General features: G+C 43.2%; 4 protein-coding genes across 4 annotated transcripts; 2 read left to right on the top strand and 2 right to left on the bottom strand.

The window, feature by feature from the left end:
* Window positions 1–13,485: 13,485 nt before the first annotated feature.
* LOC149273316 (thromboxane-A synthase-like) lies at window positions 13,486–25,498 on the top strand. Its single transcript, XM_089506471.1, has 13 exons — window positions 13,486–13,562; window positions 15,846–15,939; window positions 18,258–18,310; window positions 20,240–20,336; window positions 20,625–20,741; window positions 21,408–21,496; window positions 21,955–22,106; window positions 22,318–22,448; window positions 23,169–23,474; window positions 23,944–24,032; window positions 24,401–24,538; window positions 24,810–24,972; window positions 25,400–25,498. The coding sequence occupies exons 1-13, from the start codon at window positions 13,486–13,488 to the stop codon at window positions 25,496–25,498; spliced, it is 1,605 nt and encodes a 534-aa protein (XP_089362597.1).
* A 1,680-nt stretch (window positions 25,499–27,178) lies between these two features.
* Window positions 27,179–34,590, bottom strand: LOC149273315 (protein mono-ADP-ribosyltransferase PARP12-like). Its single transcript, XM_089506470.1, has 12 exons — window positions 34,298–34,590; window positions 33,455–33,590; window positions 32,605–32,893; window positions 31,988–32,074; window positions 31,404–31,524; window positions 30,492–30,660; window positions 30,250–30,370; window positions 29,051–29,147; window positions 28,622–28,703; window positions 28,305–28,435; window positions 28,034–28,185; window positions 27,179–27,447 (listed from the first exon to the last, which is right to left on the bottom strand). Exons 1-12 carry the CDS (start codon window positions 34,588–34,590, stop codon window positions 27,179–27,181), a joined length of 1,947 nt encoding a protein of 648 aa, XP_089362596.1.
* Window positions 34,591–37,204: 2,614 nt separating this feature from the next.
* Window positions 37,205–46,058, bottom strand: LOC149273314 (protein mono-ADP-ribosyltransferase PARP12-like). Its single transcript, XM_089506469.1, has 9 exons — window positions 45,472–46,058; window positions 44,672–44,807; window positions 43,989–44,284; window positions 41,641–41,721; window positions 40,761–40,947; window positions 40,303–40,420; window positions 39,530–39,620; window positions 37,905–38,056; window positions 37,205–37,467 (listed from the first exon to the last, which is right to left on the bottom strand). The coding sequence occupies exons 1-9, from the start codon at window positions 46,056–46,058 to the stop codon at window positions 37,205–37,207; spliced, it is 1,911 nt and encodes a 636-aa protein (XP_089362595.1).
* Window positions 46,059–48,146: 2,088 nt separating this feature from the next.
* Window positions 48,147–60,091, top strand: LOC149273313 (zinc finger CCCH-type antiviral protein 1-like). The gene is made up of 13 exons (XM_089506468.1): window positions 48,147–48,436; window positions 50,856–50,991; window positions 52,852–53,050; window positions 53,301–54,392; window positions 55,418–55,460; window positions 55,720–55,806; window positions 56,022–56,184; window positions 56,520–56,640; window positions 57,401–57,497; window positions 57,656–57,761; window positions 58,022–58,152; window positions 58,529–58,680; window positions 59,805–60,091. Exons 1-13 carry the CDS (start codon window positions 48,147–48,149, stop codon window positions 60,089–60,091), a joined length of 2,904 nt encoding a protein of 967 aa, XP_089362594.1.
* Window positions 60,092–60,948: the final 857 nt, after the last annotated feature.

The following is a 60,948-nucleotide window of genomic DNA, read 5'->3' as shown; positions in this document are numbered from 1 at the left end:
ATCCATTTCACAGCACTATGAAATATGATGGCACTATATAAAACAATAAATAATAATTATAATTATATATATGTGTGTGTTTGTGTATATATAGATATATATATTTATATTTTACATATATATATATTAAATGCTATTCAGTTAGAATACAGTTTTGTTTTAGATCTGTGTTTTTTAAGATGTTTTTTTTGTCTCGGCACAACAGTTTTATAAACCGGTTGTCACAAAGTGTCTACTTTGTGGCAAAGCGCTTAATGGATTTTTTTATTTTTTTTTTGTTGGCAAGTAAGGGTATTTTATTTGTAATTTTTAAACCGAGACTAAAATAAACCGTCCAAATTATATACTGTGGTGTTCTGAGAATGTTTGGGTAGAGGGTCATAAATAGGTCAGTTCTGCTGACATGAACGGGATGCCATTCAGATCTGGTATTTGCACTGGAGCCGACCCCCACTTCCCCTTTAAAGTAAGACATGTATAGACATATTTTATCAAAATGAAGAGACTTCGGGCAAAAATGTGTCTTTTGATACCAAAAATTATTATTTTACAAGTATTTTTTTTTAAATGCACTACTTATTCTGATTTATTAATTCTCTTTGCATTTATTTAAAAGGATAATGCTTTGGAGTAAATTTTACGGGAAAAGGATACAAATTAAACGTTTTATGCTCCAGAATCTGGCAGCTTAAGACTGCGTTATAGCTTCCCTCGTATTATTATTATTTTATGGTTTTATATAGCACCACCATATTCCGCAGCACTGTACAACGGGTAAACAGGACGTACGTATAACAGGCAGTATATAACAGAGCAGCTTGGCTTACAGAAACAACAGCTAAGGGGGCGGAAATAAGTTTATTAAGGGCCAAAACTTTTTTACCACCATGCCAGTAAAATATTGTCCAAGTGGCGACAGCATTTGGACCATGACTTCCAAGACGGTCAACCAGCACACACTTGCCAGCACCTTGGTTCCCTTTGTTGTGCCACCTGATGCCAAGTCTCTGGCCGACTTGGAGTAGTCATCCGGCACAGCGGGCAGATAGCCGGTAGACCAGTAGGGCATGGCAACCGATATGGCATGGCCATGTGCATGTCATTTGGTGGACGCTAGCATTGAAGTGCCGGGGCCACCGAGTCATCCCAAGTCCGGCCCTGCACTCTGACTTCACTCTTTCTGTTGGTATAAGAATCAGCACATTGGTCAGGATTCTCTGAAGCTGAGGCTCCAGGTTTGGCTTTCTGGAATGTCTTGGCTAGCGGTATATTTTGGACTAGGTCAATAAGGCTTATGGCGGCCCTTCCAGGTGGGCACCAGCCTGCTAAAGGTAGGGGCGAAGTTCTCTACCAAATGTCCTCCTTACCTTAGGGATTGCACGTAAAAAAAAGGTCCTCAGTATTGACAACATTCAACTCCACGCACACTCTTAGATGGTTAGAAAATGGAAATATTTATTATTACATGCCAATTTAACATAGTAATTTAGGTTTAAAAATGTCGATCAAGTTCAGCCCTGCTGTTGATCCAGAAGATGGCAAAAAAAAACCTAATTAATTCAACAAGCTATAATTACTGTTTTAAATTAATTTATTATTATTTTATTAATTATGTCGTGTGAGTTTCGCCCCAGACAATACATGTCCTCATAAAAGAGCAAAACATAAAAGCCTCCTAAGGTTCTCAGGAGGGGATACCAGCAGAGGCTGGACCACCATGGAGGACCCCCCCCCACAAGCTAAATGCAACAGGGCCACATAATTCGATCGGGGGTCTTGGGCAGCACTCCTTCATAAATATATCCCTGGTCCTTGGTAAATCAGGACTGTTGGCAACTATGACAGCCATTGCGTTTATGACATTAAAGCTGCCGTGTGGGCTGGCTGAGCACACTGGGAGTTTCGGTGGTTCACAGCGGCTGGCGAGCGAGAAACCGCAGATTTAACGCCAACTGTGAAACAAAAAAATATATTTAAAAAAAAAAAAAGGTTTCTGATAAGCAAACAACTTATGAGAGAATCCTGCGCTCTGCACTCAACTGCTCGGGTCTGGAAGCATTTAAAGCTCCAGGGCTGACGTCAGCATGCAGAGTCCATAAGGCTCTGCCGATTAGATTACGGGGTTCGTATAGCCTGAGAAAGTGCAGGCCTCTCGAATCAGACCCAGAAATAACGTCGCTAACCACGCGGTATCCGCAAAAAACTTATTCCAAAATCTCCGCGCTTCAAATGAAAATGATTTATAATTTTCACACCTGATTTTTACCAGGGAGGGGCTATGTAATCCATTTGGGGGTGGGGAGTGTGGCCCCAAAAAGAAGTAGATTGGGGGCCGGGTGGACCGCTGTGACCTTACAATGGCACCAGCGTCGTTAAAACACCTTGGGGTTTTAACTTAAATCACACCTGCTTTAAAGTAGGTCACAGCACGCCTTGTATATGTAATGTACTTTGAATAGACATAATCATCGAACCTGCTTTAAAGTAGGGTAGCTCCTTTAACCTAGGAGACAAATGCGCTTCTTATATGTGCCAACAGTCAAGAAATTCCTAGGACAGTCACAACAACCGTGTGTCGAGTGTCCAGGTTCTCTGGATTGCTGGTCAGTGGTCACTTCACATGCGCGAAGTCTGAAGTTGGAACTATGTTTATTAAAAAAGTCGGGGCAGGTTAAAAAAATTGGGGTTCGAGATTAAGCATTAAGTTAGGCGGTCAGCTGTCCCAGGTAGGGGGGTCGGGTTAAAACTTTGGGTCTTAGGATACATTAAAGTAATTGTTACCCCAATAAATGCAGTTTATTGGAGTTCCTGGTTAAAAAAGAAATGGTCCGGTGTGTTTAAACTGGGCCGGTAGGCATGACATAAATTATAGGGATATACTTGCGGGGGCCCCCCTCAGAGAGGCTTACAGGGGCCCCCACATTTTGTGTAATGCTTCCGGTGGGCAGGGGTGCACAAAAAAAGAAGATAAAAATCCCTGGACGTGTCCACGCGGGGCAATTGCTCCAGAACCCGATGGACCAGGTCCGCGTCCCACTGCCCAACTCCACTCTTACTCAAAGGGGTTCGGAGTCCTTTGCACCCCAGCGACGTGCATTTACTGAGCTATGAGTTATAGCTTTCTTTATAGCTAAAACACAAGGCTTGTTTAATAAAGAAGTAATTGTATGTGTCCCCAGTCTGACCCCGGTAAAAGGGGGAATGTATATATTATCGTGAGCTTTGTGTTTTTCACCCCGTATCGTGTTAAATTAGAAACACGTTAGACCAGAGCCCAGCGAAAATTTAGCAAAAGAAAACACAAGTGCGTGTTAATTGCCCCTCTCTGCTGCCTTCCTTATACCGCTTACAGTCAACAACGCTGAAATTCACTTAGCCGTGGAAGAATGTTGCCCCGGGGCCACGTTTAACTCCTTCTGCTCCCAATAAATGTGCGGAGTCAAAATATTTTTCCCTTTTCAGAATATTTTTTTTTTGCATTGTTTGTCGTTAAGGTGCCGGCGGGTTACAGCCAATCACAGCCGGAAATGATTTTTATAAATCTGCCCATGATGAATAATTCATTAAATGCAGGATTTGACGGGTGGGGAGCAGGTCCAAACTGAGGGTGACGAGGTGTGCCTATCGCTTTAAGGCCGGAGGCCACGAACAGACAGAAGTGCGGCTGTCGGCTGGGTATGAGGATACCTGGGAACTCTCTGGGCGCCGCTCCTCCGGGTTACTGCAGGACTTCCCGATCGCCATCAGCGAGACCACCAACTGACCACAGTGGGTACGGACCTCAGCAGAACCTCCGACCCAAAAAGGGCAGCCAGAGAGTTCTCGGGTATGGGTATGATACCTGCATTAGCCTGTGGCCGCACATCGCAACACCCGATTTGCCACTGGAGCGGCGTGACCCTAATATTTAGGGGCTCTCCACCACTACTTGCTGTGCGTGGTATTCGGACATTCTCAGGGCCCAATATACCCAGTGTTCTAAAACGGAGTTCTGCACCCCTTTAGGTACTCGGCTCTTATCTGGGGGCTGGCGAGGCAGGAGGACAACTCAAGTCGGCCTGTTATTGGGAGGCAGGAGCGCAGCGGGGTCACGTAACCTCATGTATTTGGGGCGCAGAGCTTCTGCATTCCTCCCAACATTTTAAAGAAGGACACATTTGTTTTAGGGTGGTTATAGGTGTGTGTAGGCTTTACCGAGACACTTTACGTGACCTTGAGACCTATCCATAGCTATTTAAACAGTTGACTGATGCATTTAAAAGAATATAAGGTAATTGAAGGTAAAGGTGTGTAGTTCAGACTCTTGTGAAATAAACTTTTTGAGTTCCTGTTCCACTTAAGGTGTAAAGCAAGCACTATAAAACCAAGACAATCAAGATGTAAGATGTAATTGCCTGTCCTAAAATAAGTCCCCTTCTGGGAGTCTCAGATGTTTTCATGCTCATGTCACGCTGGAAAAATCAGTAAATCAGACTCAGCTCACCAATAAGGGCAGCCCGGACCTGAAATACCAGGAATATTTCCTCTACACAAAGAACCAAGAATCCTAAACATATGTTTTTTTTTTCTTTTTTATTTAAACACAAGGTACTTCACTTGAAAACTGTACAGTTCCCCGTTGACTCAAACTTTGTGATCCACATTTGATGACCGTGTCCCAGTTTCCGTTATTACTTCTCTCGCTTCAGTGAACCCTCGTCACTTTGAGGGTTTAGGAAGCCCCGCTGTTTCTCACCTCCCTGACTATGTTTCAGTAGTGAGAGGGTAAAGATGTATTTAACGTATATTAACGTATGTTATGTATGAATCTATATACATAAGAGCAAGAGTGTGTGTATAAGTGTGTGTGTGAGCATGAATGTATATGCGTCAGTGTGTGTTAGCATGAGTGTGTAAGTACATGTGTGTTAGCATGAAAGTGTAAGTGTGTGTGAGAATCCACGTTATGAGGAGGGTGGCATGGAGGGGACCTATATGACATCGGCCCCTCATATAGCATTGGTGGGGGGGGTTGTAGGAGGTGTGGGTGTGAGTAGGGGGAAGGGGAAGTGGCCCACTTGCCCAGTGCCATCTAGGCCAAAAAAACGAGAGTCCTACCCTGCTTTAAAGGAGTGAAGTATACCTCAACACAGCAAAACAGAGATGCGCCCCTGTTGGACTTTTTAGGAGTTCAGATCTCCTCTCTAGGTGTGCTACTTAGAAGACCAAATGTTCCCCGCTTTCTCAGATTTGACTCTGATTGTTTTGGGGTACTGATTGTTTGTGCGGGGGGGGATTCAATGCAAAAAAGCACACAAGGCGTCCTCAACACAAAGACATGCGCCAAGCAATAAGCGGCCGAGGCATCACCCATCCGCTCCTATAAAGCATGTCAAACGAGGAGGACATCATAATCAGAATTCTTAGTATAGCAGCCGGGGGGGGGGGGGGGGAGGGTTGAGGTCCTTGCCCAGATTTACTTTTGTTCTTCTTAGGGAGGGTCCCTAAGACTTTCCAAAAATACAAACGCAAACATCCGCGTATCTGAGAACAGAAAGGGTTTTTCTAGATTACCATTTTGGTAAATCTTCTAATTCCCTTTAGCCTGGTAGAGAAGGAAGGGGCTACAGAAGTGCAACACTGTGGGGGGAAACCTGGTTTTGGAGCAACACCACAACTTGAGAAGAACGGGACCCTCAGGCTTCAGATAAGTAATTCCCAACCCTTCTCTCCTGAAGCCCTTTCACCAGTTCCATGCACCCCCCCCCCCCCCGATGTCATTCCGGTGGCTATCCCACATATTTTGTGTCGCTGGGACCGATTTTGGTTGTTTTTAGTATGAATGCCGTTTGGCCGCTTTGTGACAGTACAGTACATGCAAATCATTGTTTTTTTTTATGGTTCTGGAACACTGTTCTAGTTATTGACTGTACACACACCTTATGCCCGCATATACTCGTTGATGTTTGTGCTCTTGCCTTGTATACATTGTGAGTTCCGTCTTGGAATAAACTCAATCAATCAAAGCTATTCTGGTCGTGGACTCTTCTGTGGTTCCAGGAAGAGATCAGCCATATACGTTGTCAATGTAAAGAATATTGAGCCTATATTATCGGACCGTATTCTACAGTTATGGCTTCTGCCAGTTGGCCAAACTTCTGCTTGTAGTTGTCTCTTTGTGTTTGGGTTCTATGTAGCCTCACGTGTTGGGTGTTTAGTGAATTGAGGTCCAACTAAAAAGTGCTCAAACATATAACATCGGAACACATTTTCAAATGTTTTCAGAACCTCTTGGTATCAGCGTGGTTTGTAGGGACCATGGGTGCCTGATGTGCAACGCACCAGGGCCCACGAGGCCACTGTAACATGCGGCTAGTGAAAGCCATTCCTGGGACCTCTCCGGGTTTTTTCGACATCTTGATTCCAATTTTCAGAGCCATTTAGTTAATACATTAGGTGAGACATTTAGAAAGTTCCCAGATATGAAGCCCCTTCCTTCCCCTTCCTTTCCCTCCCTGGCTGAAGCCTAAGGAGGGGCGGATTGTCTAGGGCTGAGTGGTTCGTAGAAGAATCAATAACCATGCGCTATGGAGAGCCAAACCCTGCTAGTTTCTCCTGAAACACGCGATGAGTTCACCTCCAATGATGATAAATGACTGAGAGTCCTTCAATGAATAAACTATTTGTTATATAGGTGTGACTCAGTCCAGAGTCACACTCAATGAGTCCTGTTCAGAAGGCAACACCAACCAAGAAGGAACACCAGAGCACCATCTACTGATCTAAGATGGAACAGACACCTTCTGGTGATTAAACAATTACTGAAGGATCATGGAGGATGTAAAAACTCAGATAAAGGAGATCTGAGTTTGGGGGGATTCTTCTACTTAACGTTAGACTCAGCTTTACAAAAAAAATAATCCTACCTTAAACAAGACAGCGTTATATATGTTTGAGTATTAAAGCACTAGCGTCAGTAATATTGAATTATTTTGGGCTGGAATCAGGGTAAATATTGCGCCCTTGTTTATTTAAGAAAGTTTGCTGTGTGTGGGAGGAAGATCATGGGTAGGAACAGCTGTAAGATAAAGGATTCTCAATTAAAGTCATCTGTATTCAAGCAGGGATTGATACACCAGGGGGTAAAGCCCCGACCAGGAAGCTCAATTGTTATTAAATCAGAGTAGAAGATGCAGTCAGTTTTATGGTGTAGGAGCTTAAGAATCTACCCATTTACCCCGAGATTTAGGGGCAAACCGGGACACTTCCCACCCAGGAATGCCGATCACTTATGGTGAATAAGATGGACCCCATGGCCTATTTGAGGGCCACTTGCTCTATCGGCTGAGCCGCAGTCTCGCGATCAGCTCATTCAGAACATCTTTTGGTATCAGGGTTAGTCTGGAATGTTCCTGACACCATTTCGGGGGGTATACTCATAATGGCGACCTAAGACAGGCGTCCGTGGGAACTCTCGGGGTTTGACTGTGAGTCTCAGGGTTTTTGCCCCAATCTGAGGGTGAAGGTGCAGGTTCTCAGGGTCACACAGAGGTCGCTCCTTCCTATACTACACTGCTGTGATTGTACAAAAGTCTCCCAATTGGCATCTTTGCTACCAGCATGTTACGGCTGATTCTCCTGCTTGAATGCAGGTGACTCATTTAAGCGTCTCTTCGAATAATAAGAAGTCAAGTTCTAAAAGCAAAACAATCAGCACCATTTGCTTCCATGGCGTCTGCTCCACGTTTAGACTTTTGCCCCAGAAGGGACTGTCCCGATTGTCCGCTTTTACCCCCCAGTCCTTTCTAAGCCTTGCGTTTTACTTTAGACCTTATATATATATTTTATTTATCGAATACATTTCATTTTATTTATTTGGGGCTTTTAGGGCTGTAGAACCCGGTAACCCAGAAAACGTTCTGGGCTGGTAGAAAAGAGGGGCATCACCAGGGGAGGAAAAAGGGGACGCTGGGATCAGGGGCAGGCGGCAACATTAACGATATCCAGAAGCCTCGTTACGGTCACAGGCGCCCAGTTGCGGACCCCTAGCGCTGATCCCAAAAAGGGACTGGCCAACATAAACAGGGACACATAGCAGGTCACAACAACATGCGCCGTTTAATATAATATATTAGTATAATACCTGGTAACAGGTATTATAAGGACCGTCATGTGCCTGTCTCTCAGTAAGGAAAGTTTTATTGTATTTGAACCAGATTAAAAGATAGGTTCATAACCAAACAAGCTGACCCAAGAAGGGGTTAATGTATCCAAGACATTACGTCATGTCTCCCCACCCATGAGTGCCCTGTGTCGTCACTCCTCTGAAACTTATAATACAGAACATTCATAAACCGATACAGTGTGTGACGAACTACGTCTTCCACAGGCCCTTATACCAGGCTTCCTACTTGGCCTGTGGCGTAAGGGCATTCTGGGAATTGTAGTTTCACATGGCTCTACATATTAATAAGCCACAGAGCATCTGCCATATAGTAGAACTACATATCCCAGCAACCACCGGAGCTGCTCTCGGGCTCCTCACAGTGGCCACAGTTTATTGTGCAGCTGCAGTAGGAGTTGAGGTAAAGAAGACAAGCAGTGACCGGCAGGTAAGAGGCTGCATGTCAGGTGGGGGTCCTACCTGCAGGGAATAGGAGGGTCTCTAGGTTATAATGGAATTAACTCCTAATCTCCTGTGTGAGGTAGGAAAAGAGCTTAATTTAAGACATGCTTTGTAAAAAATATGTCTTACCTGGTGTCAAAGGTGTGTATGTTGAAAGGGATTTAACAAAGTACAGGAGGGAAGTTTATTTCAAAGGAGGAGAGTTGTTACAACAAGAGGCCATCATCTAACACTAGGGGGTCAGATGGAATGGAAGACAGTTTTACTTTACTGAGAGGGTAGTAGATACATGGAACAGCCTCCCAGCAGAAGTGGTAGAGGGTAATACAGTGCATGGGATAGACATACGGCTCCTGAATCTAAGACAAGACCAACGACTGATTAAGGTTTGGATCTTTACAGCAGAAAAGACGGGCAGACTAGACGGGGGGCCAAATGGGGCCGATCTGCCCTCAAACTCTATGTTTCTGATGTTATTTTGCATTTTTTTATATTTTTTTTTAATAATTTTTATCATCTGTTCTATATTTTTTTTATTATTTGGTTCTTAACTAAACGTCTCATTCATTGTTTTAACGATCTCATCAGCGCGGCTTCAGTCCCATTTATTTATGTGAATTGTTCCGTTTATGATGTAATATTCAGTCTTAGGCTTCTTCACGGTAATTGTTAATTTTAATAGAGCTACAGACTCAGCATTATTAAAAATGTAGTTTTAATAATAAAAATAGATATTTAAACATTTGGCATGTGTCACTGAAGAGGTACATTTTTTGGGTGAGGTTTTGTAAACCACAAGTCAAGCAATGCCTGGTACAAGCTCTGTATTGGCAAATAAACACCTCTCCAAGTGCCGCTCCCACCCATCGCCCACCTGTACAATTTGGCTATTTAACAAAAAAGACTTTAAATCCCATATTAATGCTGAAAAAATAATAGTGTGTGTGTGTGTGTATATATGTATGTATGTATATATATATATAATTATTATATAATATTTTATAGTAATTTTTAGGTAACAATAAAATTTACAAAGGCAGGGGTATTATACAGACAGTATGTGTCATTGTACTTTTCTGTAGTGGATATTTTTTTATATTTTTTTTCTGCAGTGGTTTATATTTTAGATTTTTTTTTGTATATTTTCTGTAGTGGAGTGTTTTATTTATTTATATATATATGTATTTTATTATTTTTTTCTGTAGCGGATTATTTATATTTTGTATTTTTTGCATATTATTCTGTAGCGGATTATTTATATTTTGTATTTTTTGCATATTATTCTGTAGCGGATTATTTATATTTTGTATTTTTTTTTATTTTTTTTTCTGTAGCGGATTATTTATATTTTGTAAGATAAATTGAACAGCCTCCCATCAGAAGCGGTAGGGGCTAATACAGTGAGGGATCTAAAACAAGACCAAGGACTGATTAAGGTGTACATTTTCTACATTTTAAATATATTCCCTTACCAAGTAAGTAAAATATATAAAAATGTCTACCTTAACTGACAAAAAAAAATTTTACAAAACTTTTGTGTATAAGGAAGCAGGAAACTTTAAAAACCCCAAAAATCGTCCTCATACGAAAGAAAAATATTTGTCTTTAGACGTAAGACAACTCTTCCAGAAACGAAGGCCGCATTCCTGGCGTTCGATGTTACGTGTCGGGGTGAAAAAGAAATATAGAAATATGTCAATAAAACACAAAGGGAATGATGCATTTATACTGTCGGGACCCACAGGCGTAAGTCGAGCCTAAAAAAAATAAATAAAATAAAATAAAAAAGGTTTTCTTTGATATTGTTACTAGGTAGAGCATAAAAGGGTGGAGTCAAGCAGGGGCAAATTGAAAGAGGTGTGGCTACCAGCAAAGCACACCCACTTAAAGTATTTCGGGCGTGGCTACTGCAGGGTACCTTATTTAAAGGTCTGGTTGATCCAAGTAAAGTGATCAATTTAAGTATTTGCTGGTTTTCACCATGCGCCACTTCTGCCTAATTCCAAGATGTCTGCCAAATCGGTCAGTTCTTGTTTTTTTAGACCCTTTAAATGTCAGGACTGTAAGCAGCGCTGCAGGAATTGTGGGCGCTACAGAAATAAAAGATAATAGTGTTTCCTGGCCCAAACTGCATGTTCGTTTACCCAGCAGCTAGTCTGTGCTGGGCTCAGCAAATAAATAGTTAAATAAATAAGATTTTGAGTGGTGCTTGGTACTCTCTGGTGTTTGCTGCTCTCCGGCTCCTTGTTCTAGTACATGTTTCCTGAAGATATGCCGATGTTTACATGTCCTCGCAAACAGATACGTTATTTTTAGACCTTCGGAAATATACTGTTCAGGGAACACAGACAGTCATTCCGTGACACGTGTGGCCAGAAATTTAAACCTGTGCTGTTCTCTACCGGGTCTGGACTGGCACATCAGGCAAATGCCCGGGGGGGCCACTGGTCGACATGCGGGTGGGTAGTATTCTGGCTCATGGAACTGCAGCCCAGTATATAAAGCTACACACACCTTTTGTTGCCCATACCGCTTTGGGGGGGCATGAGCCAGTTGGGGGGAGCACGTCTTGGCCGGACGCATCGTCTACGCAGAAAATAGCTGGGAGTCGGGGTAAAGAATGGGGCAAATTTATATGGGAAGGGTTCTGCAGAATGACCCCATGCAAGAGGGACACATTTAAAGGGACCTCAGCTATCATATGCATTAAAATGGACACAATGACTGTTGCGTCCCTTTAATTATACTCAAATGCAAGGATTTGGGGGTGGGAAGCTGGGGAAAGAGGAAGATGAAGATGTACTTCTTTGTGTCTTGCAGCATCTGGACCTTGGAGCATTTAAGGAATGCATGTGTTTTTGTTAATATTTTTTTTATATGTTTAGGCTACAGGGCGTGTAGAACACAAAATAACGCAGAGCTTTGTGTGTTTACACGCGTGCAAAAACATTGCAAAACTGGTCTCACCGAGGTTGCAAGTGGGTGGCGAGCCGCGCTTCCCGATAATAAAACATCTTTGTCAGCAGATGAGTTCATCGTTTGTTGGGAAGAACGAATGTGTGCGCGTTCATCCTAAACCCCCCAGTGTTTCCGTGGCAGGTTAAAACAAGAACATATGAAGGTTGCTGGCCTGGCATAATATACTAATTGTTACTTGTTTTAATCCCTTATATTATTTTTTTCTCATTATATGTAACCAAAATGATGAGAAACTATATTTGCTATAATAATGGCACTAAAACATAATTCTCTTAAACTGTCGGACCCTTCATAGAGGGATAGATCTGTACCAAATAAACGGTAATTTAGTTTTTTGTGCTTTCTTGTAATTGATGTCAGCAGGGATCGCACAATTGTTTCTGCAGCCCTGCAAACTGATCTAACAATCGATCGTGTACCAGCATGTTTATTTTATGGTGTCCATGGTTCCATACTGAATGCACAAACAGGGGCAAAAAATTTCCATTAACAGAAGGTTTAGGAGATATCCCTGTATATTTGTTTTCATAGACCCTTGATGACGAAGGACATAATTATACGTCCTGAAAGACTGTCACTTGAGGACACAGGACGTACTATTATGTCCTGCACTATTTCAGCTGATGGGAGTTATGATGCAAACACTCACAATGTTAACTCCGCAGGAAGCTTCAGCTTGTTTGGAAGAGACCCCAATGATCCCCCTTTTCTTCTCAACACAAATACTACGATCGCTAAAGCAGGGCTGCAAGAGTGCTGCTTCCCGATCGCTGTGTGATCAGCAGGCAGTGAGAAGAAAAGAAGCAAATATTATCTATCTCCTAAAAAAGATTGTACAAAAAAAATTTTTTTTTTACGAAAAAAATGTAGAAGAAAACATATTTATTTTGAAAAACATAGCAGTGATGTCATAATGGAATCTGGAGGTGCACACTCTGGTCCTCTGTGTAAATTTTAAAATATTACATTTAAAATTATAGTGTAACAATTGTAATAATAATAATTAATAATTTAAAAAAAAAAATATATATATATATATATAAACACTATTTTTTTGTTGTTTGTAAAACATATGAAATATTACTGCACTCAGACGGGGGAATTATTGGATTATTTTTCTTCAGTGGCACCTGTACTTTTTAATTTATTTTATTATATTTTTTTTATTTTTTTTTGAGGTTGTCGGGGAATTAATTCTATCGCATTTATCTTCTAGGGTCGCACTAAAGACTTCAAGCGGAGTGTCTGTCAAAAGCCAAGTCTTCAGGTACCTGTCTCCGCTATGGCAATTTTCATTCACAAAACTGAAGACTGTAAACAATCTAATAACGGACTTATGTCTTTTTTTCCAACCTTTATTACTATGTGCACGATACGTTGTCACCTTTATAGAACTCTATTTAATAGCCGATAAAGCAAATATATTCTGCTGGGGTGCGTAAATACAAAAAAAACTATTTTTGTTTTTTTTGTGTACTGGCAGGAAGCGTGAAAAACATTAATTCCTGTATTTAGTAACGTCTTTGATGACGGAGAAGAATTCTTTCTCTTGTACCTTCTTGCTGACGGTCAGAATTCAAGTTTTCTCGTGTAACCGGGGACAAGCGATCTTTTCCAGGAAGCAGCGGAGCTCTAATGATAACAAAGACCTCATTTGATTACAGTTTCTGTTTTCTGGTCACGATTTCCACTCTTATCCACGCTACGGCCAGCCTGGTGGAACCGCGTAAATATTTATAGAAAAATGCTGCTTCATTCTGTGTCACTGTACACCCCCGTCCCCTCTCGGTATACTCTTCCCCTTCTCTGGAAGGGGTGACTGCAATAACTACAGTGACTTTCTGTTTGTCTCGGACCGCAGGTAGATATCGGCTGGTCCCTGGACAGCGAAAAGCAGAAAGATGGGGGCTTTCTGGCCGAGTGACTGCTACGTGGTGACCTTGGCCCTTCTTGTTGGCTTTCTGAGTCTCCTGTACTGGTAAGAACTTTCCTCAAGGGTGTTTAGTAGACTGGCGGTAACTAAACTTGGGTTCTAGAGCTGTTCTCGAAGTCCTATAATCCTTGAACACCTTATTGAGAGCATAAGGTTGGTGGCCCTTTGTTTAGATGGCACCAGACGATTTTTGGGGTGGCCGCCACAAGAGATAACACATCTCATTAGTTTCTGCCAGCATAGAAGCGGCCGGTATGTGGAAGCTGCAGCTCCAAAACCCAGGGGAAAAAATAAGAATTCTAAGAATTGTTCTATGACAAGTATTGGTTCATCAGTTTTTAATGAAATTCATTAATATTTATTTTTTAAGATAGGAGTTGTTTTTTTTTGTTTTTTTTTTTGAATGAGACCTTTCTGGATTTGAGGAATTACTGTCTTTTCTCATATAAAGTGTTTCCTTGTGCAGTTGACTTCAATTCCTAGTATCCCTGGGGGACTGCCACAGTTACAGAAGCTGAAATAGAACTCAAACATTTTAAATAGGTGTGAAAAAAAAAAATGCAATAAAGTGAGAATGTTTTAAAAAAAATAGTTACACATAAATAGTTTATTTTTATAATTTAACAAAAAGCAAAGTGAGTGAACAGAAGAAAAATCTAAATCAGATCAATATTTGGTCCTTTGTCTTCAAAACAGCATCATTTCTTCTAGGTTCACTCACACTCAGTTTTTTAAGGAACTTGGCAAGTAGGTTGTTCATGTATTGCTTCCTAGCCCTTCGGCGAACAAACTGTCTTCTGCTGCAGCCAGGTATTTTATTTCGACCTTTTTCTGCACCCCAGTTCCTGTGTTTTTGTGAATAGTTGAGTGGCTTGGCCTTTGTTTCCACATCGGAGGTATGGCTTTTTGGCCACAAGTATTTCTGCTTATTTATTTCTGTTTTGGTTTCAGGTAATAATTGTGTTTCAACCGAGATATTAAATTGATGATCGTTGGCACCTGTTTGGTTTAATCATAAACCTAGCAATATGCCTACAAAATCCCCGACAGAGACCTCCGGCTGTATAAAAGAGGTCAACAAAATAAAAAAAAAATAAAAAAGACAACTTAGCGGGAAGAACAACCCCACCGCTGTACTGTAATTCGCTGTGTTTAACCCTTTTTGTACCAGGGGGTAGGCAGCACATTTTACACTGGCATTCAGAAGGTTAATCCTCTGCAGTCTTTGTTCTTCCTTAAGGTTTTATAGGTTTTTTTTTGGATTATTTTTTTTCTACCTCTAAACCACGTTAGAGACTCATGAAGCCCCCCCCCCTCCACTTTGTTCTTTTTCTATCGCGCGTTACATCGTGGATGGCCGGCACGCAAATCACGGCGGGGAGGCCGCGAGCCGCCAGACCTCATGCTGGTAATGCCACTGGATGATTTTAATAAAATAGGACAGCCGTGAAAATCAAACAGGCGAATGTGTGTGTGTGTGTGCCTGTGTGTGTGCCTGTGTGTGTGTGCGTGTGTGTGTGTGTGTGGTGAGGGTTTGCGTTACTCTCCAGGAGATGGCTGTCTGTGTGCGCCGTTTTGGGGGGGTTTCTAAAAATACCCTGAGAGAGACATCTCTTTGCCTTCATCACGAACACCAATCACCAGTCTGATTTAACTATACATATCATATATATTTTTATGCTTTTATTCCCCAGTTACAGTGAAGATCGTACTCTAATTAAATATTTTTTTTTATACTGGGCTACGTTATTCTGGCCGTTATTGATATTATTTAAAGGGGGATTTTTGGAAAATATTTTTTTCTTTCAGCATTAGATACAATGTCGTTTAGAAGTAAAACACAAAATGCTGCCTTTATATCTGCAGACCTGGAGGTCGTCGTCGTTGTCGGTCATGTGATATTTTGGGCAACTGAACCAAATACGTGTGGTGCTGATGCTTTATGGCAATGCTAATGAAGTCCGTTCCTCCATAGACTTTCATTAGTCAGAGAGTCCAACTGGGTAGATTAAGACTGATCCATTCTATTATTTCCCACAGGCAGTATGATAATGAGTCAGAGTGTTTGCCTCGCAGATTAGTCTCCGATAACAGAGCCTGAACTCGTACAAATGGCTAATATGCAGCTGTCTTAACATATGTTACGTGAAAATGTAAAATTCCTTTCAAACAGAAAGCAGCTGAATAAATATTAACAATATAGTAAAAAAATTATTTTTGTTTTTTTTTTAGTTGTACGGATTCTCCAGAAATGTAAAATGGGGGTTGTGAATAATGATTCAATCTTAAATTAAATAATATTTAAATTAAAATTTTCTCCCCTGGCAGGTATTCACGGTCTGCATTCTCTCAGCTGGAGAAGGCCGGCATTAAGCACCCAAAACCGCTTCCTTTCATCGGAAACATTATGCTGTTTCACCAGGTATGGCGTCACCACCAACTTTTGTTTGTTAGCATAATGACGTTGAATACAGTCCATGGATATTTACAGGGGTTAATTTAGAAGTGTTAGAATGTGGATGAGAACCATTTATGGGGTTAGAATGTGGATGAGAACCATTTCTGGGGCTAGAATGTGGATGAGAACCATTTCTGGGGCTAGAATGTGGATGAGAACCATTTCTGGGGCTAGAATGTGGATGAGAACCATTTATGGGGCTAGAATGTGGATGAGAACCATTTCTGGGGCTAGAATGTGGATGAGAACCATTTATGGGGCTAGAATGTGGATGAGAACCATTTCTGGGGCTAGAATGTGGATGAGAACCATTTCTGGGGCTAGAATGTGGGTGAGAACCATTTATGGGGCTAGAATGTGGATGAGAACCCTTTCTGGGGCTAGAATGTGGATGAGAACCATTTATGGGGCTAGAATGTGGCTGAGAACCATTTATGGGGTAAGAATGTGGGTGAGAACCATTTATGGGGCTAGAATGTGGATGAGAACCATTTATGGGGCTAGAATGTGGATGATAACCATTTATGGGGCTAGAATGTGGATGAGAACCATTTATGGGGCAAGAATGTGGATGAGAACCATTTATGGGGCTAGAATGTGGATGAGAACCATTTATAGGGCTAGAATGTGGATGAGAACCATTTATGGGGCTAGAATGTGGATGAGAACCATTTCTGGGGCTAGAATGTGGATGAGAACCATTTATGGGGCTAGAATGTGGATGAGAACCATTTATGGGGCTAGAATGTGGATGAGAACCCTTTCTGGGGCTAGAATGTGGATGAGAACCATTTATGGGGTTAGAATGTGGCTGAGAACCATTTATGGGGTAAGAATGTGGGTGAGAACCATTTATGGGGCTAGAATGTGGATGAGAACCATTTCTGGGGCTAGAATGTGGATGAGAACCATTTATGGGGCTAGAATGTGGATGAGAACCATTTATGGGGCTAGAATGTGGATGAGAACCCTTTCTGGGGCTAGAATGTGGATGAGAACCATTTATGGGGTTAGAATGGGGCTGAGAACCATTTATGGGGTAAGAATGTGGGTGAGAACCATTTATGGGGCTAGAATGTGGATGAGAACCATTTATGGGGCTAGAATGTGGATGAGAACCCTTTCTGGGGCTAGAATGTGGATGAGAACCATTTATGGGGTTAGAATGTGGCTGAGAACCATTTATGGGGTAAGAATGTGGGTGAGAACCATTTATGGGGCTAGAATGTGGATGAGAACCATTTCTGGGGCTAGAATGTGGATGAGAACCATTTATGGGGCTAGAATGTGGATGAGAACCATTTATGCGGTTAGGATGTGGATCAGGGACATTTTATGGAATTAGAATGTGAAACAGACTAATTTATAGAATATGGATCATAAATATTTATGGGGTTAAATGTGCACAGAGATATTTCTTCTTAGATTAGAATGTGTATCAGGACAATTTATGGGATTAGAATGTGTATCAGGACAATTTATGGGATTAGAATGTGTATTAGAGGCATTTTTGTGGTCAGAGTGTTGATCAGAGGTTTTTTTTCTTGATCTTTTGGAATGTGAAGCAGACATGGGATAATCACAAAGTATTTAACCCCTTAATGACAAAGCCCGTACATGTACGGGCTCAAAATGCATGGTTTTCAATGGGTTTAGGGACCGCCCATTGTCCTTAAGGTGACGTAAGTCACTATTTTAAAACTGAGCATATTTCTTTTGTGTTTTTACACCAAAAAGATAATTTAAATCTCATATATGGGACTAGATATTATGTTATTTCTAGCTTGAGGTTCCATTGAATGTATATTTAGTTCCTTGAAATATTAAGGATGTTCTTCATATCTTTGTTGCTCACGAGCCCAGTAATTGTTAAAGTTAATTTGTAATTCTGAATGTACAGCAGTCTCTTACTCGATTTACCTGCAGCTGCCCTACTGCAGCTTGACCTTTTTGTTAAGTAAGATTGTTGGTCTTAGTTTGCTATTTCTGCTAATTCTAGAATTGGATTGAGGTCTGGATAACGAGTTATTTTCTCCGCATACCTGGCCCACAGTCACATACTTGTTAATACATGTTTCTCCACTCTTGCATTTTTGGTTTCCAACTTGATTGTGTGGTTTTTTTAACCACCTCGATGGACCTCCAGTTGGACAACAATGCTGTTGATTGCAGACGAAGCCCTCACCGCTTCTCCTTTTTGTTTACTAATCGCCATATTTAAAGAAATGATAATTTATTAAATATATAATATAAAATATTATATAATACATTTATTTCCCTAGGGCTTTCTGGAGGGAGCCAGAGACATTCTGAAGACTTACGGCCCGATTTGTGGGTAAGACCCTTAGACCTCTGCACGAATCTTAATTCATTGGAAAGATACGCCAACACCAACAAGGCTTTATACCGTCAAGTTTTGCAAATGAACAGTTAATTTCAGATTTTTAAAAACTCGTGTAAAAAAAAAAAACAGTAAACAGTAAGCTGGAGCCGCCGTTGCTGTCGGTCATGTGATATTTTGGGTGACTTTCCAGGCTCAAACACCACACTGAGCTGATGCTTTATGGCAATGCTAATGAAGTCCGTTCCTCCATACACTTTCATTAGTCGGAGAGTCAGGTTGGGTGATTAAGACTGATCCATTCTATTTTTTTTCACACAGGCAGTATTATAAGGAATCAGGGTGAGGAGTAGTAGATCGGGGATCAGATAACAGAGCGAGAACCTCATACAAATGACTGATATACAGCTGCCTGAAATAGATTATGTGAAATTTAAAATTGCTTTCAAACATAAAACAGAATGTTTGTAAAAAATATATATATATATTTTTTTCTTTTGCTACATTTGTATCTGTTTATCTTCAAAACATGCCTATGCCTTTCCCACCGGAACTATTGCAGCATTCTACTTTTTCCTCTCGGGTTTAAAATTGGGTTCTTAGACGCTAACCTCCTCCTGACTTCTTATTCTTGTTGTATTATCACAGCCAAAATATCTCTGGAGCCCCCGCGTTATCCCTTTCATTTATTTATCATCTGCTCCAGCGCCGGCGCTTTTCAGTATACTGCGGGAAATAAAACGAACAAACACTGAGAATTCTAGCAGGATAGTAAGATATCGGAGAAAGCATTTCCGGGGAAGGACACGTCTTTGACCTTGACGTTTGGGCTACTGGGCTATTCTTATATTGTGAGTCATTCCCCTCGGGATGTTTTACTTGCCTCTTCTGCGTAATCGCGGTTGGCTTCCAAATCTATCTGAAAAATCACACCATATGCTCAGCGGTCGTTAATATGGTTTTCAGCCGACTTGCCTTCAAGTGTTTTAGCAACAGTAGCATGCGCGGCCGACATGCTAATTAACCCCACTTTCTTGTAGCTTAAAACAAACAAGGCAAGAACTTTACAGTATCATATATATATATATATATAGATACTGTATAGATATAGCTATATATAGTGTGTGTGTGTGTGTGTATATATATATATATATATATACTGTGTGTGTGTATATATATATATAATATAGCTATATCTATACAGTATCTATATATATATATATATATATATATCTAACTATATCTATCTATCTATCTATCTATCTATCTATCTATTTATCTATATATATATATTTTATAATGTGTATTTGTGTGTACATATATATATATATATATATATAATATATAGAGATGTTCCCTAATTTAGAAATTGTGAATAATCCGTCAAATTTACAGTTTAGAGAATAATTTATCTGTACGAAAAAAAGAACTTTGCACGTCCCGGCATTTGTTTTAAATCTAATTTTTATTGTGTTTTGGACGTTGTGCATCACACAGCGGGTTACACGGCAACAATTTTATGTACATCGGTACAATTTATATCCGTACCGTGAATTTACGGTTCTCGCTTTCGGCTCCCATCATCCACTAGCCACAGGGGCCACGGTTTGTTATCCACGTGGGACGTACCGTTCCTCACGGATCCTTATTTCTTAAAGGATATCTATATTAAATATGGAGTCTTGGTCTCTGGCTATTCAAAAGTGGAAAACAAGTTTCCCTTTGCTTCGACCGATTTGCTCATCTGGTTTAATATGAAATAACGATATCTCCAGGGAAGCACCGATAGTCCACGAGGATTTGAGATCATGTATGTCTACGGTCCGTGCAGGGTGGACCCTTGACCATATCTCTACACACCGTTTCAGCTGATAGGACCTCCGATGACCCATTGCCATTGCCATCAACCTTGTTTTCTTACAGGTACTATATGGGGCGCCGACCGGTTATTCTAATATCTGAACCTGATGCCATCAGACAGGTTCTCCAGAAAGATTTTGCCAACTTCACCAACAGGATGGTAAGTTTTAGGTTTAAGGGGGTTCGTATTTTAGGGGCGTATGTGTTTATGGGGTTCCTACTTGTCCCCCTCCATCTGTTTCCCGGGATATATTTACATGGAAGAAGGCTTGCGAGCTCCTCGGGTTAATGAGTAGTTTAATTATTGATGTGTACTAATTATACGATTTGAATGGACAAAGTCGTTCCTGTGAAGAAATGCTAGCAGGAACCATGGATGGTGAGGTGTTAACTTGGGAAGGAGGGCATAACAGAATAAAGAAGGGGTTTATTTGCTATCGTTCTGCAGAAGATGAACCTGGTGACCAAGCCCATGAGTGACAGTCTGCTGTGTCTCCGGGACGAGAAATGGAAACGCGTTCGCAGTGTGCTCACGCCAACATTTAGTGCGGCGCGCATGAAAGAGGTAAGGTCTCCGTGTAACGGGAGAGTAGCGCTTCACCCACACTGCTGGCGGCCCGACGGTTACTGGAATATTGTCCCACCGGGGCAGCAATGTGGAGTGTTTTAGCCTCACAAACACTGGAGAGAGAGAGAGAGACATCTTTTGGCACTGCCTGGATCATGAGTGGTCAAAGAGTGGTGTCCAGGAGTCATCGTGAAGCCTCCCGTGATACCACCAGAAGGTAGAAGAATCACATGGTCATTTGTCATGGGTTTTAGTTCTCCAACGTGGGTGAACCGCTATCCAGTTTAGATCCGGGTGCTTGGGGTTGTGTAGGGGGGGGGGTGTTGTCAGGGTTGTAGGAAGGAGCCTGGGTTACTGCGCATGGTTTCTCTTTTCCTGCGATCCATTCACCACCTGGCAGCACTGATCTGTGCCGGGGACACGCGCTGCAGTGCCATGGGGCGCCCAGTGACATTATCACACTCCTGTTAAAAGGAGATCTCATTTTAAATCATTTTATCCAAATTTTGTTACTTTTATTTGTTTATATTTATATATATATATATTTATTTTTTATTTTTTTTTGCGCAAACTGTTTCTTTACTGTTTTTATTCCATGTTTTCTCTCTGACACTACTTCCGTTTGGTTGAATATTCCCTCACCGCGCTTTTCTCCCGACCCAGATGTGTCCTTTAATAAACCACGGCTGTGACGTGCTGGTCCAGAACCTCCAAGCATACGCAGACTCCGGAGAGCCGTGTAACGTCCAACGGTAACGTCATCAAACTACGCGGGGGGATTAACGGGGGCTGATCTTACATTTTTATAAACATATTCCCCCCCACAGACCTTCCTCTCACCTTTTCTTTATGCCACCGGGTATAGGACTGTCCTAATCGTGGCCAATTTTAAGGTATCCTTCCATTGTTCTCTAATTTTTGCCATGGGGGTACTATATCCATGTACAAATGGGGTATTCTGGCCTGGGCTTACATATCATGGAGGACAGCATAACCAAATACAGATAGCCATGGATATGACATCATATCTCAACACTTGCATAGAGGATGGCGACCTCAGAGATAATAACCTCCGATACCATAACCCAGACACAGGGTACTGGCAAAGTATTGGCAAACAGTCCTTCCAAGTCCACCAAGATCAAAATGATAATACATTGGCCTCTGTGGCGGTTCTCCTGTTTGAATGTAGTTGTGTTTCGCCGATTAGGAATTACTCGTGCTTCACCATGGACATCGTGGCGAGTGTGGCCTTTGGCACTAAAGTGGATTCTCAGAACAACCCGGATCACCCCCTGGTGCAGAACAGCAAGAAATTCCTGGAACTCTTCGCCCCCTTCAAGCCTTTAATCCTGTTGACACGTAAGACGGGGGTCTTTGGGACGTCTAATGCAAGAAATTATCAACAGAAGTTACAGTTTTTTTCACAAGACCCCAGAACAGCTTTGTAGGGGTCCCTAGGACTTTGCTTAAAACTATTGTAGATTATTAGTTTAGTTGTTTAATATTATTTTTTGTCACGATGGTAACTAAAACCTGCTAAATATATCCGTCTCATCTCCCTCCCTGCCAGTGGCGTTCCCGTCCATCATGATCCCCATCGCCCGACGGATTCCCAATAAGAAGCGAGACCAGTTAAACAGCTTCTTTCTCAAGACCATCAGAGACATTATTGCTCACAGAGACCACCTGCCGGTTAATGAGGTAATTAGCATGATTTTATATATATATATTTCCTTGTTTTTGAAAGAAAAGCTAATTTTGTCCATTAAAATAATATGAAATGGATCAGAAATCCAGCGCAGACGGGGTTAATGTTCTAAATGACTATTGTAGCTGGAAACGGCTGGTTTTTAATGGAATCTTTGTAGGCGTACAGAGGCCCTTTATCACTCCCATCACTCCTGTGTTCCAATGGCCCTTTATCACTCCCATCACTCCTGTGTCCCAATGGCCCTTTATCACTCCCATCACCCCTGTGTCCCAATGGCCCTTTATCACTCCCATCACTCCTGGGTTCCAATGGCCCTTTATCACTCCCATCACTCCTGGGTTCCAATGGCCCTTTATCACTCCCATCACTCCTGTGTGCCAATGGCGCTTTATCACTCCCATCACTCCTGTGTCCCAATGGCCCTTTATCACTCCCATCACTCCTGTGTCCCAATGGCCCTTTATCACTCCCATCACTCCTGTGTTCCAGTGGCCTTTTATCACTCCCATCACTCCTGTGTTCCAATGGCCCTTTATCACTCCCATCACTCCTGTGTTCCAGTGGCCTTTTATCACTCCCATCACTCCTGTGTTCCAATGGCCCTTTATCACTCCCATCACTCCTGTGTCCCAATGGCCCTTTATCACTCCCATCGCTCCTGTGTATGAAAAAAACGACAATTCTATATTCACAAATCCCTCATTTTTCAGAGACGGCGCGACTTCCTTCAGCTCATGCTAGATGCCCGTGACACCATCAGCCACTTTACCGTGGATCACTTTGATATTGTCAACCAGGCTGACCTGGCCGCCCCGCGGAAAGACAATCCGGATTCCTCCAGAAAAACAACCAAAATCCTCAACGAGGAAGAGATACTGGGTCAGGCGTTCATATTCCTCATTGCCGGATACGAGACCACGTCCAGCCTTCTGTCCTTTGCTACGTACTTACTGGCCACGCATCCCGAGTGCCAGGAGAAGTTGCTGAAAGAGGTGGACGAATTCTCTCAAAAACACGTAGGTTTATCGCAGAGCATCACCAATTATTTGACGATTTGGGCGAGGTTTAAATGTAGAGGTTTTAACCCTTTTCGTAATGGACCTAGAGGCATCATAATACTCTATACATTGACATGCAAATGTATAGATCAAGAGAGAGAAATTAGAGCTTTAGGACTCATTGGGTTCTCTGAACGGCCACATCTGCAACACTGATCATTCTCTTTTTGATCTATACGTCGGTACAGTTTTGATGACGGTCCCTTTAATGTAAATCTGTATAGGTGGGAAAATAAGGGAAGAGCGTACCGGATATCTTGGCCTTGCTGTATGAAAATGAGACGATGAAACGGAAAATTATAATTTGCAGAATGATTAAAATCCATTGAAATGATAAAGTCCATTAAGACCCTTTTCTGGTCTTAACCTATACATTGGCTCTGTGTTCATACTGTAATATTAAATATACAGTGTATGTCTTCTCCAGGATGTCGCGGACTATAACACGGTACATGACTTGCCTTACATGGACATGGTGATTTCGGAGACCCTCCGTATGTACCCCCCTGCGTTCAGGTATCAGCACCCCAGATACCCCACAGTGATGTATATTTATACGGTGCTGAATATGAGCAAAATGAATGAAAAATTTGAGTATCCAGCCACGTCCCTTATGGGTCACGGCCCTAAATTGCTAGTGGGAGAAATATTTCCTTTGCCCAGGGTCCATTAATGGACAGCGAGAACTAGATAAATCTGTCTAATAATGTAACTACACAAAGATTAGAAAAAAACGATTTATGATCGTTCTAAACCAGTAAGCCAACCTGCCTGGTGCTGTTTAAGCTCCGTTTCTGTGGAGCATTCCTGAAACGTTGGATTGGGGTCTCCTAAATTTTTTTTTTATTTATTTATTTATTTATTTTTTTTGCGTGATAATCCAGATTTGCCAGAGAAGCGGCTCGTGATTGTACTGTGATGGGCCATAAGATCCCCGCTGGTGTGCTGGTGGAAATACCCGTTGGATGTTTGCAGAACGACCCAAAGTATTGGCCAGAGCCGGAAAAATTCCAGCCTGAAAGGTATACGAAATAAACTCACTTAAAAACCCTCGGAAGAATAAGACAATCACCCTGAGACAATGTCATCAGCTGATATCTAAATATTCTACTAGTCTTTCCCACCAAGACTACTGCATCCTTAGAGTAATTATTAAGTAATGTAATAATAACTCTTAAACTAAAAATGTTACTTTGTTTTTTCTTTGGTTCTATACAGAGAATAAGGTCTAAGATAACACGAGAGGATAGCGATGCTGCTGTAGAAACATTTAACGAGATATCTTTCCGGCAGGTTTACAGCAGAAGAGAAAAAGAAGCGCCATCCTTTCACGTACCTCCCGTTCGGGGCAGGACCCCGGAGCTGCATCGGAATTAGACTCGCCATTCTGAAAGCCAAGATTACGTTGTTCCGCGTGTTGCAGACGTTTCGTTTTGAGATCTGCCCCCTTACCCAGGTAAAATACCTAGACCAGGGGTGTCCAACCTGCGGCCCTCCAGCTGCTGCAGGACTACATCTCCCATAATGCTCTTTCAGCTAAGTGTTTGGCAGAGGCTTATGGGAGATGTAGTCCTGCAGCAGCTGGAGGGCCGCAGGTTGGACACGCTTGACCTAGACGCTTGTCAGCCGTCAGAATTCTATAAATTGGGCAACTTCGGTCTAAATGACAAAAGTTGAATGCCCACCAAGCTGTTACTTCGTGTCTTCTGAAAGCCGAGCACCACTCGCCTGCAAACGTTGTTAATTGAAGCATATACAATATTTTTAAATGGTTCAGTGTTTTTTTGTTTTTTTTTAAAGATATTTTTAATTATATTTGAGGTTTTACCCACTTGGATGAGAGTTTAAGAATAAGGAACCAGTAATATTTGTCTTCTCTGCAGATTCCGCTTCAACTCACAAGCGTATCGACCCTGAGACCTAAGGACGGCGTGCACGTCAAGGTGGTCTCACGCCAGCACAGACTGGGATCTTACAACTGACGACTTCACGCCCCAGACCGCATCTAAGTCGTTATCCCAGCAAGCCGGCAGAATACGTTTACGGGCTTGTCGAGTTTCTTTACGCCGTGCTTGGTTTGTTGACATCAGAAGCCTGTAGGCCCTTTGGACTTACTCTGCGACTAGAAGTGTCAGAAGGACTCTTGGCGTCAACGGCAACTCAATGGATCCATCTGGGTTCAAATGAGAGATTTTTAAAAAAAAATTAATTCACAAAAGGTTGGATTTTGTGAACGGGACTCAATGATCTAACCCTTCGCTCGCCAGATTAATACAGAGAAGCTTCTACAAACCCTGAGAATAAACATTAAAAAAATGAATTGTTATTAGAGCGTTCCAAGAGTTTTTTCCCCTCCAGCTGCTGCAGGACTACATCTCCCATAATGCTCTTTCAGCTAAGGGGCTGGCTGAGGAGTATGGGAGATGTAGTCCAGCAGCAGCTGGAGGGCCGCAGGTTGGACACCCCTGATCTTGGGGTTACCCATCCATTCTTACAAACCTTACGTCAGGGCTCGACAAATCCCAGGCGCCAGGTCGCCATGGCGACTCAGAATTTTGTCCTGGCGCCTAGGAGTTTGTCAGCCTCTTACATCCACAAAAAAATGGAAGCCTACAGCAGTGATCAGAGACCCCCCCTGCAATGGCTGGTCTATAGACCGGCAATTGCGTCCCAGCTGCCAGAGGCAGCTTCAGGGACAGGGGAGAGGGTTCTTCGGTCTCCACATGAGTGTGGAGAGCAGCCCCAACACCCCCCTGCTGCCTGATCGCTCCATGAGAGCGACAGTGCAGCGTTAACCCCTTCAATTCCACAATTGTGTATAACACATTCGTGGGATTGCAGGGGTTAACATTTGTCCCCACAGGCTTATGGGGACTAAATATCAGTCAATGCTGTGCTCCAATGGAACATCAGCATTGAAAGCGTTAAAAAAAAAATATATATATATCAAAAAAAAACCAACAAAAAACAGCACTGACCTGAAAGTCCAGGGTGCTTCCAGGTCAAACGCTGTGAGTTTAGTAAGTGGGCTGATGATGATCGGATCCCTCCTGACCAACTGTTAGTTTAAAAAAAAAATCCTGGCTCCTAACTTTTTCAGCTGGCGCCGAGATTCACAACAAATTTGTCAAGCCCTGCCGTTCTTATCTCGTACAGACGTTCCATGAAACAAAAGACTTTTATTCTGCAGGTATTTTGTCTTTTTTTTTTTTTTTTTTTTTTTTTACATTACATTTTTACACGATTTGTCTAAAACTAAGTAGTATTTAAACATGGGATTATAGAATGAAAACGGTTAGCTAACATGCAGGGCTGTCCAACCTGTGGCCCTCCAGCTGCTGCAGGACTACATCTCCCATCCTCCTCAACTAGCCCCTTCGCTGAAAGAGCATTATGGGAGATGTAGTCCTGCAGCAGCTGGAGGGCCGCAGGTTGGACACCCCTGTTCTAACGTATAGTTCTGATCGGATTACTTGCACAATACTTGGTTTAGGTCACACGTTGTAATGCTCCGAGTACGCTGGGAGAATATCGATGGTGGCTCCATCTGTGAGTTTTGTTGACCATGGCCGACCGCCACTACACGCGCTTGTAAGCGCTAGTCATGTCTGCGTACTGGAAGTGGACCTTCTCTCTGCTGTCTTGCGTGTTCTGCTCATGTTCTACCTCTCTGAATATCTGATAAGGTATTCCGGATAGATCTGGTGCTTCTCAAAAATGACAAATATGGATGGGTTTCTTTCGTTGTCAACGCAGCTGTCGTAGAAGCTGGCAGATGAAGAAGAGGACCTGGAAGGTGGCCGAAGGTAGGCAGAGTGTCCGCGGGTGGATTCCCCTACTAGCACACGTGCAACAAACATGACCAGCGTCTCTGAACCGTGTCTTTTACTGTAGCTATGAGAATAGGAAGAATCTCTTGCAAAGTAGCTGCCTGCAAGACAAAAAGAGCTCTAATCCAGTACTATCCGCCATGTATATCACGTGTCGGTGTTATATACTGCCAAAAACATATGGAAAAACCACATTTTTATCAGAAACTCACATAAGCGCAATCAGAATGATCATAAATGACCGTGAGGAGACCTCAACCTCAGTTGGGTGTTCCTGAAGTCAAGCGTTGAGAAACTCTGATCCAGACGGCAAATTACTTTTTGTGTAAAGTGTAAGGAATTAAAGAATATTTTGGATGAAGAGAAAATTTGTGAAGGAATGGGGACGCCAATCTGGATGTTACGCGGTTTGGGCGTCAGCCCCTGAATATCTGGACCAGTGTTCCAAAAGCGCTGGTATAACGCCCTAAAAATGTATCGTTAAAACTCTAGTTTTTTTGATCCATTGGGACATGACCTGTTTTCATGTTTGTTTAGAGAGATTTCTGAGGAAATAATTGAAGCGGGTCAAATGGCATTACCGGTGGGCAAGAATAGGAAGAAGAACACCTCACTGGCCAACTGTCTTAAACCACCGAGTAGCTCAGATGTCCGCCAAACATTCCACGGTTGACGTCACCACCTCACCTTTACCATAGGCGGTTCCATGAGACCCGCAGATGCGCCAGTCAAAGTTTTGTTGGCAAATGGCGTCAATCCATTTGTTATCCGTGCCGTGGAACAGCTGTCTCTCATCTACGTCTTGTCCTCCGTTTTGTTTCTTCATCTGATCCTTCTGCCTGAGGGAGAAGTTCCATGAGGTTACTCATTCTCCCAAGGACATAGTCTTGGCAGCCATTTTGTATTGGTCGTTATCACCCATTATCCCTCCGGGGAAGGTTCTAGAACCCATACTTACCACTGATAAACCTGCCACAGAGAGAAGTTTTGAATGCGTTGGATGCTGCTGATGTTGATGGAGGGTAGTGTCCGTCGAAAAGCCTTCTCTATGGTTTTATACTCTTCTGACGTCTGCTTGAGCTGGACCATCTGCAAAATACCAGATGTAAAGTAACGGAAAAAATAAAGCACGACCTTCCCCCTCTCCACCATATGTCTGATTTATGGTATGGTGGCCATGTCAGCTGGATGTTCCCACTATCAAGGGGTTAATTATAATGAACTAATAATTATATTTCATGTAATATTATAAAATAGCGCTTAGCGCTCTGATACCTTGTATCCCACATCGGGCATGTGGCCTTTGTCCCAATGCTTTGGGGTCGACTCATCGTCCTCCTGTGATGCTTTAACCTTCCTGTTACGTCATAAAAATCCGCTTAATCTCCATCAAAAATACACATTTTTAAACATTAGATGTATTTTTTGTGCTTTCATTATAGAGAGGGATTCTGATTCGAAGAAGAACAAGAAGCAAAAAGAAAAAATGCACTTTTTCCCAAAGTAGCTCTTTTTAATATATATTTTATAAATATTATATAAATATATATAACGATTAATAATATCACTTTTTAGAGCCGAGTTAAATGTAATAATGTAAATAAGTGGTATTATTGTTTATTAATCACTCGTGTTATTGTGTGTTCATTTATTTTCTGTCTATCATGAAGGATGTGTGCGTTCACCAATTCACCCTTATTTTACCTCGTTTTCTTCTTCGTTACATCCTCCTTCGACACAAACCTAGGCCTCCTGCAAACCTTTCTCTCTGTTCCAAATACTCGGCTTTTCTGGATCATGTCTGCAAAATAAACAAGTCCTTTTTTTTTTACAATACAAAAGTCAATAAATCCACTTAAATCCCCCAAACCTCTTATTCCGTAAATTCCACATTTTTACATGATACACTTGCCCTGTTTGCCCGTTGTACAGAGATGCGGAATATGATGGCGCTATAAAGATCAATAAATAATTATATTAAATACCCATCCTGCAGGGTTTATAATTATTAAATTAATTGCTTTTTATCAGATATCAAAAAATTACAATCTACGTCTGGATAATCATAAGAAATTGGAACAATTCCTTCATATTGTTCTATTCTATAGATTCTATAGGTCCTGATTCACATACTAAAATGGATGATAATATAAAATGGAGGGGGAGGGTATTTAAACCTTATTATACTATGAGGGGGTGGGTATTTAAAACTTAGTATAACATTAAGTGGGGAAATATATAAAACTATTATAAGGGGGGGTTTAAAATGTATTATAACATAAAGTGGATGATGTTTTAATAGAATTTAAAGCGGGGCATTTAAATGTTAGAATTTAAAGTGGAGGGATATTTAAAACATTAAAATATAAGGTGGGTGGATAATTAAAACCTATTATCGTATAAAGTGGGGAAAATTTAATTGTTTTAAGATATAAAGTGGGGGGATATTTAAAACGTATTATAATATAAAAAAGGGAATTTAAAATGTATTATAATTTAAAGTGGAGGGAAATTTAAAAAACAAAATCATTAAAATATAATAAAATGTATTATAATATACATTTGGGAAATATTTAAAACGTATAATATAAATTTTCATTCATATTCATACATTTTTTAACATTTTATTGTTTTTTTTAACAAAATATTGGATAAGGCTCTCCCTAGTATTAAAAAAAAACCTGTAATACCAAAACAGGACACTAGGTGTCAGCACACAAATGCAAAAATGCTTTAAGATCAACAGGAATCTAAAATTGGACATTTTCCCCAAAATGAAAGGGCTGGTAACAAATATTGTGAAAAATAAATCATTGTATTTTAAATTCAAACATACAACAAAATTTAAATGTAAAAAAAAAAAAAGTGATAATGATGGATACGACCCTAGAATTTTCTGCTACCTTTAAAATTCAGTTCATAGCGATATTTCCCAACGTGGAAGTTGACCTCTGCCGTGTTATCTGACAGATAGATGTTCTCCAGGTCCGTGCTGGTGACGGTGGCAGATTTGTGAAGGTCATTCTGGAAAGAAAAACAATTTGTGATGGTTGGGCTATCATTTAATGCAGGACCCCAGGACTGTATGGGATACATACAGGTAGCGATAAATTCTATATATTCCGATACAACGGTCATTTCTCACCTTGCTGCCATACTCAATCCACGTGTTGTAGTCATCCTTCCAGTACCAGAGCCAGTCCGTGGTGAAGATGAAGTGCGGGGGTTTGGATACAGAGGACGGTGTGGAGAGGCGCCTGACCTTAAAGGATTTGTAGGTCATGGTGTGGAAATCTAGATGGTCTACAGCAACGCTGCATGAGAAGTGGTGAAGAAGATCTTAATTTACCTAATACACCGCCGGACATTGTTGTGGCCAATGGCTGGCCACATGCCATGTTTTTATGGCCACGCATATCCAGCTACAGATTGGGTGAGCGTGGGGTGCTGTTGGCCAGCGAGCCCATTGGGCATTTTCCTGGTGTGCCAGATGGGCCAATATTATATATATGGCCCATATTTACTTTCAATAGTTTTTTATTAGTTTTCAAAGAAATAAGAAGTACAAATAACACCAATAGTAATACATGGGAGACAGACACAGCTGTCATTACATTGAAAATTCAAACCATCTTGATAAGCATGTATATCAGTTACATTGTAACGTTATAAGGTAATAAAAAACGTAAACAAGAAAACTTCCCTGTAAAGGAAGAGGAACAGAACAGTATGCCTGAGTGAATTTTTTTTAAAAAAAAGTGTATATCTGCTCAAGTATTTTATAGTGAATAGTTTTAATAGATGACACGCCATACCAGTGAGGATGACTGTACTTACAGATAGCATAGAGAGTAGGTCTGGAATCCTTAAATATACTAAAGAACCTCAAATATCTATACAATAGGATGAAGAATACCATAGTTTCCATCTGATAGAGAATTTTTTTGTGTTGTATATGGCCCATATTTAATAGAGCCAAGGACCATGGAGTGTTTACTGGGAAGTGGGGCGTCCTCCGTGGTTTTGGGGATCACCATGATTACGGCTAATGCTCTACCTGCTGTCGGGATCACAATACAACTTCTCGATGGTTTCCATCTGGTCAAGGTCCTCCCAGGTGTCATCTTTATACACCTGCCACCTGTACGGGAGGTGGAAATGGTCCCGCACACACCTGTCTACAACACAAACACGCCAAAAAAAAACAAAAACACCGTTACTATAGAAACCCCACCGCATCATACAAGAAACGGAAGTGTCCTCGGTCGTACAGAAGTAATTGTGGGGCTGGGAAGCTTTCATGATTGAGAAAGTCTTCTACTGTAATGCGAGCGACATGAGCTTGGGTGCCATCACTCGCGTAAGTATTGGATGTGGTAGTGGGTTCTCTCCTCGGGACAGTCCCAATTTCCCACATAGCTGCCCCACTATCCCAATTTTACGTGCCGTGGGGTTCATGGATTATTTGGGGAGACCCTTTGATCTCCCTTGACTGGCCCAGGCAGGTGTCAGATCGCTGAAGGTGTCTGCTGTTGTCCCACTTGGACACCTAAAACGTCAGTGGGGTGCGCTGCGAGAGAGCAGGTACGGCTCTCCTAAAACAACGTCGGCTTTAATTCAGATACAAGCCCAGGATCTCACCTTTGAAGCTGCAGGTATTAAGAATGAAGTACAAGCAAATTTCCTCAATGGGTTTGGGCGAAGGGGCCGCCTGCGCCGTCGGTTTTCCTGCGGAAGAAGATAAGTCGGTGTTACCGTGCGCCAAATAACCTGAAATGAGTGCTCACTCACACTACACATCTAGGAGTGCTCAAACACAAGTGGCATGACGTGGGGTGAGTGTCGGTTCACGTGCATCCGCACGACTCTACCTCCAAGGAACTTGGTCAGTCATAGACCGCATGGAGCCCATCAGGTACCCGAGAGGATGATGTGATCCCCTAGACCAGGGGCATCCAACCTGCAGCCCTCCAGCTGCTGCAGGACTACATCTCCCATAATGCTCTTTCAGCCTAGGAGCTGGCTGAGGAGGTAGGGAGATGTAGTCCTGCAGCAGCTGGAGGACCGCAGGTTGGACGCCCCTGGTCTAGACCGTAGCCTTTACAAAATAATAGATAGAGGCCACTTATTGAGTCTGGGGGAGCCATGACTCCATCTTATACAGAAAGAGCAGTAAAGCTTTGGAATCCACTTGACTTGGATAACATGGAAAGGTTAATATGTAGGGAATGGGATCCCTGGTATCGGTCGATACTCACTCGGCTTTGCTGGGGTTTTTACTTGCGTGGGAGACAACGCGGGGGTCTTTGCCAGGGCATGGGCGTTCCGGTAAGTTTCCAGTAGCCGGGGGATGTAAGAGCCGCTCAACCCCCATTTCTTTAACTTCTTCAAAGTTTCGGCTTCTTGGAGGTCATGTGATCGCTTGCATTTGCTCCCAAACATGCAGTCGTCCTGCAGGTAATGCTGACACATGTGCAGCTTGTTACAGCTCTCCTTAAAGTTACAGGATCCATGGGGGCCACCTCCGTGGTTATAGTGCCGGCAAACCTTACGGGGTGGGGGGAAGGGAAAAAAAGCGGTCCGTAATCAGTCTGCGGGATCCGCTTCCCAGAAAAAACTATTTTCGCTGTCTTATAGGGTCTTAGGGCATTATAGGGTCTTATAGGGCGTTATAGGGTGTTATAGGGTCTTATAGGGTGGTATAGGGTGTTATAGGGTGTTATAGGGTCTTATAGGGTCTTATAGGGTCTGATAGGGTGTTATAGGGCGTTACAGGGTGTTATAGGGCGTTACAGGGTGTTATAGGGTGTTATAGCGTCTTATAGGGCTTTATAGGGTCTTAAAGGGTGGTATAGGGTGTTATAGGGCGTTATAGGGTCTTATAGGGTGTTATAGGGCGTTACAGGGTGTTATAGGGCGTTACAGGGTGGTATAGGGTCTTAGGGCGTTATAGGGTCTTATAGGGCGTTATAGGGTGTTATAGGGTCTTATAGGGTGGTATAGGGTGTTATAGGGCGTTACAGGGTGTTATAGGGCTTTATAGGGTGTTATAGGGTCTTATAGGGCATTATAGGGCGTTATAGGGTGTTGCTTACAACCAATACATACATCAGGCAGGAGGCCAGGGTCGTTCTGGAGCAAGATTTGTTGTAAATCCATGAATCTAACATGTTCTAGGTTATGCCGCTGTAAGATCTGCAGGTTCCGAGCTGTTTGGATGCTGTGATTAAATTTACATGGTGACCTAGAACACAGAATGGTTAGAGATAGATTAGAACAATCACCCCCCCCCCCCCCAAGGCCGTTGCTTAACCTTTAAAAAGCTAAATATAATTATTCCTCCCCATTACGGTATCTCCGCTCCATTGTTAAGTTGTTGATTAAGTTGCACTTTAACAGTTAGTGGCCCCTTTACTTTTTTGTGGCATCCCCCTTCCAAATGCATTTCAAACAGCCAATCGGTGTGAATAAAATCCCGGACCACAGAGGGGGGCTGTTCAGGCAACCATTGTTAAGCTCAAGCTGTCACCTTCCCTCGAATAACGAGTACGGAGACACTGGGGGCATGGGGGGAGGTTAATTTGGGGAAGGTGGGATTCAATGTATAAATATGAAAGTACTTTGTTAGTAAAAATTTAAAAAAATGACCTTAGGGAGAAGCTGCAGTTGCAGAGCTGCAGTCTACCACCCCCCAGCCCCCCTCTGTGGTCCGGGATTTTATTCACACCGATTGGCTGTTTAATATGCATTTGGAAGGGGGATGCCACAAAAATGTAAAGGGGCCACTAACCGTTAAAGTGCATATGATGGCTCTTTAATAAAGAGGAACCATGTTGGGAGATGGGCTCTAAGTTCATACCACAAATCAGCAATCGAAGTCTCAATTCGGAGACGTTCCTTTGAAACGGCCATTTTTTTTCACCCCAAATTCAAAGGAATCTCCCAACTCACCTGCTGCAGCTTCCCAATACGTAATAGCGACACAGGTGGAGTTTCTGACAGTCTTCCCCGCACGTTGGCGGCTGCTGGGCGCACATCCTCAGGGCGCTGCGATACACGGCCACCCGCCCCTCGTCCTTCTGCTCCCTGATCACCAGGCTCCTGCCTGCTTCCGCCTCTACCAGCCGCTCCATTCGCTCCAAAGTCATCCCCAGAGACTGCTGCAGCTTCCCCAGCTCCATGTGGCCCCCCGAGGAGCACAGCGTTCTCTGCAGCCGGACAAAGAGACCCTCGCGGTCGGACATGACGGCGGTCTCCGATCTTGTGCTTGGAAACTACTTGTGCTATGTAGTCTCTCGTCTCTTCCTCCTCTGTTCCTGTGCTCCTCGTTCTCTCTCTCTCTCTCTCTCTCTCTCTCTCTCTTTCTCTCCACCCTTCCTTGTTTTTCTTGACTAGCCCAAACAACCAAACAAACGCCTTTATTGTTGCCTCTGATTCCCTATTACTGTGTTTCCTGACCGTCACCTGCTTTTACTTCTTTCTTACCCCCCCCTTCCCCTGAGTCCCCACCTTCCCCTCGCTAACGTTTGACTCCTGCTATGAAAAGATCTATGCACTCACCTGCCCTGGGTTCTATACAATAGTCTCTGTCGTGTCACATGCACTCACTCGCCCCGGAGTCCAACCCTCACCCGTCTCTTTCTTCAGGCTCTGGATTTCTCTAAAGCAGGAGAAATGAAACTGAAACTGGCAAGTGAGACGCTTTAACTCCCACACAACACCGGGGGGGGGGGGGCGCTCTAAGGGATCAGAGCTGCCACGAGACTGGCCGTGTCTGTAAGTGACCTGTGCCACCCTCCATATGGGCCAGATGGCCTGTAACCCACACTCCATACGGGGGGATTACCATCGCGGGGGAACGTCAGGATTGGCCCTTGAGCCTTTACCCTAATCGAATAGCCTGGAGCTGACGCCTTCATATTCTACGCCGACTTAATGATATCTGAGCATCTCCTTTTTTTAACTGATGTATCACAACTGAATTCCCTGCTTGGGCACAGGTGACATCATTTATCCGTACCTTTTGCAATTTAAACATGTGAGGCACCTGCTGCTTTATGGGGTCCTGCACAGTTATAACGCATTTAAAAATGCTATTTAAAAAAAGCTACAAAAGTATGAAAAAATATGGTAATTACTTCCTCTCCTGAGATTTTTCTTTCTGATTTTGCTTTTTTTTCACTTTTTCATATTTTTTTATTCCCACCCCCACCGCTTTTTGATTTAAAAAAAATCTCCATACTCACACATCCCCTTACATATATATTCATTCATTCTTGTATTTTTTTTAACCTTTTTCTATATATATATATATTTATATATATATATATCTATATCTATCTATATATATATATTTGTGCGTATTAATGATAATAATATAATATATTCAGGGGACAGGGTTCTGCAAGCTTCGTTTTATGATAGCACTATGTCGGAGAGGCGTCACAAACCTCGGCGGGGTCTCTGCAGCCTCTATCCATACCTGAGAGCTATCCAGGTGTGACCCGGAGTCTCCGGGTGAAGTCTCGTTCCTCCAGGTCTCAGGGTCATTTTCTTCGTTCTCCAGGCAGAAGATTGGCATTCTGGACGCTCTCACTCCTCACTCATTCACCTCCTACTCCCACCCACTTACCCACTTCTCTTCCTACTAAAAGCTGTCCGGGCTCCCCCCCCAGTCCATGTGCACCTACCCTCACTCCACACACCACTAGCCCTACCTCCACCAAAGCAGGGAACGCTCACGGTATCCTACCCTGGGAAGTTCTCACGTTGAGAATTCACAAAAGTCTCCAATAATCACACTCCCTGAAACAAAAGCCCCCCCCCCTTGGAGGTAAGACAACCATTTGTGAACTTCTGGATTGTCCCTGTCTAACCCATCTGGAGCTCCTTGACACGTAACTCATCCTCATCGAATAAACCACGTTTGTCCTCCCGATGACTCTATATGAGTTTTATTATTTTATTATTATTATTATTATTTTATTATTATTATTATTTTATTTAGAAAATGTTTATTTTTTTTTGTTTTTAAGTATGTCTCGAAGGCGATTGACATGTACAAAGGAAGTCATGCCAAGTCCTTGTAGCAGAAAGATCTCTCCTTTCTGAGTATTTTCTCCTTTCTAAGGAATTTTTTATTGGAAAAAACACAGCCGACACACCATTGAGGTTCTAGATCCTATATTTATTCATCCCTGTGTCGTACAGAAGCGCTGAGCAGAACGAGGAATAGGTGGTAGAGGTATCCTTGAAAGCAGGTTCTTCTGCTGTTGACGTGAAGATATTCGCTGAATACTTTTTCCTTATTTTTTTTTAAATCCTTTTTTTTTATTATTATTTTTTTAATTTTAATATTTTTTTAGAGGAGGTGCAGAAAACACGAAATAAGAGGTGGTTTCAGATGAACACCTAAAGTGCTTGTAGTAAAAATGACTTTCTTAATAAATCTATTCTTAAAAATATCATTGGTGCCAATCTATAGCAATACAATATATTAATATCTATGACTACAGTTAAAAAACAAAACAAAAAACTTCCATAATCATGTATATACGATGTTTTCCATTTTGCCGCGCTCTTGATAAACGCTATGGATCGGTGTAACAGAACCCTGTTGTCTGTTTGGCACGTCTCACTTTTCGGTTGTCTGCTGTTGAAATTGAGGCTGAATCATGGATTTTTGGGGTCATCCTTAAAGCCAGTCCTAATTTTTTTTTAGGAGCGATGGACGACTTGAGCTGAGAGACAACATTGCGTTTCTTCTTGTGTTGACGTTTGTTGCCAGAGTCTTCAGAGATTGTCCAGACAGTCGGTGGTCGGGATGACCCTCCTGCGCCTTTCGATCCCCCCCCCCCCCTATAAGAACCTGATGACGTATTCGGGGTAAATTTGATGGTTGTCGAATAAAGTAAATACAGTGGGATTTGGCAACGAGTCAACGCAACTGTCGTACATGGAGGAAAAGGGCACCTTGGACTTGGAAAAGCTGCTTTGTTTGGACGGGTTCCACTCCGTAGAGTCCCCAACAAGGACACTGGCAATGAACATAGCGTGGGTCCTTATGAAATTCCTGGGGGTATTAATATGGGAATAATATGCATTTGTGGCAAAACAGCTGCCTGCGGATCAAAAAAACACAAACACAAACTTTTAAGTTCTTCTTTTTCTCCCAATGAAACATTAACTACTGTGGAACTGTGAGTCTCCGAGGGGTGAGAGTAATCGGTGGTCTAACAATAGATTAATAAGGGTACCCCGAGCCTCCAATCCCCCTAAATATGTAAATGCAGCTAAGCGGGTAACCCTACGTCGCCAATGGTCAAGTATGTACTTCCGTTTTTTTATTCATACTCCACCCACATTTCATGTATGGCCCGCCTACAATGCCTGGACCAATCAGCAACAATCAGCAACTTAACCATAAGCATAGGGTGGGTTTCTAATATGTACATATATATATATGCTGTATATCTATTGCTTATTTTAATCTGGAAGCTTAGTGAGATCGGTTTATTTAGTGCGGGAGCCGTGAAATTTGGGACTTGACGGATCTCACCGTTCCCATGGGTGGCCCCGTGTATACCGCAGGTGCCACAATCAAAATTCTTCTGACAAATAGTAGCAACCAGGCTGTCGTCGGCCGCATAGAAAAGCTGTCTCTCTTTAACCTCCCGTCCTTTCTTCTGTTTTTCCATCTGCTGTTTCCGCCTGTAAAAAAATCCATTAACACGTGAATGAAATCTTAATTAAACCGTGGGGTGATCGGGGTTTAATTAAAGCCCCACCTATTCATAGAATCTACCCTCCTAATACCCTCAACCTGCATTCTCTATGAAACTATCATCCGTCCTCCCCAGGCCATCTACAAACAGATCATCCTTACTCAAGCAGTCCCTCTCCTAATTCCTCCCCAACACCCTAATAGACTGTAAGCTCCTCAGAGCAGGGCCCTTATCATTCCTGTACCCATATTTTAATGTTATTATTCATTTTCACCCAATTCTCCCAATTTCACCAGGAGTCTCCGGGTTCGGCTTCTCTGGGTCTCCGGGGCACCGCGGAGAATCTCTGGGGTCTCGGGAGCGGCGGTGAGGAACGCCCCAGTCCCCGCCCATTTCCCCTCCTACCACTTCAAAATTTTCAGCACGAATCCACAGACCGCCCACCGACGTTAGTAGGCCCGCCCCCACCCCAGAAAAGGGAGGGTTCCGGGTTGCTCAGACACGCCCATTGTAATAGCGCTATGGAACCTGTTGGCGCTTTAAAAACAAATACTTTTTTGGGGGCTACCATCTTTCTGTAATATTTTAGGGGAATTACCCCTGAATTTAAGAATAATAATCTGAAGCTGGAAAAAATATTTTTTAGATAATATTGCTGAAAATATGAGCGAAATCAGGTTTTTTTCCCACCGTCACTTGTTCCTACCGTTGGTATATCTTCCACAGAGAAGCGTTTTGGATGCGCTCTATTTGTATGATCGAGACTGTGCGCAACGAGCCGTGAAATAAACTCTTAACTTTGTTAAATTCGCCCGGTATCTGATCCAGAGACACCAGCTGGAAAACATTCAGAGCAGAATGGTAAAGGTCCGTGCCATCGTCTCCGGTGTTTCTGAGAGTACCTCGAATTTGGGAGAAATCGTTTTTTTTTTACAGCCACCGTAATGCATCTAATAGCTGAGACATCCCTTTAAATTGTCATGGTGTCCCCCCTTGCCCATGCATTCTGCAGAACCCCCCAATATGTATTTGCCCCCCCCACCCGATACCCGACACCTACCTTGTATTTGACCTTTAGAAGGTTAGTCCTGTCCCAGTGCTTGGGGATCGCGATCGCGTTCTCGTCTTGGCATGATCTCCCACAATAAGATTTCTGGCATTTCATTGCGGTGGATCTTAGAGCAAATAAACAGATTTTCAGGATTACAAAGCGTGGCACCGACTCCTTCATTTATTTAAGGACAGATCCAAGCATTCCGATTGGTGCTTTTCGCACTGCTATGGAATCCCTGCTTGAATGCAGGTGACTTGACCTTCTGGCAAGTCACGGTTTTCATTAGGACTGTTAATAAAACCGTTTGGTTGCCGCTATTAGCCAGTCACTATAAGATAATTGTTGTGATGGGCAGAGGCTCTGGGGGCAATAACTCTTACCCCACCTCCGTCTAAGACGACTCACCTCAGTGCCATGCTTTTCTCCGCCGACACGAACCTAGGTCGCCTGCAAATCCTCCTCTTTGTGCCTGTGGACAGCTTCATCTGAACCATGTCTGAAACAATTAAACAAGACCAGTCAAGGGCCCCGCGTGTCTCCCGGCCCCCGCAAATCCGGTCCTGTGCCCGTACCTACCCCATTGCAAGGATAACACAACCCCATGTGATCATTTATGATCCATTCAATATAAATGTATGTATGCGGTATGTTTATGTGTGTCTATATACCAGTATTTAAGCATTCCATCGTACCGTGAACATGCCAAGCAGGACATACATTATCACCCCCGCCGAATGTATAAAACACATCCATGCTGGCCTCGGGGAGTATTTAGCCCTCACTTGGGGGCATTCGTTAACACAAAAGGAGCATGACACAAAGCAGGGAGCCTACGAGACGGACACACTCCCTGTAATAGGAAGCACTCCCTGCTCGAGCTCTAGACAGGAAGTGCCCGTGGAAAAAAACAATTAAGGCAGGGGGGGTTGTATTCGCCACGGTTATTTTCCTCTAATAAAAAGGGGGTCAGCAAAGAGCATTGAAAGAGGATCAGCAGGGGGCAGCTGTGAATGGGCCCTGGCCAGCTGCCCCCTTTTGCTCGATGGTAAAGACATAGGCTTTTAGGGCATTTGGACAAAACTCATGCGCAGCGAACTTTCTGATCTCCTAAGAAAAGACACATCAGGGGAGGAAAAAGGACAATGGGAGACATGGATAATTATTTGAGAATGACTTACTTTTCAGCTGGATTTCATACTCCTCATCCCCCGCTTTGAAATAAAATGTTCCTTCCTTATCTGACAGATAAACTTTCTCCAGATCAGCACTACAGACATCCGAGATCCGTGGATTCCTCTGTCAGGGGTGGAAAAAGCCTTTATTTAGCTTTAGAATACTTATTACCTTTCGCATGTCATGAGATATTTTTAGTGGGGGTTTTTTTTCTATTCAGACACCGCACTGAGCTGATTCCCTAGGACTATGGTAATGGAAACCTGTTTATAGTCAGAAGGTCCCTCTGAGTGATTAAGACTGAGCCATTCTATTACTTACTACTAGGCAATATGATAAGGACTTTGCGGGTTGGTCTAGGAAATTGGAACACATTCAACAGAGAAAGCCCTCACATGATGCTCTTGGCACTGATCATTTTATGGTAATTTCAGAAATTGAATAGCCGTGAGTGTCATCCTACCTCCTTCCCATACTCATTCCACCAGCTATCGCATGTGTTCTCCCAGTACCAGCACCATTCAGTGGTGAGAATAAGCTCGGGGCTTTTGCATACGGAGGAGGGAGTAGACAGGCGCCTGATCTTGTAGGACTTGTAGGTCATGGTGTCAAAGTTGAAGCCACATTCCTGGATCTTAGAAGTTGGGTACCTGAAGAAACACACAGAGACGCGTCTGATACTTTAATGGGTAAAAGGCAGAACAGAGCGATACGTTGTTACTAATATCTGTTACGTAATAACATTTCTTAAATAGCGAGTAGAAGTTAGAGAGCAGGGTCTTCACTTCTATTCTTTGAAGGTTCCAACAAGGGAGCGATCATTGTGTGCATCATAAAAGCATGCAATTTGACTCTACCTGGGGTTGTCCCAGGACAGGCTATCGAAAGTTGGGTCTAGCTGCCTAGGAGCATCTAGGAGCGCCTAGGAGCTTTTTAGCCCCAGTGGTGTATGTCCCTTTGGCGATGCCCTAGACCGGTTTTGGGGCAACTCCGCAGTCAGCATCATCAACGCATGAAAAGGTGCTGTGCCCTATGAAGACACCGGGATATGATGTCATATTGGGGCGCACCATGTTGTTAATGTCATGCAGTACCTTTTCATGCAGTCTATGGAGCCTCCAAAATGTAAAGAGGTCCGTTGGGGATACTGGGGGGCCACCCCCAGAACATCCATCACTGGGTAGCCCCAAACAGAATTGAGTGGGAGGGAAAGTGGGCAGGGAGTGGGTGTGGTTAAATACATCTCCCCAGCCCAAAGAACGATAAAAGTGACCCGTAGACTCCGAGTCAAACCTGGAGAGTTTGCCGGTATGTGAATGACACAAACTCTGGTTTCTCCACACCTGTTGATATTGCAATACGCATGTTCGGTGTCCTCCATATTCTCCATGTCTTCCCAGTAAGCTGAGAGCTGGATCTGCCATCTGTACGGGAAGTGATAATGAACCCGACTGCAATTATCTAGACATAAAACATTGTACGTTATTCGATGTTCTAGGGCCAGGTCTGTGATAAAAGCATTGAAATTAAACTTGGTAATCCTGAAAGCTCTCTGGCAACACTGGCTGTAACTCAAAAACATTACATTCCAAAAACAATCATTTATTTACTCATGACATCATATTTGATCACACCCATTGAAACTCAAACAGTGAAATAAAACCTGTACCTAAAAAGAATGTTTCTACTGAGATGGTTGAACCCACACGTATACATTACATACTGTGCTACATCTTAAAGGGGCAGTATAGTCAGCTCCACTGCCTTTCAATTTAATTGCTCTGTTGCCTTAACAGTTAGCGGGCGTCCAACCTTTAAAGGGTCACTCCAGCTCAGGGGCGTAACTTGAAACCACAGGGCACTGTGCGAAAGTTGTCCCAGGGCCCCTCAACTTCACCAAGCAACATGTCCCATAGTGCCACCTTTGCCCCCTTACCTCACCCTAAGCCCCAAACAGCCTGCCTGTGCTATCTTTGCCCCCAGCTTGTCAGTGCTTATTTGGCCATTCTTTGCCCTTAACCTGCTAGTCTGTGCCATCATTGGCAACATACACACTGACACACATATGTAAACACACATTTACACATGCTAACACGCACACTTACTCATACTCACTAACACACCTACACACTCATTCGAACACACACACTCACACCACTCACACCATACATATTCATGCTCACAAACACATCACATCCATGCTAACACACAAACACTTACACTTGCACACTCATGCTATTGCATCCCCCATCTCACACCACTTACACCGATATGCTCACATACATTTATACATAGACATTCATGCTCACATACACTTATACATAGACATTCATTCTCACATACACTTATACATAGACATTCATTCTCACATACACTTATACATAGACATTCATGCTCACATACACTTATACATAGACATTCATTCTCACATACACTTATACATAGACATTCATTCTCACATACACATAGACATTCGTGCTCACATACACATAGACATTCATACTCACATACATTTATACATAGACATTCATACTCAGATACACTTATACATAGACATTCATGTTCACAAACATACATGCCCCTTGTCTGCTAACTGATCACATCAGTGCCAGTTGTGTAATATATCTTAAATTTTATTACTTAACATATGGAAATGAAACTAAATACACTGACTCGGAGACCGACAATCTTTGGATGAAATCCGGAAGATTCCTGTGTTTGATTCTTTCCCATAAAATTATCTTACCTCCATAAGTACAAATGTCGTTGAGATAATAAACACATATCTCTTCCGAAAATCCAGGAGACGTCTCCTTCACGGAAGCTGGTAGAAGGACTATTGAAGTAGGGGATAAAATACATGAATATTCATGGAAATGTGGTTACAGAAACAGCATATTAAAAATATTTAGAAAAATGTTTTTTGACTTTGAATTCCAGTTCTTGTTAAATTATTAAATTCACTAATTACAACATCACTTTTTCTGGTCCCATAAACAAATAGATTAATTACATTTCCTTATTTCTTCTTATGTTCCTTTAAGATATATGTGTTTAGCTATACATACTATATACCGTATATATATGTATACACATATGGACCATATCTGCCAACTGTCTCGCTTCACAGCCTCTTCCTGGTCCTCCATAAGGTTGACTTTATATCCTAGAGGTAAGCAGTAGGCAAAATACCAACATAACCCACTTGAGAACTCTCGAGGTATCACCCTCAGGATTTTGGCCGCACTCTCAGGGTCACGCAGTCTGGACCCGACTCCTTCCTATTCTGCCCTGCTATGATCATATATAAGACTCCCAATTGGCTCTTTTGCTAGAATGATATGCTTGCTTGAATGCAGCTGACTCAATGAAGTCCTCAAGCTTTCCATGAGGACCAGTATTAGAGCCGTTTGGTGAACACATTTGGCGAGTCACTACATAGAAGTCTTCATGTAGTCTCAGGGTCCGCTCAGGAATGCATACAGACCACCAAAAGGCCACACGATAAAGCCCCAGATCGGCCGCTGGAGCAGCAGATCAGATGAAGATGTCCTGATGTTGGCCAGTAGCCCTCCAGGCATTTGCCAGTCCAGAGCTAGATTCATCAGAACTACAAAATGACCATAACTATCCAATAGAGGAATACTTGGGTTTAATGATCGATTATTTTCTAATATCAGCGAAGCTATACTTGCCTTTCTTCGCAGAACCAGGTGGCTTCGGCTTAGGCAAAGGCGCCCGGGTGTCTCTGAGCGCGCTGGCGTTCCGGTAAATGTTTGGGAGTTGCGGCACCAGATCTTCGCTTATTCCCCACTTCTCCAATTGCCGCATTGATTGCGGATCCGAAAGGCTGTGTGATCTTATACACCGGGATGCATATTTGCATTTTCCATCAAGGAAGTATTGGCAAACGTGCAACTTCTGGCAATCGCTCTTGAAGTCGCAGGATCCGTGCAGACCTTTCCCTCGATTATAATGCTGGCAAACCTTGCAAAAAAAAGAGGCAAACAAATAAAACTAAAACATTTGCCCGTGTCATTTAAAGGGGAAAAAGCCAAGTTGAGCATGGTCTGGGTCAGAAGACCAGCAGAAGGGCTGCATCTTCATGCTGTCCCTTAAGAGAGGAGAATCAATGGAGTCTTCAAAGAAAGATGGCAGCCAAAAGTCCATCCAACCTCTCCCGTTGGAAAAAAAAGAGGCATCAGGGGTGGAAAGAGGGGCATCAGAGATTTGAGTCACTAACCCTTCTTAACAGTGACTCCTTATGCACTCACAAAGTATTATCAGCCTTAAAAGTACTTTAAAAGATGGAAAAATACATAAAAAATGGCTGAAAGATGGTTTTTTAACCCAGTAGAACGTTTGGAATCTCACCTCGGGGAGGAAACTCGGATCGTTCTGCAGGACCAGCTGCAGTAATTCGTCTTTGCTCAGCTCCTCTAATTCATACATCTTTAACACCTCCAGGTTACGATCGTTCCGGACGTCATGGCCGAATGCGCACGGATTCCTGCCGCGAAACACAGTAGCTCCCGTTAGCAATGGCCACAGCAGATGGGCCCCTCTCGGTCTTTCTGCTTGGGGTCCCTACTTAGGTCTCTACATTTTTAGGGGCTCAAAACAAGAGCGTAAGAAGGACCTAGTGATATCATTGTGTCTCATGCTATATGGGGCCCTTATACCAGCAGGGGCCCCTAGTAATATCATTGTGTCTCATGCTATATGGGGCCCTTATATCAGCAGGGGCCCCTAGTGATATCATTGTGTCTCATGCTATATGGGGCCCTTATACCAGCAGGGGCCGCTAGTGATATCATTGTGTCTCATGCTATATGGGGCCCTTATACCAGCAGGGGCCGCTAGTGATATCATTGTGTCTCATGCTAAATGGGGCCCTTATACCAGCAGGGGCCCCAAGCAGCTGACTATGTACTGGATGGGGTTGTGGTACACGTTTCCTGCCATATCGCTCCCGTCATCACATATCACACATGTAATAACTGCGGCACGAAAAAAGAAAAGCTGAAACCCGGCCACCAAAAAACCCCCGTCGGGGGTTTAAATGGCGGTGGGCAGATCTTTTTCACAGAAACCGAAGTAGGGCATTTATGTTTTAAGGGGCATCGCAGGCTGCGGGCTTTTACCGAGACTTTTTACGTGACTTGGAGACTTACCTGTTGCATTTTCCGAGTACGTGGTAGCGGCACAGGTGGAGGTTCTTGCACTCCCCGGGGCACTTGCTCATCCTCTGTGTGCAGACGCGCACGGCGCTGCGAGACACGGCCACGCGCTTCCCGTTCTCCTCCTTCAGCATAAGGCTGTGTCCCTGCTCATTTTCCACGATCCTCTCCACCTCCACCAGACTCACCCCTAACAACGGTCCCAGCCTTTCCAGTTCCATACTGCCCCCTGAGGAGCAGAGCAGGCGCCGTACCTGTACCGACAGGTCGCCGTCACTCGGAGTCTCAATGATGCCGTTGTCTCTAGGATGGTGCTCAGTTCTGTGCTGCCTGTCTGCTTTATGATCTCTGTCTCTTTTCTCCATATTCTGGTCAGTAACCTCATCCCCGTTCCTGGTCCCCCCTTCTCTCTCTTTCTCTGTCCTCCTTTTCTTTGTTTCACCCCCTTCATCATTTCTCCTACACTTGCATCGCTTTTTCCTCTTCTGTCTTCGCTCTCTCCTTTTCCGTTCATCTTCTTTCTCCTTTTCTTCTTCTTCGTGCGCTTGGATTTCTCCTTCTTCCAGCTCGCAGCTCTGCATGCTTATATCTCGCGTTCCTCCCTCTGCTGTGAGCTTCCGTTCTTTTCAGCAGAGTTTTATTTTTCTTCTAAACCAACACTGAGAAACGAAACTGCATATCTGATACTAATGACTCACTATATTAACAATTCTAGGTGTGGCAATGAATGCGGGCAATTGTATTATACAGAATGCAGGGCACTCCTGTTAAGAGCCCCCCTCCTTATACCTCCCAAGAGTCTCTAATTAGGAGGGACAGTCACACAGGTAAGCTGCAGGACCCCTGTGGAAGGGATCACGGTTGCTGCCTGGGGGGCTTTTGTTTTATTTACATATTTATTTACAGCAGAGCTTCAGGCGCAAAGGTCAGGAGAAACTCTATGCATCGCTTGTTCTTTCTGCCCCTATGGGGGCAACTTGACTCAAATTTGAGTTGGGCCACCAACTGAAAGGAGTTAAACCCCGGAGCTGTGGACTCCTTGTGTTATCCACAGGCTCCTCAGAGCCAAAGACGCTATGATGAGCATCGCAAGTCTCCGTGATGCCACAACACGGATGGTGTGGGCTAACGTGGCATCAAATTGGATGACCAACCATAAGGATGACCTCCTCTGGGCATTTATGCACGCCATGGGGGTGAGCAGTAAGAGAGATATAATGAAGGAGGAGGCATCCCTTCATCCATGGTCTACTATGGGACTATTCTCTTATGGACGGTCTAGAGGAGGAGGACTATTAATCCCACTCCCCTCCTGGACATCTCACTTTTTCCGCCTCTTCTGCACCCACCTCTGTCACACCACCACCACCCCTTGTCCCAGATCTTTTCTAGATGTTCCAAAACCATATATTATGAATTTTATTTCAAGACCTCATCTCGTGTTATGGTAAATTGTGCCGTATTACTGGGGGTCTGTATTGCACCCGAGTCGCTCATTTACTAATCAACGTAAATATTTTGTCATTATCGTATTTTCTGCGGTAACTGAAGCCTTGCAGGTAGAGGATACTGCGATTCAGCCAAATCAACACAAGATATCCATGTTATGCAAGTTCACTCACAAATCATTACACCCCTTCCAAAAGTCCCTGTTCACGAGGGACAGTCCCTCTTTCCTCCCCTGAGGTCCCACTTTTCTATAAGCTCAATAATGTGTACAGATAACCATACCCGGGAACTCTCCGGGTTTGATCTGGAGATTGCTGGGTGAGCGCTGCTCCTCCGGTTCTCCGGGTCAAGACCCGAATCCTCCGGGTCGCGGAAGCGGGGTCTTGACACGCCCTGCTCCCCGCCCTTTTTTCCTTTAAATGGGGGTGTTCCCCTGCTGCCGTCAGCGGGAACGCCGTCGACGTCAGCGGGAGCTCCCATTAACGTCAGTGGGGCCGCCCGCTAACATGACATGAGGGGCCAGTCCTGGTCCCATCCCGCAAGGGAAGGCTCAGGGTAGCCGGAGCCCAGACGTTCCCAGGTATGCAGATAACAGAGGGTTTTAAGAATCTTAATTTTTAGGAGCCAAACACCTCTCCTGGCAGGTAAAATACTTCCCGCCATACCAACAAACTCTCCGGGTTTCGTCCGGACATTCCGGGTGAGCGCCGCTTCTCTGGTTCTCTGGGTCTACACCAGAATCCTCTGGGTCGCAGTAGCGGGGTCCTGGCATGCCCCACTCCCCGCTCATTTGCCCCTTATATGGGGGAGCACCCCACAACATTGGTGGATAGACCTGGCCGCATCGCACAAGGGGGGCTCCAGGTAGTCAGGGGGGCGCCAGGTATAATTACCGCTAGTTAGCTTTGACACTGGCTTGGCGAACATCGCAAGGGGTCTAATGAAGCCCCTCCATGCGCAAGATTTCTGTTACACATATAAATATATATCTACGCACATATACCGAAAAGACAACTACGGTCATTTGGAAATGGAAATGGAAAACAAAGCTGATTTTTTCACGATATGTGGTTTCCCTTGATGTCTGGCGCTCTCTTGTGGTCTCTCTCGGTAAATTAGAGCGTTTCGGTTTCGTTTCTCCAACATAACTTTATAGGAGGAGCTGAGCTCAGGCAGGGTTGGTAAAAGCACAGCACGGCGGCCCGCAGCAAACCAAAGCCATGTCTGACCCCGTAGTGACAGCCTTCTTGACCAAGCTGATCTGCGAACATGGAGGAGCGCTCCCGAGGGCCGAACTGGGGCAGCTCCTGGATCTACCCCAAGAGCAAATCGATGAGATCCTGATAGCGGAAGAAAAGAGATTCCCGCAATGTGGGGATCTGGTCCTGGCAAGAAGCCCCTTAAGACTATGCGCGGACTACCTGAATGGGAAGGAAGAAGAGGATGCCGACTGCGACAAGTTGCACCTCTGCAGTTATTACCTCCAGGGCAAGAGTTGGTTGTGCAAAAAGTAAGTAACCAAGGGGCAAAACTGAAGAAAGTGTCCCGTTACCATATAAGCTGGTCGGCCACGCTTGTTGGGGGGGGGTCAAGGGCCATAACATGTAGCTAGTCTACAGTGGGTTACGGATCATGTAACATTATGTAACACGATGTAGCACTATGAATAACTACAATGTTCGGCCCTAACGGCTCGGAAAATATAGATCAGAAAAATGTATTTTTAGAAGAGGATTTTAGTAAAAAAAACAAAACAAAACAAAATCTACATCACATGTCCTCTAAATATAAACAACATTTTATAAAACAAGAAATAAAGTGAAAGGGGTTAATCTAAACAAATGCCCCCAAAGTATCACTGTTAAGAATGGCAATCCCTCTTTGTGACCCAAATCCCCGATGCCCCTCTTCCCCCCCCCCGATGCCCCTCTTTCCCCCCCGACGCCCCTTTTTTTTCTAGGAGGTCAGAATGTTTGCTGGGTATGAGGGGATCGCAGGGTTCTACGGCCCTAAAAGCAGGGGCGTATTTTGTATTTACCCCTTCCATGGCCTCCGTCCTCATTGCTATGACATCATATCGCAGCATTCTGTGCCTTAAAGGAGGGGAAGCGTCTTGTAAAGCACTCCATGGTGTAATTGGGCCGGTTAGGGGAGATCGGGGATCTCCATTGTAACCGGCTCGTTGAGTAGCAACACAGCGGAGGTGCAGAACGCCCTAGGGCGAGCAGTCCCCCCCCCGGGTGTGGAGCACAGGGACGGCCGTTGCTGCCTAAATGCCACAATAATATTATTTTCTATGCTTTTAATAGCATGTTGGGCACTATGTGTAGAGTAGCAGACATGCGCAGATAAGGGAGCCAATGTAATAGTGAGTGGTGATAAACACTATGTGGACAAAAGTATTGGGACGCCCCTCCTCGTGACTGAGTTCAGGTGTTTCAGCCTCACCCATTGCTAACAGGTGTAAAAAAACAAGCAGGAAGGCAGCCGTCTCCACAACAAACACCGGCAGGAGAACGGGGCGCACTGAAGAGCTCGATGGCGCTGTCATAGAATGGCACTTTGGTGGAGGAAGGATAATGACCTGGGGCTGTTTTTCGGGGGTTTGGGCCCTTAGGTCCCTTAAAGGGTCATCTTAATGCTTCAGCGTACACAGACCTTTTGGACAATATGATGCTTCCAGCTTTGTGGGAACAGTCTGGGGAAGACCCTTTTTCTATTCCAGAATGACTGCGCCCCAACCCACAAAGTAAGGTCCATAAAGACACGGTTGGATGAGTCTGGGGTGGAAGAACTTGGCCGGCCACACAGAGCCCCGACCTCAACCTCATCGAACGCCTTTGGGATCAACTGGAACGGAGATTGAGAGCCGGGCGTCTCGTCCAACATCAGCGCCTGACCTCACAAACGCTCTACTGAGTGAACGGGCAAAAAACCCACTGAAACTCCCCAAAATCTGGTGGAAAAACTTCCCAGAAGAGCGGAAGCCGTTATAGCTGCAAAGGGGGTACCATCTACATATTAATGGCTATGTATTTACAATGTGATGTCATCAAAGCCCCTGTTGGTGTAATGGTCAGGTGTCCCAGTACTTTTGTCCATATGGTTGTCCTCGTGTCCTTGGCTACGTGTCTTTTGGGTTTAATTCTGCTCGGATTGGCATATTGACACGTTTTCTGCACTTTGTACGGTGATTTTCACAAGCAAATCTATTTAACACCATCCTTCCCGACTTTCTGCTCCTGGTGTCCCGGGACAGAAAGGTGGTGGAGCCGAAAGTAGGCGGGGTTACACTGCAATGTGTGGCTCCGCCTACTTTAGGCTCCAGCCCCTTCTGTCCTGGGACACCTGTACCGAGTGTCTGGAGCTCATTTACCAGCGTTTAGACTGCGTGCGTCTCTCAGACACAGTTTAAAATGAAATGCACAATGCATAAGGAGTATTTTAATGCCGGGACGGTATCACTCCCATCACTCCTGTGTTCCAATGGCCCTTTATCACTCCCATCACTCCTGTTCCAATGGCCCTTTATCACTCCCATCACTCTTGTTCCAATGGCCCTTTATCACTCCCATCACTCCTGTGTTCCAATAGCCCTTTATCACTCCCATCACTCCTGTGCTCCAATGGCCCTTTATCACTCCCATCACTCCTGTGCTCCAATGGCACGTTGTGTTCGATGATCCAAGTTTAAGTTTTTAAAAGGCAAATTGATGGTTAGAAAACCCTTTTGTTACAGACAGAAATTTCCTTGTTTCCCATGAGTGACCCCAAACGTTTCAACAGTAGTGTGTGTATATATATATTTATTTATTTATTGTATGGGGGAAACATAAAAAAAAACACAAATAGACTTTATATATATTGTTGCAAAAATGTTGTGTTAAGAACAATGGGTTCAATAGCAACTTTTAAACATTTTTTTTAAGGAAACAGTGCAAAAGTTCCCACAATACCAAATCAGATCACAATTTGGCTGTTTTGAAAGCTAATGATATCAACGGGCTGAACGATCAAGAGTTAAAGACCCTCTTCATTCAAAATGACCCCTTTATACTTCCTGGGGTAAGTAAAAAAATAAAAATAAAACATATTCCAGTATTTTAACTCTTCGATAAGAGTAAATCAATACGTTTTGTCACTATATGTTATGGGAAGATCCACCTCTCACAGCTGAAAAATGCGTAGAAACATTGTTGGGGTTAATTAGTGGTGCAATCACCATAGCAACCCAGTGATTTTATTTGCAGTATTGCATGAGAATCGCTCTTTGTATGTAAACGAAAATGTCAACAAATATTTTTTTATTACTAATATCACATTGAGTTTTAAAAATATAAATACCTGAGCCACAGATCTACTAGACAAACATCCCGACTCCATATCATACTGCCTGTGGGTAACAATAGAATGTCTCAGTCTAAATCACCCAGCCGGACTCTCTGACTAATGAAAGTCTATGGAGGAACAGACTTCATTAGCGTTGCCATAAAGCATCCTCTCAGTCTGTATACAGCACTGGGGGGTTATATTACTGTATACAGCGCTGGGGGGTTATTACTGTATACAGCACTGGGGGCAGTTATATTACTGTATACAGCGCTGGGGGTTATATTACTGTATACAGCGCTGGGGTTTTATTACTGTATACAGCACTGGGGGGTTATATTACTGTATACAGCGCTGGGGGGTTATTACTGTATACAGCGCTGGGGGGTTATTACTGTATACAGCGCTGGGGGGTTATATTACTGTATACAGCGCTGGGGGGGTTATTACTGTATACAGCGCTGGGGGGTTATATTACTGTATACAGCGCTGGGGGTTATTACTGTATACAGCGCTGGGGGCAGATATATTACTGTATACAGTGCTGGGGGGTTATATTACTGTATACAGCGCTGGGGGTTATATTACTGTATACAGCGCTGGGGGTTATATTACTGTATACAGCGCTGGGGGTTATATTACTGTATACAGCGCTGGGGGGTTATATTACTGTATACAGCGCTGGGGGTTATATTACTGTATACAGCGCTGGGGGGTTATATTACTGTATACAGTGCTGGGGGTTATATTACTGTATACAGAGCTTGGGGTTATATTACTGTATACAGCGCTGGGGGTTATATTACTGTATACAGCGCTGGGGGGTTATATTACTGTATACAGAGCTGGGGGTTATATTACTGTATACAGTGCTGGGGGGTTATATTACTGTATACAGAGTTTGTGGTTATATTACTGTATACAGCGCTGGGGGTTATATTACTGTATACAGCGCTGGGGGGTTATATTACTGTATACAGCGCTGGGGGTTATATTACTGTATACAGCGCTGGGGGGTTATATTACTGTATACAGCGCTGGGGGTTATATTACTGTATACAGCGCTGGGGGTTATATTATTGTATACAGCGCTGGGAGGTTATATTACTGTATACAGCGCTGGGGGTTATATTATTGTATACAGCGCTGGGAGGTTATATTACTGTATACAGCGCTGGGGGTTATATTACTGTATACAGCGCTGGGGGGTTATATTACTGTATACAGTGTTGGGGTTATATTACTGTATACAGTGTTGGGGGTTATATTACTGTATACAGCGCTGGGGGGTTATATTACTGTATACAGCGCTGGGGGTTATATTACTGTATACAGCGCTGGTGCTTAGAAAGTACTTGAAGATGATTATTTTTAGAGGTCTGCCAAGCACCCGGCTTTCTCTGCTGCTACTTTTATATCTTTTTTTTTTTTTTCATGTTTCCACAATGTGTGTGTTTTGTATTTTTTATTTATTTTTTACATTTTTGTATTTCCGGTTAGATTTGCAGAAAATATCTCCACAGCGCGTGCGATCAGGATGGCTGCCCGTTTCTCCACATCTGTGGCTTCTTCGTACGTGGAACTTGTAATCGCCAGGTTTGCAACAAGCGTCACGACCTTCTGGAATCGGGCTCAGACGTGCTGCGGAAACGTTACTCAGAGGCGTCCATCAAAAACTTCCAAATGATCCTCGACATCCAACACAGAGAGAGGGTGCAGGAACCGGCCAACAACGGGAAAACAAGAGGTGCCGGCAGGACCCGGGGGAGAGGAACAAGCAGAGGAACAAGCAGAGGTACCGCCCGTTGTCCTTAAGGGGTTAATACTAAGAAAAAAACGCCTTTTAATTGTTTCCTTTTCAACTTTTGAAGAGGTTTTTTTCTCTAATTAGAGCTCTGTACGGAATGAATGGAGTTTATTGCAGCCTCGTACGTGTAGGAAGGTTCCGGATCTCCGATCTGTGTGTTTGGAACCAGCCTCTGTTCTGCTGTTTTAACGATATTTTAAATGTGAATATCGATAGTTTTCTTCTTCGTTGAATTCAGGTTCCAGATCTCACAGCCGCGTGTCTGGACAGGACTCCAATGATGAAGTCCCGGGCTCCGTGGCAAAATTATCGTTATCTCAAGACAATCTAGATCAAGAAAAAGGATCCGGTCCATTCTGCTCAACCTCTTCTTCTTTACTGAGAGCAATGATGATTGCTGGAAACATGTCTGGCGGCCCCCAAGGAACGTCATATGAAAGGTTGTGTACAGCCAGAAACGTATATGAATATTCTGGAATATCAAGGAATGTAACAGCTTCTTATACGTCGGGTTTACCGAAGAACGTGTCCACCTCATCCACCGCCCAACCAGCGTCAACTGTCAGAGCCAATACACCTAGCCATGTGCAAGCCGAAGGTTCATCCTCTGCCCAGCCAACCACAGCTGGCAATGCTGGCATCTCCAAGAACATTCCCACCGCAAGCTCGTCCTCTGCCAAACTAACTACACCAGTCGGGGTCAACGTACCCAAGAACGTGTCCACCGCTTGTTCACCTTCTGCTGAAAAAACCACGGCCGCTGCCAGCATGTCCAAGAATGGGTCTACTGCCAGTCCATCCGTTACCCAACCAGCTGCACATCTCCCGGAATATATATTCAGGAATACCTACAATGAGGGTTCCTTCCAACCGGTACAAGCCAACATACCCAAGGACCTGTCCATCGCTTGTTCACCTTCTGCTGGAAAAACCATGGCCGCTGCCAGCATGTCCAAGAATGGGTCTACTGCCAGTCCGTCCGTTACCCAACCAGCTGCACCTCTCCCGGAATATATATTCAGAAATACCTTCCAACCGGTACAAGCCAACATACCCAAGAACCTGTCCATCGCTTGTTCACCTTCTGCTGGAAAAACCACAGCCGCTGCCAGCATGTCCAAGAATGGGTCTACTGCCAGTCCGTCCGTTACCCAACCAGCTGCACCTCTCCCGGAATATATATTCAGAAATACCTTCCAACCGGTACAAGCCAACGTACCCAAGAACGTGTCCACCGCAAGTTTGTCTAGTAACGAGAAACCATCCGGTCAACAATCCAGTATCTACAACCAGCCTAGAACCTTGGACAACCACAGCTCCCTGGGATCAGGTAATGTCAGGTCCTCAGAACCTCGGCAATGATTTTAAGGACTTATATTTTAAGGAAGCACCTGGTTCAGTTCCGGCTTTTATTTCCTTACCCCAGCCTCGGGAGCACAAAGTTACTCCGCTTCAAGGTCGTAATGGGATTTATTCAGGTTATTCACGAATTATCATTTGTTTTGGAGATACGCGATTAAAAAAAAGGGACAATTTTACCCAATGGCAGCTAAGAGCTTCTGTCTCCTCCCCGCCCCCGTTACAAAAGGCTCCCTGAACCAATCAGCAACCATCAGCAAGCAAACAACAGGGAGAGATAACCGGGAAGGGATAATTGTGCAGGTTTTGAGAACACGGGGTTAAGATCGCTCCCATGCCATGCACATAAAGCAGTATATTATATATCTATATATATATATCCTTAAACAGCATTATATACGTTAATATATAGGGGACTTCTTAGGTCCCATATGCATTCTTAGGTCCCATATGCATTATATGGTGACTGCAGTGCCCATTTAACTGTTTAAGTGCCACCTATGTATGCACCAATGTTTGCAAAGTGTTGCTTTGCACTCTGCCAGTCAAAGGGTTAAAATTTAAGAACGTAAACAACTCAAATAAATGTATATTTTTTTATTACATTTTTATATCCTGTTGTCTGTTTTATGAAAAGAAATGAACTCCGCCAAGAAAGAAGAGGCTAAAACGAAAGACTATACCGAGATCTGTCTCTTCTATATCTGGAAAAAATGCAAATTTGGCAGTAAGTGACCCGTAATCCTTTTTTCTTTCTTTCTTTCTTTCTTTCTGTCTTTCTTTCTTTCGTTTTTTCTCTAATGCTACGGCAACAAAACTTTCAGTCTATCGGTGTCTTTTTCTTCTGCTATATTATATGGGAGGCCCTAAAAAATACTGTAATATGGGAGCCTTAAAACCTTCTTGAGGGGGGGGGTGAAGAAATATTATTGCTTTTTCCCCCCTCTTGTGATGGCAACAAGTGCCAGCCTATCTTCTTCTTTTGCTAAATTTAAGGAAGAGGTCAGCTGCAGCAACAGGGCTGCAGCTTCTGGGTCAGGTAAGTACCCCCCCCTCCCCATTTTTTAGGGTTCTTCTATAAAGGGGCTGTCATCTCTGTACTTGGAATAAGTGTAATTCTGCACTCGCCATATTAACCCCTTCATGACAATGCATTGTTTTTAATGGGTTTAAGGACAACCCATAGGTCCTTAAGGGGTTAATACTTTATGTTGCTTTAAAGGCGAAATAAAAACCCCTACAATGTGTGTTCTGTTGGCAGCTCGGTGCACCGAGATGCATTTTCACCTCCCCTACAGGTGGCAAAAGCAGAATGGGTCAGAATGGGAAGACCTGGAAGGCATAGAAGTCATTGAGAAAGCGTACTGCGATCCTAGCATTTACAAGTAGGGCTTCGATATTAACCCTTTATGTCTATTTTTTGTAGTTGCCCCTGCCCCCCCTCCAAATTGATTTATTGTGTCTCAAAATGTATCCATGATATGATTGTTTGAAAGTCCCGTGAATAAAAGGAATATACTACGTATCTATATAATATATATTTATATATATATATACGAATCTATTGTAAATGCGTCAATCAGTCCATGTGATCCCACAGAACGCTATTGGTTGATTTTCTGAGCATGAGATCCGGATCATCCCGTGTCCGCCGGCTCTCCACTCCGTCCTCCGCGTCGAAGCCGGCGGATTTCGTGTTGACCACGGAATGGCTGTGGTACTGGAAGGATGAATACGGAATGTGGTTCGAATACGGAAAATCAGTGAGTCTGTAGAATCTTTAAAGCCAACGGAAACATTTAAATCATTTAAAATATGAGCCGCGTGTAAAAAAAACAAAACAGTCAGGGCTGCCACCAGATGTCAGGGACCCGGGGGGAAAGGGCTTAATGGGTTAAAACGTTGGGTCGGGGTCCATGCCATAGGTTAATACTGGATCTGATAATGTTTGATAGTAAAGAGGGAATTGGCATAAAAGATTCCAGCTTCTGGTGGCCTTCTGTGTCCTGGTTGCCCAAAAAACTATATTTTTATTAAAAAAAATTAATATAGCACATTAAATAAATAATTGATTGATATTTATTTTTTTCTTCCCCAGAACACAAAACAGGCGAGCGCCTCCATAACGTCGTCCGATTTGGAATCCATCTATCTTTCTGATCCCACTGAAAAAGTGTATTTCCGAGCAGGGCAGCAGGACTACGAGATTGACTTCCGAAGTAAGACGTTTTCTTAATTCAGTAGACATCTTGTCGTTATCTGTAAAAAAATTTTACCTTGTACAGCGCTGCGGAATCTGTCGCCGCTTTATAAATAAAGTATAATAATAATATTAATAATAATAATAATAAATCTACTTACTTTATTATGATATGAATACATAGCCGAAGGGCCAGCCTAGGCTTGGACTGGCCACCTGATACACTGGGCAAGTTCCCTTTGAGAAGCTGGCCAACAGCACGCCATACAGCGGGGTGCTATAGTGTGTGGCCGGCATGTATCCATGAGCCTAAAAACATGCCGTCTGTCATATCCAGCCATTGGCCGCTTACATCATTTGACGGCTACAGGCCTTAAAGTGCCAGGGCCGCCTCGTTAAACCAGTCTGGCCCCAAGGTTGGTAGACTGTATGCTAGGAGGAGCCCTACTTCATTTACATTCCAACACAAAATCAAGATATATTATATATATTTTATTTTATTTAATTTTTTTACATTTTTTTATTTCTTGTAATAATATTTACTGCATTTTTTAAAAAATTACAGAAAAAGTTATTCTCCCAGAAATATTTTTTTTTTTTACATTTATTTTAATATTTTTTTTGTGAATCACTTCTATGGCCGGATCTGCTTTTTGAAGGCCCCGGTAGAGACAGATTTTTGATTGATTGTGTTTTATAACAAAAAAAAAAAAAAAAAAGAGCATGTCTTCATAAATATTATCAATTTAATGTTAACTAATATTTTTTAACCTTTCCAGCCATGACACAGAGGAACATCGTGTATAAAACCGAAAAAGAAATACGCAGGAGACCCAAGTTTCTTTCTTATAACGATGTGGTTAAGCTGGCAGGAACGTAAGTATTTGGTGCTTTAATCATATTATATGGGAGTCGTTTTTGTCGATACATTTTGATCCTGTCGTCGGTTTTCGAACGCCGGCTGTAGTTCAGGGACCGTCTGCTAGGTGGCGCCAGTCTCTTTGGCGTCAACGCATTTTATTCTGATTTTCCAGTACTAAATCGGCAGCGACCGGTCCTTCCCCGCATACAGGGAACGCGAAGACAAGTATCTACCCATCAACCTGGGACTCCACCGCACTGCCTGAGGTTGGATATAAGGTACCGGCATGATCTTTTTTTTTTTTTTTCAAGAGGATATAAAAAAAAGTGGATATAAAAACACAGAAACAACGAATTTGGCAGCAGATCAGACCCAAACGTAATGAGTCGTTGGTCTCGTCTTCGGGAGCCGTATGCCTATCCCATGCATGTTTAAATTCCCTTACTTTATCAGCCTCTACCACTTCTGCTGGGAGGCTGTTCCGCTTACCTCTTTTCCTTAATAATGAAGGAATAATGTGATTTCTTCTCCCTTACAGCTGGTGAATGTCCCACTGACTTCCACAGAAGGCTCAGATATCAAACTCATATTCATGAAAACCGTTAAGGGCCACGTGGTTAACAAGATAAGTCGGATACAGAACCCGTCGCTGTGGCAGGTGTTTCAGTTGTAGGTATTATTATTATTATTATTACAGGAGTCCCATTGTCAATGTCTGTCCCAACTGCTTGGGTTCATACTTCTTGGTAAACAATAGAGTGGCTCGGACCTGATCACCCAGTCGGACTCTCCGACTAATGAAAGTCTACGGAGAAACGGACTTCATTAGCATCGCCGTAAAGAATAAACTCTCATAATAAAAGCGATGCCAGTAATAACAATGTCTACGTAATATAGTATTTTGTATTAAAATCTTACAAATGATACAATATTATTATTATTATATATCACGATGAATGACATCATTGTAAGATATAAGGCAGCGTATATTTAGTTATTGGAATTAATTGATTTTATGTAAAATTTCTAACATTTTTATTAATAGGAAAAAGGAGCAGATGAAAAAAGAAAACAAAGGAGTAAACGTCAAAGAGCAGAAGCTGTTCCACGGAACGAGCAGCGCCCACCTTACCGCCATCTGCCATCATAACTTTGATTGGCGGATCTGCGGGGTCCACGGGACTGTATACGGGCAAGGTGGGTCTTCGGCTAAGAGTGGGGAAGGAATATTTCATAATCATAATAATAAGTCTCTATCTTTATAGTCGGGGGGCTATTTAGACATTTGGGAGTCTAAGAATATTGTCTCGTTTTTTTTTTTGTTTTGTTTTTTTAATAAGTGGGCAGGTAAGAGTTTTAACCAAATTTAATAGATCTTCTTAATTTTATTTATTATTATTATTTTGGTACCATTCAATAGCTTGGGGTGCTTAGAAATGTCTTGTTTTTGAAAAAACAAACAAAGAAAGCTAATTTTGTCCTTTAAAATAACATGAAATGGATTAGAAATCCAGCGCAGACGGGGTTAATGTTGTAAATGATTGTAGCTGGAAACAGCTTTCACTCCCATCACTCCTGTGTTCCAATGGCCCTTTATCACTCCCATCACTCCTGTGCTCTAATGGCCCTTTATCACTCCCATCACTCCTGTGTTCCAATGGCCCTTTATCACTCCCATCACTCCTGTGTCCCAGTGGCCCTTTATCACTCCCATCACTCCTGTGTCCCAATTGCCCTTTATCACTCCCATCACTCCTGTGTCCCAGTGGCCCTTTATCACTCCCATCACTCCTGTGTTCCAGTGGCCCTTTATCACTCCCATCACTCCTGTGTCCCAGTGGCCCTTTATCACTCCCATCACTCCTGTGTTCCAGTGGCCCTTTATCACTCCCATCACTCCTGTGTTCCAATGGCCCTTTATCACTCACATCACTCCTCTGTTCCAATGGCCCGTTATCACTCCCATCACTCCTGGGTTCCAATGGCCCTTTATCACTCCCATCACTCCTGAGTTCCAATGGCACGTTGTGTTCGCTGATCCAAGTTTAAGGTTAAAAGGCTAATTGATAGTTATTAACCCTTTGCAAATTATGTTACAGCCAGAAATGTCCTTGTTTTCCCTGAAAACAGCTGAGTCACTGCACATTTTTAAGCGATAGCGTATATTTATAACTTATGTTGATTGAACGATCTTTGTCCTCCGCAGGTAATCTGTTCGCTATCCCATGCATGTTTAAATCCCCTCCATGTATTAGCCTCTACCACCTCTGCTGGGAGGATGTTTTGTAGCCATCTCACACTTCTTTTTCCACCCCTTTCAGGAAGTTACTTTGCCAGGGATGCCTCTTACTCTCATAACTATTCCCCCGCGGACCACAATGGTAAGAGAACGATGTTTTTAGCCAGGGTGCTGGTCGGAGATTCCGTGAAAGGGGATCCCTCGCTGAGACGCCCTCCGTCCAAACACGGAAGCCTCACCCACTTCTACGACAGCTGTGTGGACGACGTCCTCCTACCGTCCATCTTCGTCGTGTTCGAGAAACATCAGATTTACCCCGAATATCTCATAGAGTACGAAGAGGAGAAGAAATCCTGTTGCATCAGCTGATAAAATAATGTGAAAAATACCCTAAAACAAGAAAAAAAATGACATTATTTTTACATTTTTTAATTTGGATTTTATGAAATCTCACATTTCCTAAAATTAGAACTTTTTGAATAGTTTGCGTAACGATCGCGGCATACAATAGGATACCGGTCCGCGTGATTCTTTTTTTTTCTGGTTAATTCAAATAGTTATAAAATATAACAAAATACAGAAAAAAAAAAAAAAAAATTTAACCCAGCAGATAAACCTTTTTTTTGGGGGGGGGTAAAGGGGGTCTCTGCTGGTGTCTGGATGCTTCCATGGATCATGTTCATGGGAAGGCATGAAGTTCAAACATCATTGCGTGTTCTCGGGAGACGTAAAAAAAAAAAAATGCCGGTAAAAAAAGCTACAAAAAATAGAAAATAATAGTGAAGATAAGAAGGGACGGGGTTAAAACGGGTGATGCTGATCCCCACGTCGATCCCACTCCTTGCGAGGATCCTTCCTCCTCTCCTCCCCTTCTATTAAGGCGTCTGGCTTTTGCCTTGTTGTGTATCGGGTGGAAAAATGGTTAAAAAATAATAAAAAATAAAATTTCCTTGTTCGAGTGGCTTGGAAAATGAAGGTCCAAATGGGCCGCGTTTAATATACGGGCAGTGATGCCCATATATCGTTCAGGGCCAATGAAGCAACCTTCTTTATGCTTCGCGGGTCACTGTGATTTTGTTTTATGGAGCAGAGTCTCCATAACTGTGCATGCGCGTGCCGCAGCACGAGACTCTCAGGATTTAACCTAGCAGCCATCAAGGTCTATCTGATTATTCCTCCCCATTAAGGTATCCCCCCCACACACACACCTTCTGTTACAGAACCAG

Source organism: Sceloporus occidentalis, unplaced genomic scaffold, assembly GCF_023333645.1.
Source record: "Sceloporus occidentalis isolate IW3139 unplaced genomic scaffold, rSceOcc1.0.p SCAF_386, whole genome shotgun sequence".
NCBI classification, from domain to species: domain Eukaryota; kingdom Metazoa; phylum Chordata; class Lepidosauria; order Squamata; family Phrynosomatidae; genus Sceloporus; species Sceloporus occidentalis.
Note: the sequence above shows the minus strand (reverse complement) of the source record. Positions and strands in the feature narration are given on the sequence as shown.

Excerpts from the sequence above, each read along its gene's own strand:
- LOC149273314 (XM_089506469.1), bottom strand. The coding sequence starts at position 46,058 with ATGCAGAGCTGCGAGCTGGAAGAAGGAGAAATCCAAGCGCACGAAGAA. Across the intron at positions 44,808-45,471 it reads GTACTCGGAAAATGCAACAG|GAATCCGTGCGCATTCGGCC; the intron begins GTAAGTCTCCAA and ends GTTTCGCGGCAG. Across the intron at positions 39,621-40,302 it reads GTATGAAATCCAGCTGAAAA|ACATGGTTCAGATGAAGCTG; the intron begins GTAAGTCATTCT and ends TAATTGTTTCAG.
- LOC149273315 (XM_089506470.1), bottom strand. The coding sequence starts at position 34,590 with ATGTCCGACCGCGAGGGTCTCTTTGTCCGGCTGCAGAGAACGCTGTGC. Across the intron at positions 33,591-34,297 it reads GTATTGGGAAGCTGCAGCAG|GTCACCATGTAAATTTAATC; the intron begins GTGAGTTGGGAG and ends TCTGTGTTCTAG. Across the intron at positions 27,448-28,033 it reads TGGAACCGCCTATGGTAAAG|GCAGCTACTTTGCAAGAGAT; the intron begins GTGAGGTGGTGA and ends TTTGTCTTGCAG.
- LOC149273316 (XM_089506471.1), top strand. The coding sequence starts at position 13,486 with ATGGGGGCTTTCTGGCCGAGTGACTGCTACGTGGTGACCTTGGCCCTT. Across the intron at positions 22,449-23,168 it reads ACCACCTGCCGGTTAATGAG|AGACGGCGCGACTTCCTTCA; the intron begins GTAATTAGCATG and ends CTCATTTTTCAG. Across the intron at positions 24,539-24,809 it reads GAAAAATTCCAGCCTGAAAG|GTTTACAGCAGAAGAGAAAA; the intron begins GTATACGAAATA and ends TCTTTCCGGCAG.
- LOC149273313 (XM_089506468.1), top strand. The coding sequence starts at position 48,147 with ATGTCTGACCCCGTAGTGACAGCCTTCTTGACCAAGCTGATCTGCGAA. Across the intron at positions 53,051-53,300 it reads AAGCAGAGGAACAAGCAGAG|GTTCCAGATCTCACAGCCGC; the intron begins GTACCGCCCGTT and ends CGTTGAATTCAG. Across the intron at positions 56,641-57,400 it reads CTACGAGATTGACTTCCGAA|CCATGACACAGAGGAACATC; the intron begins GTAAGACGTTTT and ends TAACCTTTCCAG.